The 71,215-nt window shown below is 51.4% G+C and overlaps 1 long non-coding RNA gene across 1 annotated transcript; it reads left to right on the forward strand.

The window, feature by feature from the left end:
* The first annotated feature begins 10,274 nt into the window (after nucleotides 1-10,274).
* On the forward strand, nucleotides 10,275-24,957 carry LOC105722589 (uncharacterized). The gene is made up of 3 exons (XR_010341705.1): nucleotides 10,275-10,403; nucleotides 23,555-23,882; nucleotides 24,882-24,957. It is a non-coding gene; the product is annotated as an uncharacterized LOC105722589 (long non-coding RNA).
* Nucleotides 24,958-71,215: the final 46,258 nt, after the last annotated feature.

Genomic DNA, 71,215 nt, shown 5'->3' on the forward strand with positions numbered 1-71,215 from the left:
CCATACACGGTGCGGGGGTGGGGGACAAGGGACAGGGTGAGGGGTCCAGGGAGCTGGGGACCTGAGACGAGAGCCAGCCCCTTCCCCCAGCTCTCAGCTGCGTCAGACAGCGTGCTCCAGCATGTGACTTTCCTTCCTTGTTTTGAATGTGTCTTGTCTTCTGCCGCTGCCAGATCTCTGCGCATCTGTTTCTACCCCCACATCACCTGGGGTCATCCATCCATCTCAGGGTGCCACACTGCCCAGACGAGGTCAGGGCCCTGTTCCTTGCCGTCTGCCAGAGCAGGTTTGTGCAGTAACTTTGTGGGGCCAGGCTCCCTTTGGGGTTGTGAGTCCCATGAGAGTTGGACTGTGGCTGTTGGTTCGTGGCTGGGCCCCTCTACCCGACACAGAGCAGACCCTCAATGAGTGCTTGCCAAAGGAAAAGATGAGCTGAGGGAGGGGTGGTGGCCACACTGGAGGGCCTTTGGAGACATGAGACATGGGGGTCCCTGGTGGCCTAGCATGGCCTGACCCAGGGAGAGAAGCATCGCCCAGCCCACTTCTGCCCAGAACACAGAGGGTCTCATGATGCAGAGGACTGAAGGGAATAGTCAGGTTGGCCTGGGAAGGGATCAGATCTGGGACCCCCGGCTCCTTTCTCATGAGGCCATACATGAGGACTGGGCATGAGCACATAGGAGAGGCCCCTCCCTTCCCCTTCCCGGCCCCCTACATCTTCCTGGGGTGGGGCGGGGGCTGCAGTGAAGCCAGTGGAGACAGTGCTGCCCGTGGTCTGGGGGTGAACACTCTATGACCTCCTTTACCCCATACTGGCCAGGTTAGAAGACATTTATATTTATATTGATTTATGTCACCCACGATGACTTCACTTTCTGAAACCAAACTCAGAAATACATGCAGAATTGTTCCAATCCAGGCCATGCTGATTTTCTATAGCATCTGCTCCCAATACCGTGTCGCACGGTGTGTGTGCGTGCATGAGAAGCCCTGGGATTTTATTAGACAGTGATTGAGTTTTGGGGGGCTGTGGGCTGACCTGCGGTTCATCCAGGAGTTGGGGGGGAAAACCGACCATGGAGAAGCAATTAGCTGGCGATTCCTGAGTGGCAAAGGCCTTTCCTTGTCATCCCAGCCCCTCTCACCCACGCCCAGCCTGGTTCTGTGCTCAGGGCTGTGTGTGAGCTGCTTCTGAGCCTCCCAATGACCTTGGCCGGTAGTTGCCACTATCCCATTTGACAGATGAAGGAACAGAGGCCCCAGGGTGCCTCATTCATTCATTTATGCATGCATGCATTCATTCATCAAAAGCTGTATTGTGGATCCACTGTGTGCTGCGCCCATGCGTGGAAGTGAGGGAGCTGGGCTAGAACTCAGCCCCGTTGGGACCTCAGCTGGTGCCTTGCTCTGTCACTGGCCTTTTCTCTCCCTGCAATGCTGCTGTCCAGAAATGGGCACCTCAGAGGTGCCTGATAAAAACCCAGGGCCTGACTGAGTTAGCAAGCCAAAGAGATGGCCGTGCAGGCAGATGGGTCCTGGGCGGCTGGGCTGGACCCGGGCTCAGAGGCACAGGCACTGGAGTCTGGCCCTTCGGACGCTTGGAATCCAGCCTCATGCTGGTCCCAGCTCTGTGCCACCCCCTTTGCAGGCTCCACTCCCACTAAATCCTGCTTGAAAATGTAAAACCTTAACAGTCCTTCATCTTCCCGCCTCCCCTGAGTCCTCAATTCCCCGCAATCCTCGTGGCAGCAGCCCAACCCCCTCGGTCCCTGCCCTGGATACAGCACGTTGAGGTTCTCAAGACTGTTTTTGTCTTGTGTTAGATCAACATAGCAGGAGCCGAGGCAGCAAGGATGGTAAGATAATAAGACTGCTTCTGTGTCTATCCACAATCTCATTCTACCCAAGGACCGTAGGAAGGAAGTGCTTTTATCATTACCCCCATTTTCAGCAGAGGAGACCGAGCGATGACTTTTCCCTTCCCAGCAAAACGTGGCCACAGCAGATGCCGCTTTGGCTTAATAGCAGGGGCAGGAGAGCTGAAGGCAACAGAGGCTTATAGCTGAGAGGAAAGTTGGACATTCGGAGTCCAGTCTCGGCGCTGAAACCTCAACTGCTCTGAGCCTTGGGTTCCTCGCCTCGCTCCCCCTTCATGTAGCTTTGCGAGGTTCATGAGATGGTGTGCGTAAAGCCCCGGGCTCAATGCTGGCTCACAGCAGGCGGGGACAAAAGGCACCAATGAGGAGGAGGGCAGAACAGAGAGGGAAAGACAATGATTCGCTTTCTCTGGAAGACAAGCTAAGAAGCAGTTCCCGGTCAAGCCTTTCCTGCCCTGGTGGGAAGGGAGTCCGGGAGGTTGGGCTGTGTGGCCTCAGGCCGGGTCATCTCCTTGAGCCTCAATTTTTCCCTTAATGAAACAGGACAGGCTGAGCTTCACTGTCCCCCTTTTTAGGGCATCCCAGTGGCTGGAACAATGTCAGATAAAAAAAGTTCTCTGAGAAGTTGCCGGCATTGCTCAAATGGGAGGGAGACTGGCTTTTCCAGCACTACTAATAATTTACTCTGTTCTACCTCTCAAATGGTGAAAAAGAAACTTCTGCAAGAGGATGCTTCCAGCCTGAAATGATTTATCCCCTCTGTGAGATTCCTGTGGCTTCCCGCCACACCGTTCCACCCGCCTCCTCAGCTGCTGGGTCTCACCGGTCTTGGGTCGTCCTTTGCTGTTTGAGACCCTGGGGTTCAGTGCGTTAGCTCCTGGAGGTCACAGTGCTGCCAGCTTGTTGGGTGGCTGCTCCAGCCTCAGAGCCTCCTTTCTCAAATGCTAGGATTGTCTGCAGGGTCCAGCATGATGGTGGACAGACACGGTGGCTGGCACGCAGCCCACAGAAGGTGCTTAAGACATGTCAGGCAGCTCTTTCTTAACTCCTCAGCCCAATGCCTTCCCCTCCTTCCATATCAGCTTCCTCATCTATAGAAGAAGGAGTTTGGAATTTGAACAACGGCAAAGTGTGAGGCCATGCTTGGGGCTGCCCCACATTCTGTAAGGCCAGTGGCAGCCATCACTCATCAGCCTGCAGCAGCCCCAGACTCCTTAATCCAGGACCCAGAGAGCCTCAACCCAACAGTTCATGGAGGGCTGGAGCTTCTAAGGCATGGATTTCTAGGGGCCAAAACAGTTTTGAGGTGGGATGTTCAAGGATTTCAAGGGAAGAAGAGTGGGAGGAGGAGGAAAATGAGAATGCCCCGTGTGTATAAGCCTTGTGGTTTCCAGAGCATCCGTACCTCGAGGGTGTCCTGTGATACAGGAGGGCCTGCCTGGCAGGGAGTGAAAGATGGGGCTGAGAGGCCCAGGCCTTGGGCTCTGCACCCTGTGACCTTTCTCCAACTCATGGCCCCAGATGGGTTCCAATACCTGCCATTGGCACAATCCTTTACTGAGGGCCTCCTCTGTGCTTGGCCGGAGGCAGGCATGCACATCTATGATCTCATGACCCCTCATGGCCACCTGCACCCCCATCTTACAGACGGGCAGGCAGAGGCTGGATTGCCATGACTTGGTCATCAAAGGTTGCACTGCTAGATGGGAGCTGAGTGGGTGAGCCCCCATCTGTTCCTGCTGGATTTGCCCAGACCATTAGCCAGGTCCCTGGCATCAAATGAATTCTATAATTTGTAAACGCAGCCGAGTGGCTTTTACAGAGGATTGTCAGGAAGTGATAAAAAAATACCTCTGATAGATTTATAGAGCAGCTGAACGCCAGCATCTTGCCTCTCTCCTGCTAGCTCCAGGAGCCACGTGAGGCCGGAGCGGAGACACAAGCAGGCTTTTGTGGCTGACAGCCAGGCCTTTCATCGGCTTTTACAAGACAGGTTTACAGCATGGAGGAGATGGGAGCACAGGGCGGGAGGAGGGAGCCGCCTCCATCTGGGGCTCAGGCAGAGTAGACGACAGATCAGCCCGGGAAGCTGAGAGGGTGAGCAGCCCTCGTCCTCCCCCGGGCTCCATACTCTCCCTGCCAATGCCTGGGGCCTCGAGGGCTGGGGGCATGTTGGGGCGGGGCCAGGAACCTCGGTCCTGACACATGGTGTGACCTGGGACCCTCGGTTTCCTTCTCTGGGCCTCAGTTTCTTCATCTCTAATGCAAGGAGGTTGGACTAGTGCAGTGGTCCTCAACTCCCACCGAGCATCAGAATATACCAGGGAGCCCTGGATGAAAGCTCGGCCCTGGCCCATCTAGCAGGGATCTGATTTGGGAGCTCTGTGGAGTGGGGCCTGGTGAGGGGTCTGCTGTGCCTCTGATGGACAGCTGGGGCTGAGAACCACTTCCACAGAGGGAAGCGCTCCAAGCCCCGTGGGCCAGTTGGCTGCTGAGTTTAGGAGGCTGCCATGCTGTCTAGGGCCCATTCCTTTCCTGAAACCCACCTGCTGGGAACAGTCACTTGGGCCCAGGTATGGTGGAGGACAGGGAGACATGTCCAGCCCCTAGGCCTGAAGGCTGCCGCTGCAATCAGGATGCTCTCTCCCCTCCCCACTGCCCTCCAGGCTCAGCATCAGCTGAAGTCAGCTGGGAGTGTATGGAGCAGCACTGGGGGCCAGGGACCCCGCTGTGTGCCTCCTTTTCCACATTACTGTGTTAATCCACTGCCAAATCCTTGAGTCCACCTTCTAGATACAGCCAGGATCCATACTGCGCTCCATCACTCCTGCCATACCCTTCTCCCAGCCACCGCCACGGCTTCTCCTGGATGCCAGCAGTAGCCTTGCCAGTCGTCCCTACCTCCCCATGTGGCCTGTTTCCCCTACAGTGGCCAGAATGAGCATCTGCAGACACAAAACCTGCCCCTGTGGCTCCCCAAAGGTTGCTGCTGCCCTCAGGATGCTCTCCCCTGCCCTGCCCTCCAAGACCCTGTTCTGTTCCCTCTTAGGAAGGAGTATCTGGGGCCTGATGGAATTCACAGAAGGAGCCCCGGAAGGCACAGAGCAGGGGAGGGGGTGAAGGCAGCAGGGTGAGAGTGGGGCTGTGATGTCCCTGGTGTCCCCTCTCTGCTCATCACCAGCACACCAAAGCTGGAAATCACTCACTGGAGAAGACATGCTCGCGGTGCCCCAGGGGTGTGATCACAGCCTCCCAGGCCTAAAGGGTAGTGGTTGAGAAGAGGGGGCAGGCACGTGTGTTCTGGGAACTCTCCTTGCAGGAGGAGGGAGGAAGGCAGGGGGAGAAGGGGAAGGGAAAAGTGACAAAAGAAAGGCCACTGTCACCCTGCTGTAAGAATTTTCTAGCCCTTAGAGATGGTCCCTAATGAAACAGGCTGTCTCGTGTGGTGGGGAGCTATGAGGAGCTGTGGGCATTCGAGCAGAGGCCAGTGACAGTGAGCTGAGGGGCATGGCGGTGAAGCTGATGGCCTCTAAGACTCTTCCCCTCCAGCTCTTTGGTTCCACCCTGGCCCCACCATATATGGAAGCCATTGGGAGGGCCACCAGGAGGTTAGAGTAGGGTGACCAACTGTCTCAGTTTGCCTGGCACTAAAGGATTTCCAGGGGCGTGGGACACTCTGTGCTAAAGCCAGGAAAATCTTGGGCAAATGGGAACAAGTTGGTCACCCTATGAAAACATGTCTTGTGGGAATGTACCCCTCCCAACCTAGCAAGGCTGGGTTGGCAGAAATGCCCTGGGCCCTCCCTGCCTCCACTCTGCCTCTCCGCTTTCTGCCCCTAAGCCAGGAATAATGGAGCCCACCTCACTGGGAGGGGCAGACACTGAGCCCCCTGGGCCAGAAATGGTTGCTAATGACAGGCTGGGCCACCTAGAGGCCCCCTCACTTGCCTTCCCTGGGCCTCTCTTTCTCTTTGTGAAGTGGGACCATGTGGGATAGGTGGCTGGAGAGGGCACCCCCATGGGTACCTAACAGCCTGACACAGGTGCTCCAGTCCCACCTCCCTTTACCTGGCCTGAGGCCACCTTCCCAGCCTCTTTCTTGCTGTACATGTGTGTGTGGGGAGAGGAAAAGTCGGAGCTTCCTCCCTCTTTCTCCAGCAGGCAGGCTGGGGAGTGAGGGGCCCACTCATGCCAGTTTCCTGTGTGTTGCCTTCCCCAGCTGTCTGTCTGGCCCTAGCCAGGCACCCTCTGTCACTCCCACCCAGCTTGCTGTGCCTGGGCAAGGAAGGGGAGAGGGCTAGCAGGAGGAGTGGGCTCAGGCGAGAACCTCTGCCTGCTCATGGCTCCATGGAGGGCACACACAGCTGCACCTTCAGGCCTCAGTCCTCAAAGGGTGACTGGACGAGGGTCCCAAAGTTCACCATAGCTGAGCTTCAGTTCTGGTGCTGCCTGTAACTAGCAGAGCCTGGGGTGTGGAGCAGATGGTACAGGGCAGGGGTAGCCTCAGTCCAGGAACCAGGAAGCTGGCACCCTGCACTGACACCCCACTGACCTGGGCAGACCAGCAATGAACTCAGTGTCATACCTGCCAATTGCTGTGGCTTGGGCGGCAGGCCCTGCAGTGCTGGCACCTCGAATGGATGCAGGCACTGAGTCTTACCATGAAACCTGCTCACAGGGCTAGGTGGTACCCAGCTCTCCAGGGGCTGCGCTCCCAGCCTCGCTCTTCCTCACATGCACCCTGAGCCATCTACAGATTCCCTCATGGCTGCCATGCCCAAGTATGCACACTTGCACACACACATGCACACACACCTCCCAATACCCTACCTCTTCAGACACCCCATCTTCACACAGCCCTTGCCTCCACCCCCTACATACACACCTTCATACGCCCCATGCACCTTCACACGCTCACACAGTCACATGTACCCCCAGCCCCAGAACTACCTGGGAGGGAAGGTGATTGAGTGACAGCGGAGATGACGTGTTAAGAAGAAAAATTGCCGGAGAGACTTGCTTGGGAGCACCTGCGGGATTGGCAGAGGGGCGGTCCAGCCGGGCACCCAAGCCCTCCCTGTACTCGAGGAGTCCGAGCTAATCACTCAGTCCAGGCCCCAGGCTCTGGTCTCCCTCTGCCCAGCCCTTCAGGGTGCCGGTCACCTGGCAGTGCCTGAAAGGTCATCTGGCCCTGTGGCCCTACCACAGCCTGGTTCCGGGCAGCGGCTCAGCTCTCACAACTCTACCTTCCCTGTGCCGAGCTTTAGGCCTCTCTAAAATGCAGGAGGAAATGAAGTGGGGAGAACGAAGGTGACTGGCCCAAGGTCGCGTCAAAACCGGGAAGGAAACTAGATCTCCCCAGAGAGGCTGTGAGATGCACAAGAAAGAGCAGAGCCTCCTTCAGGAGCCAGGGCCGTGCCTGCCGGCCCCGCCCGACCACCCTTGGCCTCAGCCACCCTCCTTGGACCTCAGTTTCCTTCTTTGTCAACCATGGACGCTGGCCAGGCCATGCTTCTCAGGCTTTTTCCTGCCCCAAAGTGCCAGAGAGATATGCAGCCTCACTCCCAGCCATGACTGGGCCTCACCTGCCCAGACTCCTGTGTGCACTTGGGTGTGAGGTGGGAGGGCCCCCCCAGAACAGGAGCCTGGATTCCGGACTGCAGCAGCTAACCCTGATGGGCACTGGGCCATGACCTCATGAAGGCCTGTACAGCATGGCCTTCCAGGTTGCTGGGGTCTCAGGCTGCCAGCCTCCCGAGCTCTCTCCTCCCACAGAGGGCCTAGGTAGTAGTGAGGGAAACCCTGAGAGTTGTGTGTTTGCGGAGGAGCTGGCAGGAGGAAGGGCGTTCATCTGCTTGGGGCGCTGGAACCCTTTACTCAGGGAGGCCAGAGGTTCATCCAGGTGGCCTTAAGGTAAGGAGGTTTATTGGGAGGAGAGGTGGAGCCAGGAGCCAGGCAGCTCTGGACTACTCCTCCCCGCAGCCTCTCTGCCTCCTTCCTGCCCAACCTCCAGGGTCTCTGGCTCCCCTTCTGCTTATCTGCTCCGTCCTCCACCCTTCTCTTCTGGCCTCTTGCTCCAGCTTTTCTTTTTGTAGAGATGGGGTCTCACTATGTTGCCTAGGCTGGTCTGGAACTCCTGTTCTTCAGCCGTCTTCCCACTTCAGCCTCCCAAAGTGCTGGGATTACAGGCGGGAGCCTCTGTGCCCGGCCCTCTTGCTCCAGTTTTGTCCACAGCCCTAGCTGACAGTCTACTGCCCATGGGGCAGAGCCCTTGATGCCAGTTCACATGACGGGCCTGGCTGCCCATGGAGGGTCATTTCCCCATCCAGTCAGGGCCATCTGGCAGGTGTGGGCAGGACCATCTAGGTAGAAGGGGACATGGCACCCTGAGTGACATGGCAGTACGTGGGGACGTTGTACGAGGCTTCCTGGAAGAGAAGAAGGGACTTGATCTTGAAGGAGAAGCAGGATTTTAAAGTGTGGTGAATGTTCTGTTCATAGCTCAGGGAAGGCTAGAAATGCGGACTGAAGAATGATCCACCTAGAGAGAAGTCTCAGAAGGCGTCGGGTGAATGGATCAGAGCGACTGAGGGGAGAGGAAGGATTTGCAGGTCGTGGGTGCAAAGCTGCAGAAGGTTTGCATTGCAGGAGAAGCACAAGGGCCAGAGTGGCCAGTTGGGCGAGAGCCACTTGGGACTGGGACAAGAGCTGGAGCAGGGCTGGAATGGGACTGTGTGTCCCAAAGTCAAGGTTGGCGGGGGTGGCTGGCAGCTGAGAAAGAGTCCAGGGTGACAGTTGGGAGGCTGATGGTGACCATGGTGAGAGCAGCTTCTATGGTGTGGTGGGGCATCGCCTGACTGCAGGGGTGAGGCTGTAGACACAGCAGGCATAGCTTTGGATGTTCATGAGTGAGAGAGGGCCCTGCCACCTGAATGCTTTGTGCGCCCAAGGTGAGCAGTGAGAACAGTGAGTAGTGATGTTCATGCCTGCCTCTCCTGGGGAATCCTTTGATCTTGGCATGGCTTGGACAGAACCAGAGGAAGGGGGATGGGAGTGAGGGTGCAATTCTCTAGACCAGGGTATTGGAGGCCACCCTCCTGGGAGTTAGACACCTCTGTCTGGGCTCTCCACTCTCTCTCTGGGTGACCACAGGTTGCTTCCCTCTCTGATCCTATTTCCTTATCTGTAAACTGGGGATAGTGATTCTGCTCTGCTCCTGCCTCCCACGGTCATGGAGAATGAAATGAAGGGCCATGTTTAGCCAAGTGCCTATTTGTTGATGGGTGGGGCTGGGGAAGGAAAGGAATGACCACGCCTTCATCAGGCACCAGCACAGAAGGCGAGGATGTGACCTGGGTGCCCGTCCAGGATGCAGGCCCAGGGATTCTCCCTCAAGGAAGCCCCAGAACAGAGACGACCCTGCATAGTTGCTGGGAGAAGGTGGGTCTTGAATGAGTCTGTCCCTGAGAGGCAGGGTCTTGGTGGAGTGACCTGCTGGCTTTGCTAGGCCTGGGCTCTGCAGGTTGACCTGCCCTTGCACAGCAGCTCCCCTTTAACTAGGAGCCTTGGCCCGAAGGAGCCCATGGCTGATGGGAGACATCTGGCATCTGCAGGTGGGCAGGAGAGTGAGGTGAAGTCCTGGGTGAGGCCCTGCTGAGAGATCCCAAATCGATCTGAGGATCCAGCAGCCCATTCTCAGGGGGCTCCTGTTGCCCTGCTTCCAGAAAATAAGGGACAGTATGGGGGGTCGAAGGATGTTGTTGCAGTTTGGGGTGTTGGGTGAGTCTCAGGGGAAATGGCTGCTGAAAACAGGGGCATGTTTTGAGTCCCAGGCCCTTGCTTTCTGTGGGGTGTCTGGGGGGTTCTGCCTGTCATCTATGAGGGTCATCCACTGCCTCCATTCTAAACAGGAGTGGGTGGGACCTGCACTCAGCAAGAACCAGAGCGAGGAGAGACAGCTTCTCTTGAGGTCTGGGCACTCATTTGGGGGTATATCTCCCTGGGAGCCAGGAAGAGTTGATCCTCCAGAACTTGGTCCTTCGTGGCCTCTCTGTACCCTCAAAGTTGCCCATGCCCCCAGCTTTTCCACCTGCTTCCTGGGGTCCTGGCACCTCCTGCTGGACCTGTGGGCAGGAGCAGGTTGGGATCAGACTCAGAGGCCTTGGCTCACTTTGGTGCTGTGCTGAGGGGCTGGGATCCCTGTTTGCCAATCCCCGAAACCCCACTCCACCAAACCAGTTTATGCAATTGCGGAACTGCAGTAAACTCCTTCCCCTGGCAAGCCAAGGTGGTAGGGTGGGGTTGGGGTGACAGTGTGTTTCCAGGGGCCGCAGGGTTCTTCCCCCACACTTACCCTGCTGGAGACAGCCTCTGATGATCCCGTCGGGGCATGTCACCAGGCTATGAGGGATGGCCCACCCAAGAGAAGCCTCAACAGGTTCCCCAAATAATTTCCGCAGACTGGGACACCTGAGTGAAATGAAGACATGGGATTCAGCAGAGAGAAATGTTAAGTCTGCCAACTGGGTATGAAGGGCCGATGGCTCAACTTGACGGAAGTTTGTGCAAAATCTACTTGGGAACATTTGTTGATTCACATGAGCTAACAGTGTAAGCAGCAGCTGCGGAGGCCGTGTGCAGGCTTGTGTGGCAGTCACTGCTGACATCACTGTTGACCTGGCTGTGCTCAGGCCTCAGCCCGAGTGGGGGACCCAACCCTCGGTTAAATGTTGGTGAATTTCCCTGTGTCTTCTGGAGAGGAGTGGGAGGTGCCTGGGCTGCAGAGCCAGGCCAGGCCAGGCCAGGGCAGGACTTGGAAGGAACATGATGGAGTTCTCAAGGATCGGAAGGTCTGTCTGGGGGAAGAAGAATTCCACTTGCTCCAGGTGATTCTTTGAAGGCAGAGCTAGCTCCAGAGGGTGGGGAGGGCCAAGAAGTGACTTTCAGCTGAAATGAGAAGTTTCTGGGTTACCATTCTTACCCAGTGGCTGCTGGAGACACAGGGACGGGAGGGAGTATCCCTGCACCAGTAGCAGGGTGAGCAAGGGATGGTGCTTTGTCACGTGTCTTGCACATGCAAGGTAACCAAAGGACCTTGAGTCCAAAGGAGTCCCAAGAAATGGATGACTGAGCCCTGTTCCTGGGGCCTGGGGGCTTGACAGTATTGTCTGGGAGAGTTGACTCAGACAAAACACACAGAGGAAATGGCAATCCGTGGCAGATCGGTTCCACCTTTGTGGAAGAAGTTGGTCTCAGTTAAAGCTGCCCTGCAGTGAGCAGCAGCCTGCCCTTGCCAGAATGCAACTGAGACCAGATAACCTTGGGCTGGAAAAGGGATTCCAGTTTCGGGCATGGGGAGGGGGTTGGATGTGAAGAGACGACCTCTGCGGTTCCTTTGAGTCCAGAGTTCCTTGGCAGAGAAAAACACCCGCAGAACTCTGAGCGGCACACAAGGTTACGGAGGACGGAGCAGAGATCCGAATATAGCTGGCGGGAGGAAGGCGGCAGCGGGCGAGGGGAAAGTAGGTCCTTGGAACAAATGAGGTGGGGCAAGAAATTAACGAGGCTGGAAAAGGGCTGAGCTCAGGGACTCATTTTCAAAGACCGTCTTTTAGCAAGAAAAATGAGGAAAAGAAATTTGGGCAATGGAGATTGTAAATGTAGCTATTGACAGCTGGGCAATTGGCCGGAGAGAGGGGCCTCTTGGAGAACATGGAAGAAATGTAGATCAGTGGGTCTAGGGTGACCACCGCATGCCATGCAGGGTGAACAGGAGTTGGCTGATGGCATGCCGGTGACATCAGCTGCCCACATCTTGAAGGCTACTGTGCTCTGGTCCTTTAGCTGGGACATTCTATCGCCCCACTGTCACGCACTGAGCTGTGACCTGCTTATCCTACCCCCTGACCTCGGCACATACTCATCCCTCACTGGGCATGCCACTTTTCTTCTTTTTGTCCTTCTGGGTTTCACCCCAAGCACTCAGTCAAGTCCCCACCTCTCCAGGAAGCCTTCTCTCAGGGGCTCATAGCCCATAGCCAGTTCCGTCTGAGCATCTGGGGCCATTCTGCCTGCTTGGCACTTGGATGGACACATTCTTAGGAGCTCAAACAGCCTGTCTGTGCAATGGGTGAGGGCCTGTCCACGAGGCCCAGTCCGCAGGGTAGATGGAGGACATAGGATGGACAGCTATTTGCCCCCACAGTGCTGGCCCTCTGGAAATTTAGAGTCCCTAGGAGCCCCCACCATATACTGCTTCTCACCTGTGATGTAGGGGTGGAGACAGAGGGACTCGAAAGGGCCCTTAGTGGCTTTCCCTTCCCTGGCGGATAACCCAGGCAGCCTGCTCCCTCCTCCCAGCCCTGCCAGCGAGCCAGGCTTATCCTGTGGCTCTGTCCAGGTGACAAGGCCCTGGAAGAGGGCCAGCCAGCTGGACTCCTCAGGAGCTGTCAGCAGAGCCCCAGCATGCGGTGAGTGGAAGGGAGCACAGAGGTAGCAGGGCCCCTTCTCTAGGGAGGACGAGTGGGGACACTGGGAGCCTGAAGCCGGAGCCACTTCATACCTTGCCTATTAATTGCCATTGATTTTGGATTCTAGTCTCCAGGAGGACCCAAAAATCAATCCCCTCCACTCCACGCTTCTCTGGGCTCAGGAGTTATTCTTAAAGCTGCATCTATCCTGGCTGCTGTGGCTGAACCCTCCCGTCCAACAGCAGGCTGTGGGTTCCAAAGTGTGCTCAGGGCTGGGTGGCAGCTGGTGGCTTTTTTCCAGATCCACTGATCTCTGTGTAGAAAGACACTTACCCTGAAGGTGAGCCATGCGGTGTGATTGCAGGGGCGTTAAGAAGGCTCTCATCCTCAAAGCTCCCTCCTACCAATATGCCCAATATCATAATTCCACCATTAGGAAGTCATTCCTTTGCATACATTTAGGTCAACAGTCCCAGCTTCCAAAATATGGAGCCCCAGGAGAAGGAACACAGATTAGGGCTGTACCATTTCTGTTCCTTGTGAGTGGAGGCACTGAAGACCTGGGGCATCAGGAGAGCTCCGTGTGAGGGGTGGGGAGCAGGAGGCAGATGTCACGGCATGGGGGAGGGAAAGCAGAAGTTGAAGACCGCCCCAAGAGGAGGCTGTGGCGGGGTGATGAGCAAAGGAGCAGTAGGTGTCCCCAAGGCACTTCCCACTTGGGGCGCTGCTTTGGGGCTGTGGGAGACTGGCCCTGTGGCAGGTGAGGGAAGATGAAGGAACTCCCATAGCTGGGTACCCTCTGTGTCACCGGCCCTGAGCCAAGCACAGTGGCAGTCTGAAGTCACCACCATCCCGTGGAAAGGGCTCCCACAGCCTCGTTTCTTAGATGAGACACTGAGGTACAGGAGGCTGGGTGACCTGCCCAAGGTCACACAGCCACTCCTGCAGCATGGGGTCTGGAGCTCAGCTCTGACACCTCCTCGCACCATGATTCCACTGCCTCCTGCCTCCTCTACAGAAGTGACCAGGAGTTGAGGAGGCTTCTAAGAAGCTGGGAGAGCCAGATGGATGGGGAAACAATGGAAGGGGTCCCTGAGGTTAAGCCTGCCATGATTTCAAGAAGCTGAGGCAGGAAGTTCTATGACCTGCTGATGTTAGAAGCTGGGGACAGCCCCCGGGCTTCCATCATCGGCCTCTCTGACATCCTGCCCTGAGTGCAGACCTCCCTTGTGTGGGAGGGCCTGGTGGACAGGTCTCCTGGGGCCTCGGCCCATCAGCTACTGCCTGCTACTCCATCACGCCCGTGGAGATGTGGGCTCTAGGCAGGGTCACTGCAAGTCAGCCTGTGTGCTTGGGGACATGGGGACATCATTGCTCATGCCCACGTGGACCCAATTACTGATGCAGCACTGCGTGTTCCCACGGCCACCAACAAGGGCCTCTTTCCTGGAAGCATCACAGATGGACAGAGAGGTCCTGGGCTTCCTTCCACCCACCCCCATGCCAATTACAGGCAATTTCAGGTGTGTGTAATTATGCTTTGCCAGCCTGGAAGGTGGAGTGCGCATGTGTGTGTGTGTGTGTGTGTGTGTGTGTGTGTGTTGGGGAGGGAATGAGGCAGCAACTGCAAGACGTTTGGTGCAGTTACAGGGAACAAGTCTCATCTTTGCTCAGCCTGTGAGCCCCTAAAAGAAGGGGCCATGTCTGTTTTGCCAAGAACTGACCCCTGAGGGCCTGGCATTGATGTGGCTACTCAGTGCATGTTTGTTGAGTGACTGAATGGCTGACTAAGTGAATTAGGAATCTCTTGGTGGCCATCTCAGTCCTTGCCCAGCCACAGCTGTGCTGTGTGACTTTTGGTGAGTTGACAGATGTCTCTGTGTGCAGATGCCTAGAAATAGTACCAATTGGGAAGAATGGCTAATGACAGGCACATGCTGAGGGGATAGTGTGGGCAGGAGGGCACTGCTGTTTGTGGAAGGTGTCTGCAGTGTAAATTGCTGGGAACACCGGGGCATCTCTCTTTTTCCCAGGGCAAGGCTGACGTGGGTTGGAGCATAGTATAGTCCTGATAGAGAGGAGGGGACTGTCCTAGGCTTGGTTGGAGTGGGGGCATGGGACTGGCATTGGAACTGAAGGGTGACAGGGAGGGCTGAGTTGGGGCTTGGCCAGGGGTTGAGGTCAGGGGCTGGCTCAGGCAATGGCTGGGGGCTCACGTGGATCCCAAATGAAGAAGTTGGTCAGGGCTGGGCAGAGTTGGGGGTGGCTTCAGGACTTCAACTCAGGGCTGGACCAGAGGTCTCTCCAGGTCAGGGCTAGGGTCAGTCTGGGGCCATGCAGATTCTGTCCAATAGGAGCACTGGGAACGGCTCTGCTGTCCTGGCCTCATTTACTCTAAGCACATTAGCTGAATGGATGGATATCCAAGGCTTTCTGAGGGTGATGGCCTTGAAGAAATCTTCCTGTCCCCAAGGTGTCCTTAGGGAAGCTCAGGGCTGCCCAGGGACCCAGGGACCATTTCACCCTGTCCGTGTGTTGTTGGGGGAAGAACAGAATTACCTGGCTAGCACTGACTGGCAGCCGGAGGATGGTGTCATCAGCATTTCTCACACTTTCACGGCATTCTATAGTTTATAACCCCTTTCCTATCCAGTGTCTTCTCATCTTCTCCACAGCCCTGAGAAGCAGGCATGACAAGAGAGGATACCTGTGTCACAGGTGAGGAAAACAAAGGCCCGGGAGGAAGCTTGCCTGACGCCACTCAGAAGGTAGAGGCAAAGCTGGGAAAGGCCCTGGGTCCCTAGACTGCCCCTCTGGAACTCCACCATGCAGCTGCCTGGTTGTCCTGCCTGGGATGCCTTCTCCAGGCTAGCCTGGCACTCACGCCCATGCCCTGCTGTGCACTGGCACCCCGCAGAGCTTAACACCCTGCTAAGCCTGCCCTGCAGCCCTTGCCAAGTCTGTCGGAGTGGCTTCAGTCATTGGCAAGTCACATTGCTGACATCACAACTGCATAAAATTAATTTATTTAGTTAAGGGAGGTGTTAATTAAGAGTTCTCATTTATTGTGTCTTTGCAGACAGCTCTCGGGGGTTTCTGAGTTGTCATTGCTGGTGACAGCAAAAGCTAATCACTATTCTAAAAGTTATTAATAGAATGGTGTGAGGGGGGAGGGGCAGGAGCTGGGGCTGTGGGGGATGGGAGAAGGGAGAGCTAGGGGAGGGGAGAGGATGGTCCCCTACTTCCTTCTCACCAAGTCAGCTCCCCTCTGCAAGTTGATCCAATTGCCAGCATTTCTGGGGGATCTGGGGTTTGCTGCCAGGCCCTGTGATGATCAGGGTTTTGTGAGCCCTGGAGATAGACTCCCCAGGCCAGCGCCTGCCCACTCCCGCTGCCGCCCATATTCCCACAGTTCCTGGTGTTTGCCTTGAGGAGTGTTGGCTCTCACGCAAGGAGCTCGTTCTTTGCCTGCTTGGTCTCCCCACTTACCATGACCCTGAACATCTTGGGGTACCAATAGTGACTGGTTAAGCTTTTTATCCCCAAAGCTTAGCACAGAGCTTGGACCTTCATGGGAGGACAGCAGACATTTGCAGAGGGAATGAGGGGTCCTCTGCCCCCCAGCTGGTCTCTAGGCCTGGTCTCCTTGCTGAGAGACCTTGGGGTCACAGGTGGGGATGGTAGGAGGGAGAGGGCAGGTGGATCGAGGACTCCCCAAGTCCCCCACCTCTTTCGGTTCCCTCAGCCTTGTAGCCCTGGAGATCCACAACCTGGGGAGTGGATAGGTCTTTGCTGATGAAGGTGGGGTGTGTGGAGGTGTGGGCAGCCAGGGTACGGTAGTGAATGAGGAGTCTTCAGTTAACTCTGCACAAGGACCCACCATGGGGAAAATGGAAGATGAGATTTTAAACCATATTAGCTAAACAACGATGGCTGCAAATCAGCCACTTGGTGCAGTGGAACAAACACAGCCAAGGCACTCAGACCTGCAGGTCTGTCCCTGACAGTCTCTGTGACTTTGGGAAGGTAACTGCTCTCTGGGCCTCGGCTTCCCGTCTGTGAAACGGAGCACTGGGCTGAACTTTACAGAAGTCCCTCTAATGCCCAATGTGCTCCACACCTCCAATGTCCTACACAACTCACCTTCCAGTAGATGTGCCAGGCCCTTCATGGTTATCATCTCCAATGCCTACGGCTTCCCTGCAGGGGAGAGAGTCAATCATCCCCCGTTACAGTTGGGTAAACTGAGGTTCAGATGGGAAAACATAGTCAGTGGAATTTAAAGCCAGGTTCGTGCTGTTTCCAGAATATCAGCTTATCTCCCTGACCACCTGGGATGGGGCCAATACAGGGGAGACCCTGCATTAGATGCGGGCTCACTGACCAGGGCAGGCAGAACTGAGAGAAAGGAGGAGAACAGAGCATCCACTGGACTCAATGGGTCCAACCGCTGAGCTCCTGGAGCATGGGGAGGCAGGGACAGGTTCTGAGACCATGATGGGACCCAACATACCCTGCACCGCAAGTTTCAGCAGCCGCCTGCACGAACCACCTCCTGCCTGCACTTCCTCCTCTCATCTCAGAGACACCGTTATTCATTAGGGATTGATTAGGGAGCTGGCCTGACAACTGGGAGATGAATGACTGTCCCCTGCCCTCAAGGGGCTCACCATTGAGTGGGAGAAATGGCTCCATGAACAGTGAGCCCCCCGATGGGTCACAGGGACTGAGATAGCACATGCGCCTGCCCAAGGAGCGAGGGAGCAGCGGCAAGTTCAGGTCAGCTGGGGCTCCCTGGCAGGAATGATTGCCTCTTCCCGAGGGAGAGTGGTCAGAAATGAATTCCTAGAGGAAGCAGCCATTGAGCTGAGTCTTGAAAAGCAGGGAAGGCAGTATTGAGAAGTTCTTGCATAGGTTCAGATTTTAATCTAGATTCAGGGACCCAGTTCACCAAGTGGAGGGGATAGGTTGTGGGTTGTGGGGTGGGCCTTCAGGTAGGGGGAGTGCCATGAGCAGAGTGTTGCAAGTGTGGGAAGAGGGATATCCAGAGGTGAGATGGGCAAGAGCTAGAGCATGCAGGGCATTGCGTACCAACCCAGAGTCTGAACTTCATCCGGGGAGCCATTCGGGGGATTTGAGCAGGAAAATGGTGTCCGGATCCTGCTAGCGTCACTTGCCACTCTCCTGCTCTGGGTCCTAAGGATGCTGCTGAGAGTGGATAAGAGGGAAATGTAGTTTGGGTTCCCCCAGAAGCCAATCCTGAGATGCGTGTTTAAGTGTGGGAAACACTGCGGGACAGGAAGGCAGCAGGGGCACTGCTGAGTCAGCTTCAGGATGTAGTGAGTAGGTGAGTGAAGCCCAGTCCTGCTGGGGAACCTGAGAGCTGGCATAGCACATGCGCCTGCTCAAGGAACAAGGGAGCGGGGGGGGTTATGTAGCAAGTCTCACCAGCCATTGCTTGAAGACTGCCCCAGGAGGCATCCCTGACATTTCTGGCCTTCTCTTCAGCAAAGAGGACCCAGCAAAGTCCTCAGGCAAAGCAAAGAAAGAGTGCCTGGGGAACCTTGGACCTTGGGAGGAATGCCTAAGGTTTTTGCTTAGGGACATCAGTGGGAGATGCTTTCAGCTGGCTCCTGGGGATGGAGGAAAGGCAGAGGAGGATGGGAATGGCAGTTATTAAAGCAGAAAGTGAGGTGGTTACCTGAGAAGCATTATGACCAGTTTTGGGCAGTTTGTCTCATTTGCTATACATGCATCCAGACTGAATGCAACCCCAACCCCATCTCAAGACTGACCCCAATGGGGTCATTCAGTCTGGCTGAGATGAAGGGCTAGAGGGCAGGTCAGTCTATGGTCAGGAAGAGAAGAAAAAAAAAAGAGGGGACCTCTGCTTATACAAGCAGCTCTGTACTCAGAATCCCCCAATCCAGGGAACCATTTTCACTATCGCCCAGAGAGTGAAAGTCATGGCCTTAGTGGAGAAGAGACAGGAAAAGATGCATACCCCAGCTTGGGATGTCTGGGTGAGATGCGTCCTCCACAAGAAGACAATATTCTCTCATAATGATACTGAGTGAAGACCACCAGAATGATGCATTGTCACCCTCTCCTTAGACCCATAAAAAGTACGAAAATGGACAAGTCTTCACATCCTTCCTGAACCCCACTTAGAGTACAATAGCTTTGTGGGGCTAGTTTTCATTTGGGGGGCATTTCTCTGTTACTTCTTGATTGGAGAGACCTAAGATATAGAATGAAGATTCTTGGTGCTATTTAGAATCCCTCTGCTGCCTGAAAGAGGCCTGCTCTGGGGACCTCAGGGCTCAGATATGATCGGTTCAGGGCCAGGGAAGGCAGTGTTGAGAAGTTCTTGCGTAGGTTCAGATTTTAATCTAGATTCACAGACCCAGTCAAACTGTTTCCCCAAAATCTTATTTTAGTTTCCAAACCTAAAATCTCTAAAAAAATTGGTTCTGCTTGTAGTTTAAGTAAAAACCTTCAGATTTATGGCTTTTCTAGTTTTCCTTTAGTGGTTCATATCCATTTAACCTTCTGAATCCAGAATACACTTTGTGAACTGAGATCATGAGAGGAAGCTAGTTTGGAAGATGAAGGTCATAGCATCCAGGGGTTTGGAGGAGAGGGACCTGGGAGGGGATACAGGGATGTAGTGGGGGAGGTAAAGAGGGCATACTGGTAAACCGAAGAGTGAGAGTGAACGGTAAGTAATCCATTGGGCTAGGAGAGAGGGAGGAGTGGGAGTTGAAAAGAGAAAGAGAAAAGATGGAGGAGAGAATAAAGGGGAAGAAGAGAGATGAGAAAGTGCAGTAAAATGTGATGACAAGACATGAGAGAAAAGAGAGAGGGAAGCAGAAAAGAGGAAGAGGAGGCAAGGGAGGCAGGGGAGGTGAGGTGGAAAGAAAGTGGGAGGTGGGTAGGGGTTGGGGCATGGAGGTCCCAAGATCCGGACTCTTTTCTTTCACCACACATCTGTATAGCAGATAAATATAGTGCAGTTGGGCTTTTCTCTCTTCTTAATTGACGTCTTTGAATCTATCCCCACTTGACAAATCAGGCCACTTATTATTAGTGATGACAAGGATAAATATGACAGGCATTCATTTTGCATCTGGGCTCCCTGATAATAGAAGTCAACACACCAGCCCCTCTCCCCACTTCTTCCTCACCCGCGGCTTGGGCTCCCTAGTGGGGAAACCTAGTGGCCAGGAGCTGTCCATGGCTTTGCCAGGTGCTCAAGTCATCTACAAACGCCCTCCTGGTGGGAAGCCAATGGTCAAGAACTGTCCACGATCCGAGTGGTGCTGAAAGCCTTCATACCCTGCCTCCTCTCTGATTCCAACAAGAAAGCTGAGTGGCTAAAAGCTGTCCACAGCCTATGTGGTGTTGAAAGTATCTACTGTCCCCAGGGCTGGGGGTGGCAGGGTGCATTTCTTTCCCACAGGACACAATTACTTCTGGCATGGAGTGGTCAGTGGCTTACATTTACCTGTCCTGCTGTGGTTCTAAAAAGCCTGGATGACTTTGTGTTCCTTCCTCTCTCTGGGTCTCAGGATTTCCACCTTTAACATGAAGGGCTGGATTAGGTTGTTCTCTCAGGGCCCTCAAGTACTAGCCCTTTCTATTATCAAAAACCTTCAAGAGGTTCCTTCTACTTATAGGATCGAGCTACAAATCCCTTAGCCAGGCCCTGAAGGCCCCTCTCTGGGCCCTCTCCACTTCCTGGCTTTGCCCTAGTTCCAGCCAGATGAGCCTTCTCTCAGGCCCCAGACACACTCTTGTGTTCTTCCCCTGAGGTTTTGCCATCCCCACTGCCCTCCTTCCACCTCTGACTCTCCATTCCTGATCTCTGGGAGCACTGACCATCTGGGCCCCTCCTTGAAAAGCAATGGCCTTATACTCAGTGTGCTTTCGGTTTCTTAAGTCTTCTATGGCTTGTGTCTTACATGGCTCCCCTTGAAGGACTCCCCAGGACCAGGGTCATGCTCTGAATCAGTGATCGGTGTCTCACAGTTTCCCATAACCATGTGTGTGGAGCATGGGTGAGTACTTGTGGTATTTTGACCCAATAAGCTCTTTTAATAAAACTATGATTGCTCTTTCAAGACTGTCAATGAAAGAAGTTTACTCCAAGAAGTGCATACCTGAGGCTTGTGACCCCCTCTTTGAGATGGAATCTTTCTGAGGCTCCCACTCCAAGCTGGCATAGGTGGGCAAGATCACACTTATGTGGACAGAGAATCCTGCCTCATGTCCCCATGGAGTGGCAAAGTCATGGTGGGTCACACACACAAGCCTCCATCTCTGTTTACTCTGAGCCTGTGAAAGTTGAACCAATGCCTTCATTGTATGGTTGTCACAGCCCTCCCACCTTCAATTTTAGGGACCTTTCAGGGGGGCTTCCAAACCTGTCCCACTAGAGCTCAGACTGCCCCATAAAGCTTTCTCTCTGGAGCTCAACTGTGGAGGATCTAACTTGATTAGTGGAGATGAAAGAGTTTCTCTGCACACTGTTCCCATACAGATGAGTTGCCTCTCCCTCTGCCCTCCAAAAACAAGAAGGTTCCATCTGTTGGGCTGGGCAAACAGGTAGAGAAATGGTGGCTCTCTTTTCTCCATTAACCCCATGGGGAACTCAAAATGGCCCAGAGGTGGGCATCATGCATGAGATGGGCATCATGCAAAGGTGGGCATCATGAGATGAGAAACTCCTCATCTCAGCTGGACAGGCAGAACCACATCCTGACAGTCTAGAAAAAAATCATTGGGAAGAAAATTCTCTCTCTTCCCTAGATCCATTATCATCCAATTCACCAGGACAGGTCTTGGCATCCATTCTGCCCACTGCCCACTGCTTGGCAGAGCCCCTAATGCCATGGCTAGTAACCAGAAGTTCCAAATCATTTAGAGGGGAGAGCTATGTTTACTAATGGATCTGGCTGTGTCTGACAAACTGAAGCCATGTGCTTGGTGGCCTCAGGGCCTCTGGAGAAGTGGGCTCAGAGCACTTACCTTCCCTCGAATATATTGGCACATTCTCAGAATCCTGGAGTTTGCCCTGTTGAACCTCATATCGTTAATCAAGAGGCTTGGAGATGGTCTAAGATTCTAGACCAACTCCTTTATTTGAAGATGGGAAAACTGAGACTTCTCAGGAAGGGAAAGTCAGTTGCCTGAGCTCACACAGCAGAGAAAGGAGCATCTTTGACTCTTGGCTCTCAGTCTCATGCTCTCCCTCCTCCTGCCAGAAGTGTTTTCACTTTGATAGACTTGTGGAGGCTGAGTGCCACACCGACCCCTCTAATGGTGAGGACTTCTGGCATGGTGACATGTGGTGAGGGAGCTGTTGGAGATCCATGCTGAGGCTGAGTCTCCTGCCTTGTGGAGAATACCTATGACCTCCAGCAGAAGAACTGTACAGGGAGCAGATATGTCGGCAGCCCTTTAGAAACTACCCTTAGGGCCCTGCACTCTTCCAGGCTGATGGGGGTTGGAGGGCCTCATTTGTCTCTGCACTGGGGGATGAATGGCTCAGGAGGAGCTAATGAAGCCGTCTTCCCACCGACAAGCCAAGACAGTGACAGATGGCTTGTGTGGAAAAGGCAGGTGTGGGCACATGGCCCATTGGGCAGGGTAGAGAATAGCACGTCCCTCAATGTCACTGTAGGTCACAGTGATGACTAGGGCCCCAAGGAGGGGACAGGTAGGCTCTGGAGTGCAGTGACAAAGATCCTAGGGAAAGCCAGTGCCTCCCATAGCCCCTTTTGTGTGACCAGCAGACAGAATGTCAGACTTAGAAGTGATGACAACCATACAATCCTGCTAGCTCATTGTCCAAGTGGAAGTATACAGGCCCAGAAGTGAATAGTGAGTTGACCAAGGTCATACAGCTAGCTAAGGTCAGAGATTGCTGAAAAGGTCCTTCATGGTCCAGGAGAGGGAGAAGAGTGACCTCAGGATGCATCACTGCAGCACTCCTCACCTACAGGGGATGGGGAGGGTAGGATCCCACTTTTTGCCTGATATTAGAGACTTGATGATCCGTCTGCACCTTCTCTTCCTCCTCACTCTGCAGCCCACACCATCTGCCTTCCACTCCCAATCTCTGAGCCTTAGCTCATGTCCCCTGAGGGCAGGTTGCCCTCCAGGGGCCTCCCATCTGTCTGTCTGCTTATCTACAGGAGGCATGGGCCCAATGCCATTTGTCATCACACATTCCACTTGGCATTCTGAACTCACTCCCAGTGCAAGGTTCCCACCTGAGTGGTGTCCCATCACCATGCCCCTTCCCCATTAGTATTGTGGAAAACCTCCCCAAGGAACTTTCTCTTCCATGGCAGCCATTCCTGAAGTTTTGGAAGAATTACAGCTAGAGAGGCCAGAAGCCTGCATTCTTGGTGTGTAGAAAATAAGTCAGGCCAAAGAGGGGAGAGGGATGGAGAGAAAAGGGTGAGTGAGTTCTTGGCCTCTCTGCCAGGCCTACAGCAGTTTCACCCCAACCCTGGTCACTGAGAGCTTCACTTCTTGCTGGTCCAGGTGGTCAGTCTGGCCTGGGTGGGCCTGTGGGATTTGATGGAGGAGACGGGAGAGAGAGTGTCCCCAGATGCAGTTGCTCCCTTCACATCTGCCAGGGGCTCCTCACTATTGCAAGTGTGAGCATGGGCTTGCCTGACACACACCATCACAGCCCTGGGAGGTGAGCTGCGCATTGTTGGCCCCATTTCCCAGATGAAGACACTGAGTTCCAGGGAGAGCAATGACCCAACCCAAAGGGATAAGTGGGTTCGTGGCATTTGTTCATTTTCTGATATCGATAAATATTTATTGAGGTACTGTGCTAGGTGCTGGGAATATAAAGGTGAACAGAGCAGACATGATTCCTGTTGAGCAGGGCCCTTCAGAGGCTCCAGGTGCCTGCATTGCTGGGTCTCTGGCTCCTGGAGGCACATGTGTTGGCAGGAGCACTGTCTTGAGAGTCCTCCCTTGAAACTCAGCATGCAGATTTGTGCCTCAGAGCTCTTCCTCTTGTCCATGAGACTTTCTTGTATGCCAGCATCCTTGCAGACACTTCCCTGCCTTCTCCCCTCACAGCATCCATCGGCCCCTCACAGTGCCTGGTCTTCAGTGTCCCACCTGCCAGTGGCCTCTTCCCTTACCTGCCACTCACAATTCATTGTTCACCTTTCACAGGGAATGGAATGAAAGAACAAAGAGGAAAATCTTAACCTGTACAACCTCTTGGATGATGGGGTGGGAAGTTAAGACCTGCCCCCCAGTTTCCTGATGCCTGGAAAAATCTGGAAGAGCTCCTAGGGCTTTGGAGAATGAAGGCACCCTTGTCTGGATGCCACCACAGCTTCTTCCCTCTCACCCCTTCCTCCTCCTCCTCATGTTCAGCCCACGAAGGCCAGATTTGTCTTGCAAAGTGGTATCATTATAAATGCATCAGCCTCCTCTGGACGCCTGCGCCTGCTACCACCAGCCCATCCAGGCTCGATTACATCTGAGGCTGTCTGGGGTAATTAAGTGACATTAGGACACATCCCCCGTTGTAATGCAATGTTCAAAGCCCTCGGCTCTCCCTTTCTGAGAGCTGCTGCCAACGCATTGAGGCTGTGTCTGCCTAATGCACACCACTGTGATTGCGGCTAATTACTCCACAGACAGGCCTCATTAGTGGTGGGTTCGGGCTGGAAGGTGAGAAGCAGGCTGCCTCCCCTGCCTCCCCTAGGCCACTGGTCTCCCCTGTCCCTCCATTGCCCAGCTTGCCTTACTTTGCTGTTGAGGCAGGATTAGAATAGGGCAAAGGAATTCTCAAAAGATGGCTCATCTGGACAAGGTCATCTACTGAGCTACAGGGCCTTCAGGAACTTTTCAACTGCTTTATTCAACCAATGGGAAGCCAAGGCCCAGAAGGGGTTACTGACTTGCCCAAGGTCACACAGCACCTCTCCTAACTGCCCAGCTTGGAGGGGTGGGTGGACCAAGTAGGATTATGCACAGCCAGGACCCATCTGTGTCCAAAGCTAGTGGGAGAAAGGGCTCATGGGCACCCAGGAGAAGAGCTGGATGGCTATGCTACCCCAGAGGCTCTTTCTGATCTCTAGGCCTTTGCAACTCTTGCCTGGAATCTTCTTCTGATGCCCTCTACCTGCCACCTTGCGCTGACTGACTCTTTTCCTCCTTCAGGTCTTACTTTCTCCCGGAAGCCTCCCCTAACTCCTCAGTTTCGTGCTCCTCATACGTGCTCCCATGATTCTCTGTACTTCCCCATCTTGGCAGTCGTCACTCTGAATTATCAATGCCTAATGCCCTACATGACTATAACCAGAGGAGGAGCAAGCACTGAGACCATCTTGTTCATGTGCTAGGCATTAGCCTAGCTCACAGATGGCCTCTCAGAAGAATCAGTAGAAGGAACGATGTAATGATTGATGGCTGCTTGACCAGTACAATGAGTACCATAGTAAGGCTGTTAGTGTTCACTCACATCTGGGAGCTTCTTTATACTTCCCAGTCTCCCTTGCTCTTAGGTTGGTCACATGACTCACTCCAGCAAATGGGATGTGAGCAGAAGGTATATATGTTACCTGAAATAAGGTGAATAATTATCTGGTGTGCTTTTCTACAATCCACGTTCCCCAAGTGATGCCAAGATAATTTTGAAGCTGTAAGATGGTGGAGCCACAAGATGAAAGGAATCTGTATCCCTGAGTCACCACATGGAAGCGAGACATCCAGGAAAGCTGCCTGACATGGGTCATATGAGTAAGAAATCAACCTTACCGTGCAAAGCTACTGAGATGTCAGGGCTGCTTAGTAGAGCGGCTAGTGGGAATTACTGTGACTAATATGAAGGGAAGAGGTTAAACTTGATGGGATGCAAATAGGCAATGGCTTAAATTTTCCAATCACTACTTTTAAACATACTCATATTAAGCCTCCTTTCCTTGTCTCTTCACAACATCTTGGACAGATTCTAAGTTCTTGGTTACTGTTGGTTGTAAAAAGAGCCTCATCTTAGTAATTAGGACTCACTTTCAGGGCCAGTCCGGCCTCAGAGCTTTATGGTGACATCCAATTGAAAACTTCTTCCTTTCCCTCAGCTCAGGTCTGACCCATGGCTTGGATAATAAGATTGATCTGTTCTTTTGCTTCGTTTCTACTTTCTTGCCCTCCTGCTGGCTCCTTGAGGGTCAGGGCAAGGAGAAAGAGGAATAGTAGAAAAAGGGGCTAAAAGTCTTAGGTCCCCGTCACTGCTGATGTCCTGGGCGTCAGATTCTCAGAGGCTGGCGTTTGGGACAGTGCTTTTGCTGGTCCTTTGGAGGCACCACATGGACCACCATCTGCCCCCTTCTCTGATGGTGGCCGTGCAGAATGCCGCTAGGGTGGCCTCCGTTTATACTTTCCTCTCCTGCCCTCACCCAGTCTCTGCCACCAGGGGTGTGTCCCAAGCCTATGGGGAACTCATGCATCCTTCCTATCATAGGACAGCAGGCTGCCCCACCGATTCTCACACTCCCATGCCAAGGCAGGCACCTGAAAGACCTGGGAAGTCACAATTCCAAAAATGAGTGGAAGCATCTGTCCCTTCTTAGGGGCCCTGTGGAGGGAGGAAAGACACCTGAAAAATAAATGGAGCTTGGGATTCTGTTGGCTGCAGATTCGTAACATCCAAGTTGAGGGGAATATTTTGTGTCACAAAAGGATTCTTCTAGGATTTACTGACTTGGAATTTGGCTAAGTGGAGAGGTAAGGGTGAGACAGATTAAAGCACTGCTCTGTACTCATTGTAGGTCATGGGTTCTTTGGGGAATACGATGAAAGTTCCCTAGAAAAGTGCATGTATTCATGTATGGACAGTGTTTATTATGAAATTTTAGGGCATCCTGAATCCCATTGTGTCTCCCAGAGGGGTCAATGGAATCCCAGTTAATTATCTCCAAACCAAAGTGTTGCTCCCCTGAAGTCTGACTCCTTCAGTGTGGACCCATTTGGGGACCTTGACACTCACTGCCTGCCCCCTCCTCAGACTATCTCTGCAGCATCGCAGTGAACTTACTCTTCTCCAACGCACATGACAACTCCTGCCTTCATGTCCTGCATGTTCTGTGCCTCCCACTGGGGGTTCCTTTCCTCTGTGCCACCCAGGTCTCACTGCTGTGCAGAACTCAGCCCACATTCCATCTTCCCTAGGAATCCATTGATGGTAGGCAGGATTCTAGAGACATTGCCACAATATTCCTGTCCCTGGCAGTTCAGTTGAATATGAAGCCAGGTATGCTGCGAAGAAGGGATTTTGCAGATGAAATTAATGCTACTAATCAGCTGACCTTCAAGTAGGGAGATTAACCTGGATTATCTGAGTGGCCCAAATATAATCACATGAGCCCTTAAAAGCAGCAGAGGAGGGCAGCAGAGTCAGAGAGATGTGGTGGAAAGGGAGAGCAGAGAAGTGAGGCAGAAGAGGAGGTCAGAGCGAGTCACGGTGCAAGGAGGACTGGAGCCTGCATTGCTGGCTTTGAAGATGTGGGAAGAGGCCAGGAACTGAGGATGCAGGCAGCCTTCGGAAGCTCAGAATCATGGCCAAAAAACGAGGACTTTGATCCTGCAATGGCATAGGACTGAATTCTTCCCACAACATGAATGAGCCTATAAGCAGATTCCTCCCCAGAACCCTGAGAAAGGAACACAGCCCTGATGGCACCGTGATTTAGGTTTTATGAATCCCAGACCAGAGAACCAGCTGAGCTGTGCCATGCCCAGATTTCCGACCTACAGAACTGTGAGGTGATAAATAGGTATGGTTTAAACTGCTGAATGTGTGATAATTTGTTATAGCAGCAATAGAACACTAGCACATCATTGGCAGCGCATTAAATAGAGCCACAAAGTCTTTGACATATTGAGAGGTGGAGGTGTTTCCCCAGCCCTTGAATCTCAGCTGATCTGTAACTGCTTTGACCAAGGTGGCCAGCAGAAGTGAAGACATGCTAGTTCCAGGTCCAATCTTTAAAAACACTTAGGCTGGGTGCAGTGGCTTATGTCTGTAATCCCAGCACTTTGGGAGGCCAAGGCAGGTGGGTTACCTGAGATCAGGAGTTCGAGACCAACCTTGCCAACATGGTGAAACCCTGTCTCTACTGAAAATACAAGAATTAGCCAGAAGTAGTGGCGGGTGCCTATAATCCCAGCTACTCAGGTGGCTGAGGCGGGAGAATTACTTGAACCCAGGAGGCAGAGGTTGCAGTGAGCTGAGATTGTGCCACTGCACTTCAGCCTGAGTGACAGAAGAGACTCCGTCTCCAAACAAACAAACAAAAAACAAGCAAACAAACAAAAATACTGGCAGCTCCCATGTTGGTTTCTTGGAGCTGGGAGTTGCCATTTAAGAACTTTGGCTATGCCTAGACATCCATGTGAGAAGAAGCCTAAGCTAGCCATGTGGACAGGCCATGCAGTGAGAGGTGCCTGGCCAGTTCCAACTCCCAGCCATTAGCTATCCCAGCTGAAGCCACTGACATCATGGAGCAAAGACAAGCCACTGACCCACAGTACAGACAAATACAATAATAATAAACTACTGTTCTTAAGTCATTAAGATTTGAGGTAGTTTGTTCTGCAGAAATAAATAATTAGATTACACCATATCAGTTTCAATTCCCAAGGATCTCTCCCTTCTTTCAATCCCTGGAGCTCACTGATACTGCTGCACGCACTTGATTCCAGAAGCTGATCTTACTATGTCTGCAGCAAGAAGAGTCAGTGGTGGGGTTGGCATATTTCCCCTGCCCCGAGGACAGACCCTAGCAGGTTACACTGCACACTTGAAATTTCTGGGTGAACTCAAGGTCCTGAGTCGGCACCTGCAAGTCAGTGCCTGGTAGACCAATGAAGCCTTCTCTGGCCCAGATCCTTTTGCATATAGTGTGCTCTGGACTACATGGAACTCTCCTTCCAGCCTGCTGGTACTACCAGGAAGAGAACTGTCCCTAGTGGTGACAGCTCCGTTAGAGGAAAGTCACTTATTATTCTGGACATACCCAAGGATTACCTTACTCACATCTCTGCACACTGATGCAGGTGTTCCTCCCTCTGTTCCCTGTTCTCATTTCCTATGGGGTCATCCTCATCCACCTTAGAGCATACAGAAAAGGATTTTCCCCCACCAGCCATGCCCCAGCTAAGGTTGACCAGTTCTCAGGTTACTCCCAGGAAGCAGTGGGACACTTTATACAAACTAAGTAATAGATTATACCAAACGCAAAGACAACCACCGGACTTTGTGATCACATGTGATTTTGTCTTCCTCAGGGGACTGAGGGCAGAGACCATGGCTTAGATTTCTCTGGGTCCCCAGTGGTACCCAGAATGAGGCTGGAGATGAGTGAAGGTTAATTCATGAAGGTCAGCAGCATCACTGAAATGAAATTTCGAGTCCAGACATCAGAGCTACTCTTACAACACATCCTTTCTGGGTTTTGATACCTTTCTCTGCAGGGACCCTTGGTTCAAATGAAGTCTTATGCGGAAGGTGCACAGCTGTGTCTTGGAATTGGGGGATGGGCAGGAGGCCCTGTTCCCTCCACCTTCTCGTCACTCCCACAGCATCTCTGGGGCAGCTCCAGGGAACCCTGAGATCCATAGGACATAGTTTGAAACCCATGGGTTCATCCATTCTTGTGGCTTTCTAACAGAGAAACTGAGGCTCCAAGAAGATCTGTGAATCTGTGGCTTGCCTATGGTCACATGGTGAATAGAAATGTTGGGACTAGAACCCCCATCCTAGTTCCTTACCTTCTTCCACACCCCACTGTCCTAGTCAGAATCATAGAGCCCTAATATGGAAAGGACCTCTAGGTCAGCACCTCTGGGAGCAGGAATCCTTTTTGTAGGCCTCTAACAAGCAGGATGGCATCAGCTTGCATTCCCTCCAGGGGTCGGCTGCTCAATACTTCCAAGGCAGCACATTTAATGGTGAGACCATTCTAATTCTTAGAATGTTCTTTTATGTGGAGCCCAAACATATCTTCCTATAAATGTTTGTCCCATGTTTCCAGGGTCAAGGTTATGACATATTATGTATATGAGGGCCAAGAATCCTATGCTCTGGCCCTGCTGGAGGGAGCTTTTGGTGTATGTGTGAAAGAGTGTGTGAGAGAATGTGACAGTGTGTGTGAGAATGTGTGTGTGAGAATGTGTGTGAGAATGTGTGTATGTGTGTATATATGTGTGATAGTGTGTGTGAATGTGTGAGTGTGCATGTGTATGTGTGTGTGAGAATATATGTGTGTGTGAATGTGTGTGTATGTGTGTGATAGTGTGTATGTGTGTGTATGTGTGCATGTGTGTGAATGTGTGCACGTGTGTGTGTGAGAATGTGTGTTTGAGTGTGCATGTGTGTGACAATGTATGTGTGAGAATGTGTGTGTATGTGTACGTGTGTTGAGTGTGTGAGAATGTTTATGTGTATATGTGTGTGTGAGCACATGAGTGTGTGACAGTGTATGTGTGTGTCAGTGTATGTGTGTGAGTGTGTATATGTGAGTGTGTGTGAGAGAGTGTGCGACGGAGCAGCTGAGAGGAGGGATGGGTTAGAGAAAGAGTGTTCAATGTGGTTTCCCTGGCGACGCTGACTGCCCACAGCCACTCTTACCCAACACAAATAAGAGTGAGAATCTGCCCCATCAGGGACACTCTCAGCGGCCCCTGTGCCCAGGGAAGGGGGAGCAGCAGGGTCTCACAGGCTTTGCAGCCAGGAGGGCTGTCCTGGTCCCAGCTCTGCCCCTGGCCCTGGTGGGACCTTGGACAAGTAAGCCTCCATTCTCTCATCAGTAAAATGGCGTTAAGTCCCCCACTCTTTCTCTAACCCATCCCTCCTCTCAGCTGCTCCACTGCTCCTGCATCCTCTGCACTGCAACCCTGTGCCTAACTGGGTGACTCAGAGCCAGCCCCTGCCCTCTCCGGCCCTCATTTCTTCCTCTGTGGGTGGAAGTGGTGCTGAAGACTAAGTGGAGTGACAGATGGAGAAGGCTGACACATAGTAGGTGCTCGAGGAATACTGGCTTCTAAGAGGAGCCCAGCTCTTTCTCCTGCAGCCTCAGCCACTGCAGCTTTCTTGTTCCTTCTCCCGAGGCCCACAGATCGCCTGGGAAATCATCTCTGATCTTCATTTCCCGGCCAGCTCACTTGCTGCTTCCACATGCTGAATGAATCCCACATCCTCAGGTCTTACTGGAGCCAGAGGCCCATCCTGCCTGCCCTCCAGGGTCTAGCAAGACCCACCCCTAAGGCACCAGGGCAGAGAGGCGCCTGTCCCAGTGGCTATGAATCTTGCAGAGGATAAGTTCTCGCCCAGCGTCTCACCCTAGAGAATCCTGTCTTCCTTTGCTAGGAAGTCTTGATTGGCCCTTCCCCACAATGGGAATCAGTTTCCCCATCTCTACAATGATGCAGTTACTCCATCGAAAGCTCAGACCCCACGGGTGTCTGTGGCTTTGGTGAAACACCGCCGGACTAACGGGTTGTTCTGCACACAGTTCGTGTGCTTTGGCCTCTGCATCTTGTGAGCCGGCCCCACTGTCTATCCCGTGAGGCCATTTGCCCTGCCCTGCCCTTCCCTGCCAGGACGAGGTTGTACTCCAGGAGGCCTGGGTAGGAGCCTCCTCTCTGTGCATGCTGGTTTGGGCTCTCTGAGCCTCACCTCCTCATCTGTCAAATGGGGAGAGTGATGTAGACTCTGTCCGCCTCCCAGTGCCAAGCCAGGTGAGGGAGTAAAGCCCTGCAGAGTCTCTGAAGGGTCACAGAGAAATAGCTGATTGCAAACCAGTCATGACACAGAGGTGAAGTGTGTCATGGGTGAGGGCATGGGCCTCACAGCCATGATGCTGGGATTTGAAAGTGGCTCTTCAACCCCAGCTGCACGCCCTGGGCACCCTCTCATTTGTGGAATGGGGCAAGAGTGGTAATAGGACTTGGGGGGCTGTGGTGAGGATGAACTGAGGCCTCTGTGCATGAGCGCCGAGAGCCATGCCTGGCTGAGTCAGCACGCAGTCTCTGCCCCTGTGTTCCTGTTCCAGCACCATTCTGGGTGCCTCACACCCATCACTCCCATCTGACCTTTGCTGACCTTCATCCCGAGGACCCTGCCACCCTCTGCCAGCCCTTCCCTATAAGCCAAACTCATCCGGCTCCCCGTTTTCATGTGGCACTGCCCACCTGGCCAGCCCTCCCCATCCTAGTGGTTTAAGGTCAAACCATTACTCATACAATAAGCACGTATTGAATGCTTACAGTGTACCAGGCCGTGTTTCCAGAGCTGAACAGGGTTTGGAAGAGGAAAGGAAGCAGAGGACACTTCCTTGAATGACAAAACCTCTGACACCCTCTCCCCAAGAGTGCCCAGTGGTGCTCTGCAGAGCCCTGGGGACCATAACCAGAAGGGGGAGGTCAGAGCCCAGGGGCTCCGGGACCCCACTGCTGCTCCTGCCCACGCATGTTGCACGCCGGAATCCTGAAAGCTGCTTATACAACAAACTCCGCAGTGAGAGGAGTCTGAGAAGCACCGCTCAAAACCAACTCAAATCCAGCCCTTCTTGGTATAGACAAGACAATTGATTCCCAGAAGGACTTGTCCAAAGTCACTCCTAGATTCTGAGTCATCCAACTCCCAGTCTAACGTTCTTCCCACAGCATCCTCGGAATCCTCTTTCGGGCCTGAACCCCCTGGCCCCTGGTTTCGAGTGGCCCAAGTTGAGCCTTTGGAAATATCCATCTAATATTATAGGTCAGCCCCGAGAGCCTCGGACCCCGGTTGACACCTTTCCCCTGCCAGCCCCACACTCTCAATTGATTAATAACGACATATTTGAGATGGTAGCACAAATTAATTTCTGAATTGCACCATTAGTGAGTAATTAATTTCTTTGCTCTGGGAAATGAAGATATCCCTGATGAGCATGTTATCTAAATCTATAAAAGAGGAGAAACGCTGAACGGGCAACTCCATTAATGCAAACATTGATTTTTTTTCTTTGCCCATTTCCCCCTCTCTTGTGTGAGCACTTTCCCCCCCTTTCTATACCCCCACTTTTATGGGAGGGCAGCATCTGTTTTTCCAAGGAAGGGTAGGGGCCCTTGGAGACGGGGAGGGCTGCCTCTTGATACCTTCGGCAGTAATCAAAAGATCGTGTATGCTTACTGCAGCCAAATAATGTCCTTATTGGATGCTATTAAGGATACGGTTGCCATAGAAACCCAGGATCTCGACCCACCAGGTTTGGATGCCAAACCTGGAACGTGCATTCTTCTGCAAGCTGCTGGAGGTCTGGGAGGGATGGCAGGAGAGAGGTGGCCGAGCTGGGAGGCTGTGCTGTGGTCTTCCATACCAGCCCCTCCTTTAGACAGTGGCCACCTCCTTTAGAAAGTCCTCCAGGATTAGCATATCTCCATGTCTCACCCCTGTCCCCCATCTGGTAGCTGGCATGTTTCCCAGCTGGCCTGACCTAAGACCTCTTGGACTGTCTGACACATCCCTATCTATATCACTCTGGGCAAATTGCTTAGCCTTTCTGTGCCCCATTTCTTCATCTCTAAAAACATGACAATAGTCGCTTTTTTTTAGACTGGTTATGAGAATTTAATGAGATAATGAAAGTAAAGCGCTTAGCACACTGTCTGGCCTGGGGTGAGTGCTTGATCAATGAGAGATATTATTACCACGGCAAGTGGAGGGTGGAGGGTCTGCCACGGGCGGGACAGGAGCAAAAACTGGCGTCTGGTCTGATTTGGATCTGAGACTTGGCTCTGCCCAGCTGTGTCCCTGGGGAAGTGGCAGTCTCTGTGATCCTTGGCTTGTCTTTTAGATGGAGATGAGGATGCTGACGGTAGATGGGATGACCACGCCTCTCAGTGTTCTGGACGGTCCCTGTTTACACCTGTTGTCCAGTGTACTCATTCACAGCACACAAGGGCACTTGTTGGATGCTTGTAACCCACAGGGGATCCAGGCTGTTAGGCTCAGAGGGGGTCCCAGGCTACCTGATCCTCGCTACCAATGTTGCTGCAGCCCCAGCTGTCTGACTGGGTTGGGAAGTCACCTCATTAGCTCAGATTCCAAGTCCCCCAGGGCAACCTCATGCAGGCCTCTGCTCTGAGGTCAAAAGAACAAAAAAGGAGACAAAGGCTGTTTACCCCCCTGCCTGGCTCCAGACACCAGCTCCGGTGGGATATCAGGGCCCCTTGACCCAGTCAGCCCCAATTAGTGCCCTGGGAGAGAGACCTAGCGGTGGCCTCCCAACCACGGCTTCCTGGGGCTCCCTGCACACCTCATTCCATTCAGGTCCTGGCGTCTGCCCTGACCCAGAGGGCCTGCCTGCACCCGAGGCCTGGCCCTTCCCCCAGTTCAGTAGCACCTTTTGGACCAAGGATGTTTAGATACATGCCCGCCTCGTGATGCTTCACCATCTGGCCGCCTGTCACTAACTGGAGCCTCAGGCTCCTTATCTGTGAAATGGGTGAAATAATCCCGGTCCCACTTGTTGGATGGAATTTCATGATAAATGAGAAAGGGCTTTGTAAACTCTAGAGTGCTGTGCACCGCATGAGTTGTGGGTCTCATTGAGGGAATCCTAAAGCAGATGTCTGTGAGGCCAGCCCTGAAACTGTACCAGTTTCATCTTAAACCCTTGGCTTCTGTGATGACTGTCAGGTTTTCATGGGAACAATGTAACTCCACCCATTCACATATGTGTGGGCAGAGGGGTCCCCCAGGGGCCAAGGAAGCGCATGCTGTTGTCTTGGCTCTGCTCTCAGCCTGCTGGGGGACTTAAGGGCAGGTGCCTCAGTTTCCCCATCTGTCACAGGGCATGCAGATGCCAACTCTGTCTCTCTCACAGGTCCCTGTGTGTAACTGGACAAGGGGTGAGGTTGCTCATTACATGGCAGAGACGGGGAATACAAGTAAGTACTCCTGAGCTAGAAGGACTTTCCCAGCTCTGGGGGCCTCGGCCAAGTTACCTCATCTCTCTATGCCTCGGTTTCCTCCATGGCCAAATGGTACTGTAATATCTATCCCATAGGCTGTGAGGATTAGTAGTAAAGTATGTGAAGGCCTGGCTCACAGTCAGGACTTGGCAAGTCGTAACTACTCCTGTTATTTTTATTTTCACACTGGCAAGGTTAAAACATTACCCAGATGAGGGGCATCGTTTTCGTTTTTCACACAAGAGCCGCGCACCTGGGGGCTGGGTGTGCTGGACAGGAAGCACAGAAACCCTGGCCCGAGCTCTTCACTAACCTCCTGAAGTCCTGCCTCCCTGCTCCCCACTGAGCAGGGAGGGCCCGAAGTTCCAGGTGATGAGGTCAGGGAGAGAAGGAGGTAGGAAGGCCAGCCCTTGGCTTCACGTTCCCTCTCCCCCAAACTGAGAATAAGTTTCCCTAGGAAATTGGACCCACATTCAGGAGTAGACAGGTGAGCTGAGTGCACCCACTACCCTGAGTCAGTGACTCTTTTCTTTGTTGATATTGGCTGGAATGTGGTGTTGGCTCCTCAGGGAGTCCCAGGGTCCTAGGAATTCCCCCCAGGGACACAGTCAATTTTCAGATAGAAGCACTGGCATTTCTCAGACCCTCACAAGTCCCCTCCTCTGGGCCCCAGGGCGGGATGAGAAGGGGCAGAGGCAGAATGGGGACTGTGACCTGTGGCCTGCTCGAGGTGTGAGTGCAGGGAGTGGAACTAACTGAGTTGGTCACAAGGGGATTACAGATGGGTGGGGGCTTCTTGGGGGCCTTGTGCTCAGGCTAGGCTGGTGGCAGCTAGTTGAGAGGGGTCACAAGGTCAGAGAACCTCAGTGACTGCCCCTCCTTCTCTCAAAGCCACCCACCCTGCCTGAGTGGCATCCTGGAGCTGGCGGCTGACTGCAGGCAGGCTGGGGGAGAATAGCTCTGGAGTAGGGCCTGCGGGTTCCCGATGAGCTGCTGCCTGCGGGGGAGAGCAGGGCTCCTGGCCTTGGAATCCCTGGGCATCTTAGCAGGTTCTCCTGCACATCTTAGCTGTAGGACCTTGGGCACTCGACCAAGTCAACCAACCTGTCTGCCCCTTAGTTTCCTCATCTGTAAAATGGGGGTGAGTAGCGACTATGTTATGCCATAGTAACTCTATCATAGAACGACGCTATTTGATGGAATCACGTGCATAAAATGCCTTGTACGATGCCCAGCACAGAGCAACATGGAGAAATACTGTGAGGACTGAAAAAAAATGATTCTTGTGAGAGCACCCAGGTCAGTGTTTGCCACAAAAGGGCCAAACCTATCGGTTTCAATACTCTAGGTTTGAAAGAATAAACAGGCTTGGGCTCTGATATAATTTTGGGTATTTTTCCCCTCCAAATCTCATGGTGAAATTTCATCCCTAATGTTGGAGGTGGGGCCTAATGGGAAGTGTTTGGGTTATGGGATGGGAGGTGGGTCCCTCCTGAATGCGTTGGTGCCATCCTTGTAGTAAGGAGTGGGTTTTCATGCAGTAATTCCCAGGAGAACTGACAGTGGAAAGGAGCCTGGCACCTCCCACTCTTCTCCTCTCATGTGATGCTGGCCCCCCTTTGCCTTCTGTCATGAGTGGAAGCTTCCTGAGGCCTCACCAGGAGCAGGTGCTGGTGCCATGCTTCTTATACAGCCTGCAGAACCATGAGCCAAATTTACCCCTTTCATTATAAATTATCCAGATGCAGGTGTTCCCTTATAGCAATAGAAACAGACTAAGACAGGCTTCAAGGAACCCTGAGCGGGGAGGAGGGAGTGGGCAGGGGTTGAAGAGGGAGGCTGTGTGAACAGGGTTTGCATGGCTTTTCCCGGTCATGCCCAGATTTCTTCCCCTCTATTATGCCCAGGTGTTAGGAGGAGAGGGCGTCTTCCGCTGGCAGAGGTGTGGCAGATGGAAAGGACTACAACAAGGAAAGAGACAACATCATTTCCAGCCATGTTAGAATTACTAAGTTGCCGAGACTGGACTTACCCTCCCCTCATAAATACCTACAGAATTAGACAAAATATGTGAAACAACTATTTTCAGACACTGACAGTAGGTAGCTGTTGACTGTGATTGTTGGGATGAAGGAAACAAATTAGGTGGACCTTATGATCACCCCTGCCTGGAGGCACTATTCAGACTGCACCATTAGGAGGAGGGGCCCAAGGAGAGCTCAGTGAACTCTCTCCGTTGAGGGGATGGATTGGCATTTGATCAGGCTGAGGCAGCTGGGATTTGTGGAGCAGAGAACTGGATACAAGGAAGCTATACAGAGAAAGGACTTTGAAAATCTCCATAGAAATTCCCCAGATTCTGTTGCAAAATCCTAAGACATGAATATTTAGGGTAAAATTCCACAAGCCTAGCAAAGAGTGACCAGGGAGCTGTAAACTGAGCAATTCCCCAAATTTACATAGACATGGAAGACCTTCAAGTTCTGACCAGTCAGAATGGAGTGAGTCAGAATGGAGTGTCCCTAGGAGCATGATGCTTTAGTAATAGGCCTCAACAAGTTCAAGTAACAGGGTACTCTAAACTCATCTTGAGTGAATTTAATAAGACTCTAGAGGATTGAAAGTCCTCTGTAAGTAGAGGATCTGTAAGTAACCTAACTGCATGTTAAAACAAAGTCCAACACTTTTTTCAGACTACAGTAAGATTAGCATTCTGCAACATGAAATTCACAATGTCCAGCATTCAATAAAAAATAATATGAATATGGGAACATTCTCAACTCATTTTATGAGGACAGTATTATCCTGATACCAGAACATAAAATAGATCAATGTGTTAATGTATAAGAAAAATTGGGCCAGGCACGGTGGCTCACGCCTGTAATCCCAGCACTTTGGGAGGCCAAGGCGGGTGGATCACGAGGTCAAGAGATCGAGACCATCCTAGTCGACATGGTGAAACCCCGTCTCTACTAAAAATACAAAAAATTAGCTGGGCATGGTGGTGCGTGCCTGTAATCCCAGCTACTTGGGAGGCTGAGGCAGGAGAATTGCCTGAACCCAGGAGGCGGAGGTTGCAGTGAGCCGAGATCGCACCATTGCACTCCAACCTGGGTAACAAGAGCGAAACTCCATCTCAAAAAAAAAAAAAAATTTAGACCAATATCCCTCATGAACATAAATTCAAAAATCCTTTAAAAAATTTTAGCCAGTTGAGTTTTAAGATCTATTGAACAGTTAATACACCATGAGCAAGTGAGGCTTATCCCAGAAATGTAAGATTGGTTCACCATTTGGAAAATCAATTTATGTAATTCACCATATAAAGAGATTAAACTAGAAAAACCATATGATAATTTCAGTAGATACAGAAAAAGCATTTGACAAAATTTAACATTCATCCTTGATAAATATTCTTAGGAACCTAGGCTGAAGAAGGTGGTAGGTAATATTATTAATAATGAGAAACTGATGCTTTCCCCGTAAGATCAGGGCAAGACAAGAATGTCCACTCACGCCACTCCTATTTAACATTGTATTGGAAGACTCACCAGTGCAATATGGCAAGAAAAAAAAAAAAAAACTAAAAGCACCCAAAATGGAAAGAAACATAAAAAAAACTGTCTTTATTTGCAGATGACATAATTGTCTACATCTACACATAAAATCCCAACAGAATGTACCAAAAAACGACTAGAACATATGAAGTTAGTAAGATTTCAGGATAAAAGGTTAATATACCAAAGTTATTGTATTTCTGTGTACTAGCAATGAACAATTAGAAATTGTAATTTTAAAAATTCCATTTACAATAGCATGAAAATATGAAACATTTGGAGATCAATCCAACAAAATATGTGTAAGATTTATGTGCTAAAAACTACAAAATTGATTAGAGAAATCTAAATAAATGGAGAGATATAAAATATTGTTTATAGATCAGAAGACTCAATATCATTAAGCAGTTACTTTTTCCCATATTATTTATAGATTTAATGCAATCCTAATAAAAATTCCAGTATACTTTCTTATAAATATTGACAGGCTGATTCCAAAATGTATGTAGAAATAAAAGAACTTGGAATAGCCAAAACTATTTAAAAAAAGAACAAAGTTGGACAACTCATACTACCATTTTCAAAACTTGCCAAATAGTCACCATAATCATGACAAATAGATAAATGAAATAAAATAGAGACCAGTATTAGACCCACCCATATGTGACCAATTAATTTTTGACAAAAGTACCAGGTGATTCAATGTAGAAGAGATTATCTTTTCAATAAATTATGCTGGAACAATTGCAGCATAATTTATTGAAAAGATGATCTCTTCTCCATTGATAATGATGATGTCATCATCCATAAGCAAAAATGAAACATTGACTCCTACCTCACACCATACAGAAAAATTAATTCCAGATGGATCATAGACCTAAATACAATATGTAAAACTACAAAGTTACTAAAAGATAATATAGGAGAAAATCTTTATGACCTTAGGTTAGGTCAAGATTTATTAGATTAGACAGAGAAAGCACAAACAATAAGAGAACATTTTGATAAATTGGAATTCACGAAATTTTAAAGTTCTCATCTTGGAAGGACTAGCAAGAAAGCGAAACAATGGCTGTAGATTTGGATAAAACATCTGTAAATGATAAGGAACTTGCATAGAAAATATATAAAGAAACTTCACAACTCAATAGTAATAAAACAATAGTTTTTAAAATGGGCAAAATATTTGGACGTTCACTCAAGAAGGGACACAGATGGCAAATACATAAGTAAAAGATGTTTAACATCATTCGTTACCAGGGAAATGAAAATTAAACTGCAGTGAAATCCCACTCTACACTTATTAAAACATCTAATTTTAAAACAACAACAAAAGCTGGAGAGGATGCAGAGTGACTGGAACTCTCATATTGCTAGTAGGGATGCAAAATAGTACAAATACTTTAGAAAGCAGATACAGCTTTAAAAAATAATGTCAAATAAATAACTTGTCATATGATCCAGCAATCCCACTCCTAAATATTTATCTAAGAAAAATGAAAACATGTTCACAAAAAGACCTGCACATGACATTTCTAGTCACTGAAACTAGAGACAATAGCATGGATAAGATCCATTCTACGTATTTGTATAATGGAATACTACTCAGCAATGAAAAGGAGTCGATTGATGCATATGACAACACAGATAAATCTAAAACATCATCATGCCCAACGAAAGAAGCCAAACTCCAAAGGGAACACATGTAGGATTCCATGTATATGAAATTGTAGAATAGGCAAGAACAAATCTAAAGCAGATCGGTGGTCAACCGTGACCAAAGTCAGCAGGATTTCAAAGAGACAGGAGGAAATCTGGGGGCTGAGGGAAACATTTTACCTCTTGGCTGTGATTTTCACCTTTGTTAGACTCATGAGCTGCCCACTTAAAATGGATGACCTTGCTTAGATGTAGATTATACTTCAATAAAGTTGATTAACATGAAAGGAAACGGCCATGGGTGAGCATCTACCAAGAGCCGGGCACTGTGCAAGGTGGGTTCAAATATATTCAAATACATCATCTTAGACATTGTAAGCATCTTTTTACAGCTGAAAAAGCTCAGGGGCAGAATTTGAGTGACTTTCCCAGGAACACACAGCTGGAATGGTGGAGCTGGGCTCAAACGTGTGTTTCAGGACTGGAGACTGCCTCTCCCCATTGCTCAAAAGCCTCTTCACCTGGGGAGAAAGGGTGGCAGGGACAAACTGCAGTTTAGATTCCTTGTGCTGACTTTCATCTCTGATGCATAAGCAGGAGTGACATATTATTATCCCACAAGCACCGTGCAACATCCAGACAATGACACCAACAAGGCAGTGGGAGAGGATGGGGTCTTTGACTGGTGCCAGGAAAGGGGAGCACCAATGTTCCTGTAGAATTGTGGGGCATGTGCTGTCACTCTGGGACTCAGTTTCCCCATCTTTAAAATGACATTCTCCATCCTGGGTCTCCTGTCCTTACTTGGGGGCTGTTCTCCTCTCCACTTTTTCTCTCCTCCCGTATCCCCTCTACCACCTTACCTGCTGCTGGATTGGAAGTAAAGGAGGAGGCATGTGGGGAAGGGAAGAATCCCTTCTACCCTGTGTTTCCCAGTGCCTGGGGTGTAAGCCTGAGGCTGACAGTAAGAGGCTGTGACAGAACCTGGCCCAGGGCAATGACTGCTGACAATGATGGGTCATCAAAGCACAGACGCAGAGGCAGTGGGGCCGAATGCTTTTTAGCAAGGCAGACACAAGAGGAAGGGCTGTTCAGTGGCTCGGGACCATAAAGGTCTCTAACTGAGGCCCCAACTAACACTGAAATCTCTCTGACAAATGTCAGACAAGCCTCTGCTTGATCACCTCTAGAAACAGGGAGCTCACACCTCTTAAAGCAGTCTGCTCCATGTGGGATAGATCCAGTGGGTAAAGAGATCTCCCTCTTTGAATCTGTCAGGATTCCAGCAGAAAACAGACAGCCTTGAGGAGTCCTTTAATACAGGGACTGTTTGCACAGGGTTGTAGGAGAGTGTGTGGACGCTCCAGGGGTAGAGAATGCTTAGTTAGGACCATCAAGAATGCCAGGTGACAAGCTTTTGGCTCCTGTGCAGACAGTGGGAAGCCATGAGGTGTTTCCAGGGGAGGGCATGCCACAGTTAAGTCTATTTTATAAAGATTACTATGACTGTGTAGAGGAGAACCTGCCTGGGAGCAGAAGTTGGGGGCGGAACAGAGGCTGCATGGGCAGGTCAGATGGAAGATGGCTTGGGAAGGACTGGGACTGTGAAGGTCATTGGATGAGGAGGAGAGGAGGGATCTGAGAGCTTCGGAGGAGCTGAAGCACTTCGGTGAGAGATTACTTATGTGGACTGGAGAGGGATTGGAGTGAGGCTACAGTAAGAGGGAAGAAGGCTGGGCCCAGATTGGAATATGATTTGGCAGAGACAAGTGGCCGTTCTGAAGGGAGAGTTGGGGGAATGCCAAGGAGGACCCTCTCATAGACCAAGCCTCCTGCATAGCTCATCTCCTCAGACCCCTGGCTCCTGCCTCCAACACTGGACCCAGGAAGCTGTGCTTTGGGAGGATTAACCCAGCGGTATGTTGGAGCTAGCTTACACCAGTTCACAAGGACCAATTATGCACACGTCTTCCCCACAACATGCTCAGTAACGTCACATCGGTAGCTTGAAATTATCCATGGTGGGAATATTTACACCAAGGGAATCGGCAAACACGATAAACCAGGGCATTTTCATTCCCCAACCCCACCACCATGCCAGTTGTTAAACAATTATCAGTATGCCACTGAACTCAGATAGCAAGAGCAGCTGTACTTAGTACCCCAGGCCACTAGGTCATTTTCCAGGCAAATGTCTGCCCATCTGAGGCCAGACAGAGCTGCACTAGCTGCCTGCCCAGAACAATGTCAAGGTAAACTGGTTTGTATGTTGGGAGCTGTTGCAGCTCTGGAGAAAGGTGGGGTTTTCCCGCAAGATTTTCAGGCTTTGGGACACTCTATCCCTCAAGCCCCCAAGTGCATTCTCACAAAGGCTTTGGATAGCTGGAAGAAGTTGGGGGTGGGCATTGTGGCCCTTTTACACTGGGGAAAATGAAAACTTCAGAGGTCAGGTGATTTGTGTGATATCACACAGGGCATTCTATTCTGCTTTAAAACCACCACCTTACTGAAGAAATTGCACATTTACAGCCACCCCAGGTTTCCCTCCTGCCTCTCCCTGACACTTCCTTTCCCAAGACACTATTCTGACTTCTATCATCTTACGTTATTAGTCTGATTTAGAACTTTCTATAATTGGAATCTTAAACTGTAGTATGCTGTCTCCTATGTCTCTTTCTTTCCCTCAACACTGTGTCTGTGCGATTTGTGTGTGATGTGGGCAGCAGCAGCTCATTTTCACTGCTGCATAGTATTCCACAACCTATCTACTCTCATGTCTATTGACATGACTTATTTCCAGTTTTTGGCTATTATGTATAGTGTTGCTCTGAACATTCCAGTACATATATTTTGAAGACCATATGCACGCATTTCCATTGGGTGTATATCCAGGAGTGGCATTGCTGGGTTTGGGATGGTTTAATGCAATTTTGATGCAACAGGGAGTTGTTGAATCCCTTTGGTATGTGAGTTCCTGAGTGACACTCCCTGGGCTGGATAAGATTTCTTCTCTCAAGGGCCTAGGGTGTGTGTGTGTGTGTGTGTGTGTGTGTGTGTGTGTGTGTGTGTGTGTGTGTGTGTGTGTGTAGGGGCAGTAGCACACACATTTGGCAGAACTCAGGTCAAATATGGAGGTGTTGCCAGAGAGGAGGCACAAGAGCCTTGGGAGTTCATGGTGCAGGGATGGTCTATCTGTGTGGGGAATGGGCAAGTCTGGAGGATACTGCCTTTGAAGGACTTGGAAAAGACTTGAGTCCACAGAGGTGGAGAGAGGGGCTTCTGGGCAGAGGACTGCAGGGCAGGGGGTGGAGGCAGGGAAACAGGCACTTGGAGAAGAGCAGGTGTTTTGTCTTGGGCAGAGGGCTGGATTCCGCAGGGCAGCAGCAATCAGTGGCTGGGAAATGATCACTGATGACAAAGGTCTTGAACCTAGATTCAAGGGGAGTTTAGGCTCTGTCCTTAGGGCCCTGGGAAACCACTGGAGGCCTCCAAAAGGGGCAGTGTGCGGGAAACTTGTGTGTATTTGTGTGTATGTGAGGGTGCTGGATTCAGAGAGGGGTGCCCATAAATTCTAAACTCAGAAATGAGGAGAGTGGGGAGGAGAGGGGGAAATACGACTGAGTGGAGGAAGGTGGCTCATATGAGGGAGAAGCCCTGGGTGGGGATGAGAGCTCCTCTGTCCAAACCTCCTTTTCCAGTGCCCCTCCTTCTGCAGGGAGACACACAAGCCTGAAGCATCAAGTGGCCCCCGGAGGCCACTTACCAGAGGAGCCGGACAAGGCCATCCCTCCCAGCCAGGACTGCAGGCTCTTTGAGGCAGGAGGAGGGACCAGGCAGCCTTTGCTTCCCTCCAGTGTCCCGTTCAATGCTTAGTCTGGCAGCACCTCCATATTTGACCTGAGTTCTGCCAAATGTGTATGCTACTCCGCCTACACACACACACACACACAAACACACACACACACACACACACACACACACCCTAGGCCCTTGAGAGAAGAAATCTTATCCAGCCCAGGGAGTGTCACTCAGGAACTCACATACCAAAGGGATTCAACAACTCCCTGTTGCATCAAAATTGCATTAAACCATCCCAAACCCAGCAATGCCACTCCTGGATATACACCCAATGGAAATGCGTGCATATGGTCTTCAAAATATATGTACTGGAATGTTCAGAGCAACACTATACATAATAGCCAAAAACTGGAAATAAGTCATGTCAATAGACATGAGAGTAGATAGATTGTAGATAGATTGATGGTTGTTCCTTCCTTGAGGGAGCAAGGTCCCTGGACTCATTGTCAAGGTGGGGAAATTAAGGCAGAGCCCTAAGAAGACTCTGAGGAATGTGTCAGGAGTTGGGAGGCCAGCTCTCATTTCTCTCCACCTTCCCACCATGCTCAGGGCCTCTTCCTGGTGGGGAAGGAGGAGCAGGTGGGAAAGAGAGAGCCGAGAGATGAAGCCCCTCCTCGAAGACTATGTGAAGGGCCTTGCCTGCCTCTGCACCTGCTGCTCTGCTCTGAGGCCTGAGGCCTTGCTGTTGGCGGTCTGCCACTTTGCTGAAGGTGCCAATCCTTCCAGGGTGTAGTGGGACGGGGTTGGTAGAGGGGGAGCTGGAGGGGTTGCATCAGAATCTGAAGGCTGGGCCCACGTCCCAGCCCCTCTTCCCCTGGCTAGGGGATCCTGATAAGTCCCCTGCTCCCTGGCCTCAGGTCCCCATCTGTTCACAGGGGGCAGCACTGGCTGATCTCGGGAGACCTCGCATCCTGCAGTCCCTGCCCGGCCTCCCTGCAGGGTGGGCCTCAGGATGACTGCAGGGGCGATGGATGGGAAGAGGCCATAAGGAGCCCAGAGCGCCCGACAAGTGCGAGGGAAATGAGTCGTCACCCCTCTACTTAGTGCATGTTTCAGCAGCCTGGCGATTTATTGCTGGCATTATTATTAATGACATTAATAATGAGGCCAATGACACCATTCATGGCTTGTACCACACTTTTGTTTTCCTCTGAAACACACTTCTCCACAGTCCTCACCCCCTTTGTGCATGTGACATTTGACATCCAAATGGGTAAACTGAGACAGAGAGCTGCTGTGTCAGATTAATCGAGGTCAGTGAGTGAGTCACTGGGGAGGGGAGGGCAGCTCTGTCAGTTCCAAGCCCAGGAGTTTTAGCCCCAGACCAGGCTTCCTGCTTTCACCCTTCTTGTGTGATTCTAAGCTTTTCTTGTGTATCCCACCAGCATCTGGGCTTACCCTAAGGGCGCTGGGTGGGGTGGCTGACAAGTTTGAGTTGAAGCCACCTTCTCCACCTGCTGGCTACATGACCGTGGGTAAGCTGCACCCCATCTGCCACATTGGGGTGCCTAATCCTCCCAGCATGGTGAGAGTTGAGGATGTTGGTGGAAGTGCCAGCTTGGGGTCCAGCACGTTGTCCGGGTGCCTGCACTGCACCTAAGTGTCCCCCTCAGGTCAGACCTTGGCAGGTGGGATAGAAGATACCTTTTTTTGCTTGGACTGGCTGTAAAGCCCTCTGTGGCCTCCAGCGCCAATTTTCCCAAAGCTGCCCTTTGCACGTGTGAGTGTGTGTGTGTTTCTGTGTGTGCACTATCTGGCTGAGGCCAGAGGTGAAGTTTTATTCTACAAGAAAGGCCTCTAGGCAGCAGGTGGTGGTACGACAGGCCATGTCACCACTGCCACCACCTCCTTCCCCTGCCACAAACTGAATGATAAGAAAATCAAAGACTGACCTTCTCCTCCACAGCCTCCCTGGTCCCTAGCTCCTGTGGCTCTCAGGAAAGAGAAGCCTCCATGCTTGGCACCTGTGGGAACCCAACCCTGGTTCCAGCAGGTGAGTGCCACACAGTTCAGTCCCTGGCTTCCACTCCTCTGTGCCCATTTCTTCCCGCCCCTTCCCTGCCCTGAGCACCACTGGCTGGGGCGCCCATCCCTGCTGGCAGCTCTCCAGGGCTACCTTCCCAGACTTGGGTGGAGGCCTTGCCTGGAGGGGCCTCTGCCAGCCTCTCTGTTTCTCTGGGCTCACCCTCCCAGTGGCCTGTGCAGCAGCTACTCTGCCATTGGAGGCTCCCAATGACCCCATCCTTCCTCCTGCCACTGGGCCCTTCCCATGCTATTCCCATCTCTCCACCTTTCATCCCTCCCCTCCTCACCCTTTATCTTTCACCACAAATGTCATTTTTTCTTGGACACTTTTCCCGATCCCTCTCTCCAGGGTGGATCATTTGCCACTCCCCACCTCATGTTCTGATAGTTCCTGTGCTTCCTCAGAGTCTTGTGGAAATCTGTTTTCAAGCATGTATTTATTTAGTAATGGTTTCTTTAATGCCTGCCTCCCTCAGAGGGTAAGCTCCGTGCCAGCTCACTGATTCTGCACAGGTGGAAGGAGCGCCCAGCATTTAGCACGGTGCCCAGCCACAGGAGGAACTCATCTGGTCCACCAATGAGTGAGTCCATGAATGAATGTGGTTGGTATCACATGCCTCTGCTCTTCAGCTTGGAAACTAAGGAAAAATAACGTGATATCACCTGGCCAAAGTCCCACTTATCAGAACCAGATCACACCTGGTAATACCTGGTTCTGCCCCCTACGTGGGGGCAGAATCCTTATTCATGGGAGCCAATTACCTGCTCCCAATGAGATGTTTTACTCCCGTAAAGGGCAGCAAGGGAAGCCAGTAGAGGTCCTTATGTTGTTCCAGACAATAGTCTGTGATGTACAGATGTCCCTAACACTTCTCCTGTCCCCATTTAGTTCCATTTACTTCCTGGAACTAAATGACTGGTTCCAGGAAGACACTGCAGCAGACTCTGGCAGCCCCTGGCTAACGGAGGAGCTCATCTCTAAGCTCGGCAGAGCAGAGGCTGCTGGGACTCCACCCAGACTCAGTTCTCCCTCTATGCCCATTCCTAATCCTTAGGCATCTTCCACGGGTAGTATAGGCCCCACTTCCCCCAGGAAGCCCTCAGTGCTTCCCCTCTCTTCAGGGTACTGTAACCTGAGCAGTGTGGGGCTCTCTTGGAGCTCTACCAGCAGAAGGAGATGTAGGGACCCACTTGCCCAGCCCTCATTTGATACATGAATGTATAGAAGATCAGAGAGGCCAGGTGACCTGCCGAAGTCACAAACTGATTACCTGACTGATAGGCGACAATGATGCGATTTTTGACATTTTGAGTATTTTAAAATTAAAACAAAATTTACCACTTTGAGGACAAGGGAAAATGAACAACCTCAGGAAATGTGGTAATAGACATCAAAATAATGTATACTTTTAAAAAAGAACGCATCCTTTTAACCCTCAGGATGCAATTTGAAATGCATGCAAAGATTTATGCGCAAGGGTGCTCATCACAGCCTTGTTTATGAGGGCAAAAAACTGGAAATAGCTTAAAGCTTCAACACGGAGATTGGTTAAATAAATTATGGGGCATCCATGTGATGGAATACCATGCAGCCATTAAAAATGATGGCCCAGTAAAAGAATATTTAACGATGTGGGGAAATGTTCACAAGATATTGTTAAGGAAAAAAAAAAAAACCAGGCTGCAGAACAGCATGTTCTATATGCCTCTGACTTTGCTAAAACAATTATTAAAAAAGAAAGCCCAGAGCCCCTGAAGTTATTTATGATATTGTTCCACTGCCTCCAAGACATCAGCCTCATTAATTCCTATTTCGGTATGGCTCAGCAGAAAGCATGGGAATTTAATGTCTAAAGGCCTGATTCTGAGTCTGGGCTGTGCTCGTTATTAATGGGGTGACCTTGGAGCTCCAGACCTCACTTTCCCTCATCTGTAAAATGGGGATAAGAGTCCTCCATTAGAATGGTGTTGAAAGATACCAAATGTTGCACGAATGATATTCAAGGGTAGTGTGTGCATGCATGAAAGATTCTGGTAAACCCTACAGAGCTGTATAGATATTGAGAATAATGGGTATATTTATTCCCTAATTAAACATAGGACTCTGTGAGGGCCCCATGAGATGTATCAATTCTTCCCTGTCACTCTGCAGCCAGTGCAGTGGCTTACACACTGCTGTGCACAGAAACATGGGTGGGCCTGCCCCCTACCCCCCAGCCTCAGGCCTGCCCTTCCACCCCTTTGGGACATCTTTGCCTGCCCGGGGCTGGGCTTAGCATTGCCTACACACAGAGGAAGAATGCAGCTGTGGGCGATGCAGTGGCTGGGGCTATCCAGCATGTTCCCAGCATCCCTGCTTCCCAGCCCCTGCAGGACTAGGGGAGTAGCTGGATGCAGAGGGTGCACCAGGTGTGGCTCCAGGGCTAAGGCCCAGCCAGAAGGCAACAGGCCCTCAGCACCTACTACAGACTTTATCTGACTCCTAAGGGTGTCTCAGGGCTGAAGGGGGGTTGCCTGCCTGCCACCTGTGGAGGACTTGGGTCAGGCTGAGACTGGGCCTGCTCTGTCCTCTCCCACCACTCCCTGACAGTGGAGGACAGGCCAGCAACATCTCTTCTTTGTGTTTTTGCTTTCTCCATTGCCCCACAGGCCCCTCCTGGAGGGACTGGGGAAATTTTTACCCACTCTCTGAGGAAGGAAAGTGAGCCCCACTCAGGGGAGTTGGCTTGCTCTGAATCCTGTGGTCAACGAGTTAAGCCCCCAGGCCTAGCTCTGCCCCCTGGCCTTCTGGCCCTCCGCACCAGCCCCTCAGCAGAGGGAGGGACTTCAGGCAACAGAGTCAGGACTTGGGGAGCACTCAGGGAGCAGTCCTAGGCACTCATATTTTCGATTCATCATTCTCTCTCCACATCCTTTGCATGCTTTTGCTGTATGTGGCTCCAGGCTAGACAGAGGCTGGAATTGTTTTGGGGGAAAGTGGCAGAGGAAGAGACTGATACATCTTTCAAGTATATGGAAAGAAAATAATAAAAGAGGCCCAGTGTGATGAGAAGATGCTGCAGAAGGTGCTGCTGGGCCTCACCCAGGCCTCCCTTTGCCTGAAGATGGGCCCCTTCCCCAGCTGCTGCCGGGTGACCAGTGCTTACAACTCCAGAGACTTCCCTAGGGGCCAGAGAGCTGCTGCCCACAGAGAGCCAGCAGGTAACAGTTTCTCCTGCTGTCAGCACCTCCTACTAGGCCCTGTCCATAAACAGAACAACTTCACTGTGCCATGATTTACTCTCCAAAGGCTCCCAGTGAGTCAGGTCAAGGCCAGGCCTTCCCCAAGACCTTCCCTTGCCTTCCTATCCTGCTCCTCTGCCTCCCATGAGGGCTTTACTGAAGACGCGCTGCTGCGGAAAATCTTGTGTCCTGAATCCCTGCCTCAGGCTCTGCCTTGAGGGAACATGTCATGACGACTCAAACCCTGACATGCCTTAGCTAAATATAACAGGCATAAACACTACACTTGGAGGCTCTGCCCTAAATAGAACAGCTTCCAAGCACATTATTTTTAGAGAGAGAAAATGACTTGAACCTACCAGAAAACATACTAAAGGCTGGACTGAAAGTGAAACCTAGAAATTCTCTGGTTGTACAAGCCCGGCTGGAGCTAACATACATTCACGGCAGATGCACATGCAACAAAGATTAGGTCTGGAAGTGTGTGTGCTGCACACGGAGAAAACATGGACCAAACTTTGGCATGGCATGTTCCAGGCAGTGTCTACTGGACTCTGACCTGTGGCACAGGCAGTGCTGGTCAAGCCTGCACCCAGCCTCTGACAGACCCTTGCTGGGCCAGCACCCCAGAGTCCTTCTGAGATCTTGCTCCTAAACCCATAGAGAATTCTCCTGGTCACAGGACATGGCTGGAGGCTTAGGAAGCACCAAGTGCAATGTTTTTGCCCCAATCCCTTCTCATCGCCTTTCAAACCTCAGCCTCCTCCAGGAAGCCCTTAGAAGTTCCATCCTCATAACTTCTCCCTCCCTGACTGTCAGCAGGCTTCAGCTGGCTCCGTTATGAGCAGCTGGGAATGGAGCGACCTGGAGGTTGGCACACTTTTTGGCCCCACCCGTGTGCACAGGATGGGAACACAGTAGAAAGGAAATGCTGGAGAAATACACACCTTCAGGGCTGGATGACTTTGGCCACCAGACATGCCCTGAATTCCTGGTCATCCTTCAGGTCACAGGGCAGATGTCCTCCCAAGTCAGGCACCCTCCTCTGACCACAGGTCCAGTGTCTGTTGCTCTGCAGGCTGGAGCTTTATTGACCCTGCTCTCTGCCCTATCCTAGTGCCCAGGACAGAGCCTGACACACAGAAGTCACTCAATCAATGCTTGTGAAATGGAAGAACATTCTGAGAAGTGACCCACACCCAGACAAAGGGTGGATACTGCACAGAGACAGGCCTCGTGTCTTCCTCACATGTACCGGGCCAATGGCATGTGGCGAGAAGAGGCTGTAAAGCAAGCCTGCCAGGGCCTCAGAGGCTTGCTTAGGCTGCCACAAGGGAGAAAGTTTATCTGAGGATGTCAAGATAAACCTTGTTCAGGATTCCACCTGAATGAGCCTAATAACAGCAGCTATCACTTCCTGTGATCACGACTGTGTACCAGGCACTGGCTAAGCATTTTCTACACATGAGTTTACCATTGCAAAGAATATGAAGTAGCAAGTTTTCATACTCAACATCTAACCTCCTTCCCTGTGGCCCCTCTGGGACACCAACCCATCCTTATTATGTCAAGTAATTAGGTGAAGGGCAATTCCAGGCGGTCACCTGGAATCATACACTAAGTGGGGGCGGGGTGGCAAATCTTTCCTTTTCCCACTCTAGGGACAGTCAGGAGGAGAGCTGATACCAGACACTCTCCTAGGACTTCAGATACCCAGGAGGTGAAGCTGGGATGGACGGAGTGAGGAGCGGTGATATCACAGCATTGGTAGGAGCCTTTGTGAGTTGGGGTTCCAGCAGGAAACATGTGGCATACTCTTAGGGACTAACAGAGGACAATTCCATGAGGACAGTGAATTAGTGTATGAGCAGGGCTAAGGAAAATCACCAAGGGTGATATAGCACCCTGAGGCTAACAGTGGGAGCTCTCACCACCCCAACCTGAGTGGCAAAGGGAAGGCTTCTCTGTAGAGAAGCTGTAGGAGCAGCCGCATAGTGGAAGCTATGGCCTTGGTAGAGGGGCCCATCCAAGGAGCTCTTGCCCTTCCTTCTGTGTCCCGCCACCCTCTGTCCTCCTAGGCACCTCCTAGGTAGCAGATGGTGGCGGTGAGTGTGCACTGTCTGGCACAAGGTCATTGCTAGTTTGCTGGTTTCTGTTTCTTGCATTTTCTTGGAAATCCGTTGATTATCTAAGTTTCCCTGTAGCCTTTTAAGAGATCCTGTTTTGCTTAAGTTAGCTAGTGGTGCTTTCTGTTGCTTGCAACCACAAACTCTACAAGGCATTATATTAGTCTGTTCTTGCATTGCTGTAAGAAAATACCTGAGACTGAGTAATTTATAAAGAAAAGAGGTGTAATTGGCTCATGGTTCTGCAGGCTGTCTGAGAAGCATAGCAGCTTCTGCTTCTGGGGATGCTTCAGAAAGCTTTCCAATCACGGCGGGAGGCAAAAGGGGGTGAGGCATCTCATGTGGTGAGAGCAGGACCAAGACAAAGTGAGGGAGGAGGTGCTACACACTTTCAAACAACCAGATCTTATGGGAACTCACAGCAACACCAAGAAGGATGGTGCTAAACCATTCAAGAGAAACCGCCCCCATGATCCCCTCACCTCCCACCAGACCCTACCTCCAGCATTAGGGATTACATTTCAACATGAGATTTGGGTGGGAACGTGGATCCAGATCATATCAGGCAGCATGCTAGTACTATTCCCTTTAACAAATAAGGAAACTGAGGCTCCCGGAAGTTTTGGTGTGGTCAGATCATACAGGCTGGCAGTGGCCTGCACAAGTCAGGTTGTGAAGTCTGCTCTGGCTTGTACAGCTCTGGTTAAAGCTCTTAGCATAGAGCAGCTGGCCCCATGGGGATCTAGAAGGCTGTTGGTCCCAGGCAGTGGAGGGCCTGGCTCATCCCTTTGTCAGAGGCATTTAAACCAGAGCAACTCCATCTTGAATAGGGCCTGGGTAAAATAAGGCTAAGACCTGCTGGCCTTCATTCCCAGTAAGTTAGCATTCTAAGTCACAGGATGAGAAAGGAGGTTGGCACAAGATACAGGTCTTAAAGATCTTGCCTATAAAACAGCTTGCAGTAAAGAAGCTGGCTAAATCCCATCAAAACCAAGATGGTGATGAGAGTGACCTCTGGTCATCCTCACTGCTACACTCCCTCCCATGACAGTTTACGAATGCCATGGCAACATCAGGAAGTTACCCTATACATCTAAAAAGGGGAGGAACCCTCAGTTCCAGGAACGGCCCACCCCTTTCCCTGGAAAACTCATGAATAATCCACCCCTTGTTTAGCATATAATCAAGAAATAACCACAAAAATGGGTAACCAGTAGCCATTGTTTAGCATAGTAAACAATCGTAGCATTGTTTAGTAAACTTGTTTAGCATACGATCAAGAAATAACCATAAAATGGGTAACCAGTAGGGCTCTGGAGTAGCCATTCTTTTATTCCTTTACTTTCCTAATAAATTTGCTTTCGGTTTACTGTATGAAGCTGCCCAGAATTCTTTCTTGTGCGAGATCCAAGAACCCTCTCTTGGGGTCTGGATCAGGCCCCTTCCTGGTAACACTTTCAGCACGAGTAAGGATTACGGCTCGGCCACACCCACCTCGGATTTGCTTCTCTCTGCGTCTGGCTGACCACTTTTCTTCCTGTCGTTGACTGTCCAACCACTTGTGGCACTGGAGCAGCTGGCAGGCAGAGTCATGCCATGCCACAGAGGGCCTCACTCAAGGAACAGGCCAGAGCAGGGCTGGGTGGGGCAGGTGATTTGGACAGTTGAGTTTGAATAAACAGGTCACAATGGTGTCGTGGAGGTGGAGGTAGAGCTTATGGGAGCTGGGAGGAAGGAGGCTGTGGGTGGGCCCAAACTGGTCCTGCCTGGAGGGAAGGCCTGAGGCTAGGGGTGAGGAGCCCCCACACACCTGCCTTTCTCCCCTCCAGCTCAGACAGGCACCTCAGCCTGAAAGCTGTGATTTCCTCCCGGGGAGCCTCCCCAACCTCATATGCAGTCCCTAACCTCCCCATCTGGCCCTGACACCCCCATCAATCACTCAGTAAAAATCCCTGACTTTCTTGCATAAGTATTAGGTGGTTTGTCAGAAATTACCTAAGTTATAATCCAATTACACAATAATTACATTGGGATGGCTTCGTAACTACAGCATTAATTAACTTTGATGGCTCTCATAAATTACTCAGGGGATTGATACAGTGGGAAGAGGGTGGGTGGAGCCCAGTGGGTGGGAAGGTGGGGCTGAAGTCAGGATGCCCCTGGAGAGTGATGGGGGAAGGGAGAAGCCAACCCCCAAGCACAGTGTCAGGGCTGGCTGGATGTGACCTTCAAGGTCAATTACCCCAAACTGGCCTCCTCTGTCCTGTGATTGAGCCCTTACACTGGCCGTGTAGAAACTCTAGTATGAAAAGCCACTGCCCCTTAAGGGGCATGCAGTGTAGAAAGAAGCTTGGACTTTGGGGCTTTGCTTTCCCTGCACTTCAGCCTTGCCGCTTGGAAATGGGCAGGATCAGTCCCCTCACGTGATGTTGCATGGCCTAAGTGTTAAGTGGACCTACACCCTCTAGCCCAGTTCCAGCCAATAGAAACAGGACGTGGGCCTCAGATGTAAGGCATGTGCATAGTGTTATATCTTCCAGGGACTTTGTTAAAGAAGTCGGAAGAAAGAAACAGGTAGAATTGATTTCTAATAATACTTACATTTCATCTTATATATCCAAAACACTATTTCAAAATGTATTTAATGTAAAAAAGCATTAATGAGATAGTTCTCATTCTCTTCTTACACTCAGCTTTTGAGACCCGGTGTGTCAAGCAGCCAGGGACCATACAGGCTGGTGGCTACTTCATGGGACAGGCAGATGAGTGCATGCTTGGCATACAGTTGACACCCACCACCTGCCTGTGTGCTGCCCTCATTGCTGAAGCCTTCAGCCTGTCTGCCTATGGTCATGCCTCTTCTCCAGGACAATCTTTCACACTGTGGGTGGGGGTAAGTGAGACCCAAATTTCCACTTGCCCAAGCAAAACAGTCCTGGACCCTCAAAGTCTTGTTGGCTGAGCACATCCAAACCATCACCAAGTAAGGTCTTCAAAATACAGCCTGGATGCAGCCTCCATTCCACCTCCACTGCTGTGATCCAGGCCACCCCATTTCTCCCTGGATGACCCGGGGAGCTCCTGACCCGCCTCTGGGCTTCCCGCCTTCCCCCTCCTACCCACTGCCCGCCCGGCATCAATAAGAGCATCAGTAGGATGGTGCCATTGCCTCCTGTCAAGAAGAGACTGTGGCAGGGGTTTGGGTGCAGACGGCGGATCTGGGTGGTAATTCCGGGAGGTGTGACGGAAGTATCTGGAGTGTGAGGAGGGGAAGGAAGAGGAGCTAATGGAAGAGTATGTCATTGAGGCTGCCGCTGTGAGCTTGGGGGACTTTCTTCTGCCAGGTCTCTCCAGAAACATGCAGAAGGCCTCCAGGGTCGTCCCTGAAGTGGCGCGGCCGCCGGAGGATGTATCCATGGCGTGGTCCTGTGTTTGAGGGTGGCTGTGCAGGAGCTTATTATTCCCCTGCATCTGGGGACTAAGCTCCAGTGTAGGTGCAGGGGCTCTCCCGGTGTCAGAGAAAGCCCTGAGGCTGAACAGGAAGGGTGTGCAGGTGTCCTGAGGATGGACCCTGTCAGCATAAGGCCCATCAGGCTGCCGCTGAGATAGCAAGGCCGGGTGTGGGGTGTCCACCATGCCTTTTCTAAATGTTTCCTTCAGAGGCTTTCTATTGACCTCAGAATGAAATTTAACCTCTTAAAGGCAGCCCCCGAAGCTCTGCCTGATCAGGCCTCCTACTCTTTAGCCTTCTGTCGGGTTCCAGAAAATTCCAAGTTCTTTCCTGCTCCAGGCCTCTGCATTTGCAATTCCTTCTGCCTGGAATGCTTTCCCCGGTCTCTTTTCTCTTTTTTTTTTGGAGACAGAGTTTTGCTCTTGTTGCCCAGGCTAGAGTGCAATGGTGTGATCTTGGCTCACTGCAACCTCTGCCTCCCAGATTCTCCTACCTTAGCCTCCCAAGTAGCTGGGCTTACAGGCATGCACCACCACACCTGGCTAACATTTTGTATTTTTAGTAGAGACCAGGTTTCTCCATGTTGGTTAGGCTGGTCTCGAACTCCCGACCTCAGGTGATCTGCCACCTTGGCCTTGCAAAGTGCTGGGATTACAGAAGTGAGCCACCGCACCCGGCTTCCCCAGTCTCTTCTATCTGGCTCATCTCTAGATTTCCCTCCTAATGTCACCTCCTGAGAGATGACATTTCCCCTGACCTACCTACTTACAGCTGCTGTGCCACCCCCCACACCCCAGTCATGCTCTTTTCCATCACTCTTCTTCAATTACTTCACGGTTCTCATTAATTCTGAAAATGACCTTATTCTGGGGTTTTACAGCTCTGCATCACCAGGCTCTATCTCCCACGAGGACATGGTACTGGTCCCTGTTGTTCAGAGGTGTCCCCAGCACCTGGAGCTGGGCCTGGCACCCAGAAGGAGCTCAGGAAGTACTGCCTGCTCCAGTGAGCTGTCGGCCTCCTCTTGGCTGCTCCACTGTGGGTGCCTTCTGGGTGGTCTGTGTGCCTCCCGGGCAGAGAGGAGCTTGGTCCTGGGCCTGAGAGGAGGAGAGTGGGTCTGTCTTCTCCTTGTTCTGGGCACCGTGCCTCTATGCAGCCTGAGGTCCTGCTGGAGTTCCAGCTGCACATCATCACGATGACTGGCAGGCACTGGGCTTGGCCATTACTGCCTTCTACTCTGGGCTGGAGCTGGGGTGGCAGAGATTGAGGGTATCAAGGAGAGGCAGGAGATAGAGAGATGAGTGTACCCCACAGACTGGGTGAGGCAATCAGAGACACGGGGCAGTTTCCTGAGAGCCAGCTGTGTGTGTGAGGCAGTGATTTCAGGAGTCCTTAGAACTTAGGAGTTGGAGGGTGGGGTACACAGAGCCACTCCCCTCTGGAATCCAGAGGAAAGGTCAGACCCCTTCTCAGCCTCTGCTCCCACCTCCATGAGAGCAGCTTATGCCTTCCCTCCATGGCCCAGTTGAGGGTTGAGCTTGGCACCCCTTTGACTTCCCCCAAAGAATCCCTTGTCCAAGGGCATCTGTGAGCTCCATGGACTTCCCTGGAGATGTAACGGAGGTGACAGCAGTCACCTTAGACCCACCAGGAAGACTATCCTGAGAGAGACAGACAGTGCCCAGTATAGGTTGGCGTGTACAGCAGCTGGGTCTTTCCCTCGCAGCTGGAGGGGTGTGAACTTGCACAGCAACTTTAGAAAAACTGTCCTGTAAGCGTCACGTACACAGACCATGATCCAGCCCTTCCACTCCTGGGCACACACCGGCAGCAGCGTGTACATGTGGTCAACAAGAGCACATTCAGAGCAGCAGCACCACGCATAATTGTCAAAAAATGGGGATGACCCACGCGCTCTTCCAGGTAGAACAGGTAAGTAAATCGGGAGCTACTCGGCCAACAGAATTCTCTGTGGGATGAGGATAAAAAGTCTATAGCTGGAGTGCAGCGACATGGCTGAATCTCACAGACAAAATGCTGAGTGAAGGGAGACAGACACGAAATAACACACCTGTATGATTCTGTTTCTGCGACGTTAAAGGCAGGCAAAGACCATCTCTGCGGTGGTGGCTTTGTGGGGAGACAGTTTCCTGGGAGAGGCATGCAAATCCCGCAGCGGCCTGTGTCTCACCCGGAAGTCTGCTCTGCAGGTCTTGACCTTGCGACGATCCGTTGAATGGTGGCAGTGTGGTTGTGCGCTTTGTCTTTGTGTGTTATCCTTGAATAGAGGACATTTAAAAGAAAACCCCCATGAGCTTCGTCTTCTCTAGCAGAAGCTCCTCCTCTGTCTTGGCACCACTGGCTTCGATGGTCTGTTTTTAATCTCCTCTGCCCCCACCAAGAGTCAGCCTCTCAAGCTTCCTCTTCACAGGCTTGGCCCTGGCCCTCCACATCCCCCCAGGATCTGCCATTTTCTGCCCCCTAATTATGTAGAGCATTTTAAATTTGCAGAGGCTCCTGCCCTCATATACCAAACTCAGACCTAGCATGAGGCACAGCGCACCCCCAAGGGGCACTGTGATTAGGACCCAGGCTCTGTGAAAAGCAGCTCAGGGGCCATATTTTGTGATATTAACCTGTTCCTCGGAGTTTCATTCCTTACCCCAAGAGGCAGACCAACATATTATTTTTCCAAATAAATACAGAGCTGTCCCCAAGAGGAATTCCTGGGGCGACTGTTGAGAAAGTAAAAGTGCCTCCTTCTCCTTTGTCTTCTTTAACAGAAAGGCAGACAGAGACTTGGGGAGGGAGGGCAGTGGACACAGCACTGGCCGAGATGGGACCGGAGCCAGGATTGCTGCTCCACTTCAGTGGAGCCTCCTCTTCAGTGCCTGGGAGCAGGGTGGGCGGTGGCCAGGTTGTGGCCGGCTGCTGTTTCCTTCCCCAGGCTTTGCATGCCAGGCAGGCAGTCCGTTTGTCAGGAAATGCCCAGGCACCCACACCCGGGCTCATTTGTTTGAGGAGCCGAGCCTGTAGGCACACACTGTGCATCTCAAACAATGTGGACACTGGGGCAGACAGAAGAGCTGGGGGAAGGGCGCCCTGCCAGACACTGGGCCCCCCAGATACCATTAATTTAGGCCTCTGCACTCTGGAGAGTTCCTACAGTTGAAGATGTTTTACATCTCTGCAGTGTCCTCCCTCGTGATCCCACAGCAAAGTGGGAGCTCCTGGGCCTCACTGGGCCAGGGCTGTAAAGGAATAGGGAGGAGAGGAAATGAAATTAGGCAGCACACACGTTAGCCCTGGGATTAAAATGGAACCTCCCTCTTGGTCTCTTGTCACTGATTGCTAAATATTGTGGCCTTCCCTAGCAGCCTGTTGCTAAATATTTAACAGCCTCATCTCCAAGAAGTAGAGGTGAAGCCCTGCTTTGTCACGTGTGCCAATTTCCGTGGTGTAAATGCTCCCACCATGGCCAGTTTCCAGCTACCAACCAATTGTCAACTGGTTCTCAAAATTGCTGAAGTTTTAGCAAGCAGCTGTCTTGCACAGGTATCAGCTGGCTCCAGCAGGAAGCCCTGGGGAGGAGACTTGGACTTTTAACCCTCCACAAGCTAGCAGGTTTTGGAATTTGTCTGTGAGGCCACAGTAAAACATACAACAGAGGTTCCAAGATATTCTCTTAGACCAGACCAAGGTGCATAGGGCGCCCCTGTGCTTCTCCCAGGGCACTTGGCTAACTTTGCCCACAGCATGAAGGAGAGTTGCAAGGGGGGTTGAACTAAACATACGGAATATTCCTTTTTCCCTTCCTTCCTTCCTTCCTTCTCCTTTCCCTCCCCTCCCCTCCCCTCCCCTCCCCTTCCCTCTCCTTCTCTTCCCTTCCTCTTTTTTCTGTTGTTTTTTGAGACAGAGTTTCACTCTGTTGCCCAGGCTGGAGTGCAGTGGCGTGATCTCAGCTCATTGCAGCCTCTGCCTCCCAGGTTCAAGTGAATCCCGAGTAGCTGGGATCACAGGCAGGTGCCACCACGCCTGGCTAATTTTTGTATTTTTTAGTAGAGACAAGGTTTTGCCATGTTTGTCAGGCTGGTCTTGAACTCCTGGGCTTGTGATCCACCTGCCTCAGCGTCCCAAAGTGTTGGGATTACAGGCATGAGCTACCATGCCCGGCTATGTGGAATATTCTTGTTCAGAAAAAGTACCAACAGAATTAGAGAGCTCATAGTCATCATTATATCAGAAGGGCCTCTTTCAGATATTAAATTCAGACTTTTAAAAAGCATGCAATACTATTTTAACCTCTTGCAAAACAGAATGCATCACAGTGGGCCAGCTCAGAGTACTTCCATGATTATCTCATTGGATTTCCCGACAGTGCCTTCAAGTGTGACCAGTCCCACTTCACTGGTAATCTAGGGAGACTGTACACTTTATCAGCTAAACCAGAGCAGTTTTGAGACGGACAGGCAGTACTCGTTATGCTAGAGCAACAGGAGTACGCAGGCTCCTTCCCAGCCCCAACAGGTGAGGCGCACGGGCCCCGGAGAGGTTCGCTCGAGGTCACGCAGCTGTAAGCAGGACAGGGTGCTCCTCTGGGCTTCACAGGGAAGCAGCATCCTCGGGGTGACTAAGGGTAGTGTTTCCCTGGATCTACAGACTCCTCTGGAGTCACAGGGGTTGTAGGTACTTTCCCCTCAGTGGCATCCAGCTCTTAGAGCCTTTCCTGAGAGCCAGTTCTGAAGGGTGAAAGCCCAGAGTGCCCATGGTGAGGAGGAGAACAACAAGGTGCGGTGGTATAGGGAGGGAAAGGCAGGCTCCACCCACTCACCATTCTCTCTCTCTGTTGAGAGGTTTCATCCACAGACTCTGGCGCCCGTATACCGTAGCCTGGCTTTGGAAAGCTGGCTTTGCATGGCCAGGTTGTGGTGGGAGAGGGCAGGGAGAGATTGCTGGTGCCTTTCCTTTCCTCTCTCTCCAACTCCATAAACGCTACCTCACTACACCTGGCCTTGCCCACCTGATTTACAAGGGAAGTGGCTCCAGGAGGCAAAATCTCCCAAGCCATTATTTGCCTCCCACTTTGTGCTGGGTGGAGAAGGGGAAAACATCCTTGCCGTGGCCAGGAATGGACCACATCTCTATCCTTCCATTACTGGAACTCATCCTGGAGAATCACATCAGCCAGGTGCCTCAGCACCTCCTCCAGGAAGCCTTTCCAGAATCCTTCCTTTAAGGGAAAATAAAGCCTTCTTCCTCGCAGTCTCAGTGCCTTTCTTGTACCTAGTTACTGGTCTGGGGTGTGTAAACGTCTCTCTGTCCTGCTAGAGGGTGAATTTCTTCTTCTTCTTCTTCTTCTTCTTTTTTTTTTTTTTTTGAGACAGAGGTCGTGCAATGGTGCAATCATCTTGGCTCACTGCAACCCCCACCTCCCAGGTTCAAGCAATTCTCCTGCCCACCTCAGCCTCCTAAGTAGCTGGGACTACAGGCATGCGCCACCATGCCCAGCTAATTTTTTATTTTTAGTAAAGACGGAGTTTCACCGTGTTAGCCAGGATGGTCTCGAACTCCTGACCTTGTGATCTGCCCACCTCAGCCTCCCAAAGTGCTAGGATTATAGGCATGAGACACCGTGCCCAGCCGAGGCTGAACTTCTTATAGGCACGGCCTCTACCTTGTCTAGTTCTCTCTCCTCCCAGAGCCCTGTGCAAAGGAGGCACTCAGCAGATAAGTACGTGGAAGACTGACAGGGTGAGCAAGCCTAGGACTTGGTGTAGCACACACCTGGGAGATTCCACCTTTAATAATCGTTTATGTTTTGAATACGTATTACGCACTAGATGCAGTCTTAAGACACAGCACATATTCCTAGCCTTCATCACCATGCAGTATGTTCATGCAACGAAACTGCTCTTGTATTCCCTAAATCTATTTAAAGAAAAAAAAAAAGACAGCACGCATATTAGCTCAGTTAACTCTAACAACAACCCTAGGGCAGAAGGTACTGTTATTTTTCCCACTTGTCAGATGGAAAAACTGAGGTTCTGGAGGGTTAGGCACTTTGCGCACCTCACACAGCTTGGGGAGCATACAGTGCAAGGGTGTAGGATGCAGAGACAGAGTGCTTGTGTACAGCCGGGCTCTACCACTGAGGGCAATTAACCTCTCTGTGCCTCAGTTTCCTTGTGAGTCAAATGGGACTACTAATAATTTATTCCCCATTCTCAGGAGGAAGGCTTCCTTCTCCCAGGGTTTGTGGGAGGATAAAAGGGGATAATGGATGTGGACGCTCTCTGTAAATCGCAGGATGTTGTACAAATGTCAGGCGTTAATACGTGTTGACTCGAATACTCTCTCTCACAGCCCCTCTGGTCTTCAGAAGACATGGTTCTTCCAAAAACCAATCCCCTGGGATCAAAACTGGCATTTCCTAATCCCTTCCAAGCACAGAGGCAATTTGGTGTCCACAAAAGACTTCTTAGGAGAATTCGATGACCTGATTAAAAGGAAGTTGTGGGGCAGGTGTCTATCTTGCAAAAAACATCGACCAGGGCCCTGTCTTCAGTAAGGTTGTCCCAGAGGGGATTTTTCCCCTCTTTTTCCTTGGAAAAAAATTTAAGAATTACTAAATAATGAAAGGATTAGAAAAAGCAGATTGACATAAACATGAAAATTAAAATATCCTGTATTATCCCATTACCCAGAGAGAATTTTTCTGAATTCTAGGTAAAGTTTCTGGGCTGTTATGATACTAGATAGAGCCAAGCACCCAGAAATTCCCAGATCACAACTCCCCTTCCCCAACCCTGTGCAGAGTTCTGATCGGGGAACTCGTATACCAGAAACAGTGGCTGGATGAGATTCCAATTGCTCCTCAATGAATAAATTTATGAATAAACGTGGAACCCTGGTAAGGGTTAGGATGGAGAACATGGCCCAGGCCGGAATCCTCTGAGGGGCTTTCTACTCCTTTCCCACAAAGTCAAAGCCGGCAGCCTCTTCAGGGCAGGACCAGCCTGCCTTCTGCAGCCCAGGACAGGCCTGGAGGAAGTGCCCTGCTAGTGGCTTTTCAGGATAGTGACCTTGCCCCCAAATATCCTGGGCTTGGACCATTCCCAATTAAACTCCTCCTTGCTTATGTGGTGGAGGAGAGGAGAGGGTGCGAAGAGGGGCCAAAGTGTAGAGATGGGTGGGAGTCCCCTCCACCAATAACCCCGGCTCACACTTTGTGGATATCCATCCAAACTTTAGTTTAATTATCTTTTGACAAAAATAAATTTCTATATCATTTGTAATTAATTTTATTTTCAATGGTTAATACATGCATGTGATTAATAAGTCTATCGGTAAAAAAGAGAACAGAATGGAAAATAAATTTCCCTCCCATCCCTGTCTCTCCACTCCTCATTCACCTCTGAAGGGACCCCCACTATTAGCAGTTTTTTGAGTCTTTCTAAAGATGGTCTAAAGATGTGATGGTGTGTATGCATCCTTCTTCATGGCTCAAGGTGTTCCATTGTGTGGAGGCACCCAGAATCATTTGACTAAGGCTTTATCATTGGCAACCAGGCATGTCTTAAGAAGACTTGATTAACATTTAGATACACATCCTTGAGGCATTTCTTCAGATGAATACTTAGGAGTAGGATCACTGGGTTGAAGATTATGCCTGTGTTAAAGATTCTCAGATTTGACCGTCCAATCGCCCTCACCTGGAGAAGGATGTGCTACTTCTCACTCACTCCCACAATATGCCATCGTGACACGCTTTTCCTAACACAAACCAACACTGGATTGAGCGAATCTTCGCTAATTTGCCAGGTGATAAATTGCATCTTACTATTATTTGAGTTTGCATGTCATGAATTATTAGTGAAGTTGACAATTTTTCTACATTTCCTTCTGGTTTATTGGCTCTTTGAATTTGTGGGTTTCTGGTTGATCTTTTCTCAATGGCGTGAAGTGCTCTTTGTGTTAAGGCTATTAACCCTTTGTCTCTCATATATGGCAGAAATGTTTTTTCCAGTTTGTCATTTGCCTTTTGGCTTTGTTGCAGTGTTCTTGGGAAGAATGTAATAAGATTTTGGAGTATATAAATAGCTGATATAAAATGGTACTTTCCCCCTTTTCTAAGAATCAAACAGAAAAAAATGAAATTGAAGGGAGACAAGCAAGATTTGACACTGACTTAGGAAGGACTTCGGTTACAGGGCTTTCCAGATTCCACAGAGAGTGAGTCACCTGGACCACTCACAGTCTCTCTCTGGGCTCCCAGCTCGACCCACTCAGCCCTGCCACTCCCCACCATGATGCACGCCCACCTGAACAACTTGTCCTCTGGCCAAGCCTGCAGAGCGTTTAGGCCAGTGTTGGATGCACAGTATACGCCCTTAATAAACAACAGCTGTGGCTGATTCTTCCATTCACTTGACAGATATTTCTTGAGTGGCAATTCTGTCCCAGGCACTGTTCTGGGTCTTAGGACCCTGGAGTGAGCAAGACAGACACAAGTCCCTGTCGTCTGGCGGAGCTGACGTTGTAGAGAGGGAAGAGAAGTGTTACTGCTGCTAGTTGTTAGGGGTACTGGGTGGGGAAGGCTCAATTCTAGAAAGAACTTTAGAAGTGACTTAGATCAATCTCATGATGGGCCAGATGAGGAAACTGAGACTCAGTGACAAAGTGACTTGCCAAGGTCACCAAGCCAGACTGTAGTAAAGATAGAATTAGAGTTGAGGTCAATAAAGGCCAAGTACCTCCCAGGCACTGTTTTTATACAGGTAGGTGGGTTCATGGTTATGAATTAACCATCTGACACTGACCTAACTTGGTAGGGAGTGATGGTAAGATGTCAGCTGGCCAGAGAGGAGGGGAGGTAGTGTTCTGCAGGGGCTGCAAGGTGGGATGGGGAGCAGGACACAGACAGATCCTGGCTCTCCTGCATTTAGAGGATGTTTGCTCACCCACCACCCTACTTCTAGGGAGAGAGAGAGAAAGAGAGAGAGAGACAGGACTCAAGTATGGGGCAGAATGAGCTGTCATGAGCCAGCTCCACCTGAGATGGTTGCACCATGAACCATGGGGACCTGGGGACCAGCCCAGCTCAGCTGACCCAGCTGCAGGACTGTGGGCATGTTGCCTTCTGCTGCCAAGCTGGCTGTGGGCTGTGGCCCTTTGCTGCCCTCTTCACGCATCAGACGGGCTTCATGTCTTTAGCACTGCAGGAGGCTACTCTTGTTAGGTCCTTGGCCCCCCACTCTTTAGGATGTGACCTGCTTGACTTGTGCCCCTCAGGCACTGAGTGGGAGCCTCCTCCCCAGGTGAACAGGGAGCGGAGAGGCACCCAGCTAAGTTCCCTGACTATGCATCCTCAGGGCATCTGGTGAAGGGAGGTAGTTGTACCAGCAGGTACTCAGCAAATAATACTGATTGCTTAGTGAATGAAATTGATGATAACAATGTCCAGTGAGGCATCTCGGCTCATGCAGATATGATCATGAAGCGGCTAGTTTTCCCCCCAGTAACTGCCAATACCCTGTTAACACCCCCACCCTGGAGGATCGAGCTCCATTAACCATAGCCTCCTGACTTGTTTATTAAGTAGTCTTGCTCCCGTTCTCTAAAAGCCAGTTCTGTTTATTTAAATCCTGCAGGCTCCCATTTAATTCAAGGCTCATGCTTGCCTCCTCCCCATCCTTGGCATCAGGAGGGAAAACACCCCCCTCTTTTCTAGATTCCAGTCTCCTCTGATATTGGGGGGGGTGGGGTTGGGCAGGATGGGGCAGGCAGTGGAGGGTTGGCTGCCTGGTCTTGTCTGGGAGGCCCTGTGGGGAGCTGGGCCCCACACTGGTGGTCCTCTGGACGTCCACATGAGCCCTTGCTCTCCTCTCTTCTCACCTGCAGCCTTGAACATCATCCTCTGGATAGCAGGATGCCCCTGTCCACTATCTCCATCCTGGCATCATCATGATAAAAGCCATCATTTACTGAGTGTGTACTATGTGCCAAGTGCTGTGTATACCTCAGTGCTCGTGCTGGTGACAACCCTGTGAGATAGTCCTAGTTTTTCCCCATTTCACAGCTAAGAAAATGGACACTTAGGAGGTGCAGCAACTTGCTTAAGAGCTCTCAGAAGCAGGATTTATACCCAGCCTGTTCACCTCCAAGGCTCAAGTGCCACAAAGTCTCTGTGGATGCGTGTGGGGTGGCTCTCCATGTAGTTGGAGAGCTGGCTTTTATCAGGGGTCCCCCAGGAGCGTGCTCTGCCCCCAAAGCCCCTCTTTCCCCAGGAGGGTTGGGAAAGAGAGATGTTGAGATGAGACTCCATATACCCTGAAACCCCTAGAACAAGAAGCAGAGTCTCTAGGTTCTGGGCTAGAAATACCACCAACAAATTTAGGCCAGAACAAGAAAGAATTTCCTGATCAGTGGTTCTTGTTGGATTTGAGGAAGGGGGTCTGGGAGCTTGTGGGCCACGTCCTGGGATGCCCTTGGATCCTCGCTGCTGTTCCTTCTGGCCCCAGAACTCCAATGGGGCTGGGCCTGGGAGGCGTCCATCAATCAGGGGGCAGAGGGAAGGAGAAGCATGTGGAGGGGCTGGGGAGCAGTGCTGAGACCTGCCTCATGCCTCACGGTAGCACACACTGCTTCCTAGAAGGCCTCGCCCCATTAGCTCAGGGTTAATTACACCAGCGGGGCCGGGATGTGGTGGCCGGCAGGAAAGCCTTTCTGGGCGTGTCCCGGCCTCACAGTTGACATGTGCAAGCTGTACTCATGTCTCCTGACCAGGCTACATTTGTTATGGTGAGACAGGGAGAATGAGACCATTTTTCAAAGCAGACGCAGGTCCCTCCCCAGGGATTTCACCAACACCCCCAGGCCTACGGCAGGGCCTGGCTCAGACCCTCTGCTCAGACTCTGGCTACTCCCCATCCCCGAAAACTCATGGGACCTCTTTGCACAGAGGTATCATGGTCACAGGGATGGGTGGACCCAGCCTTTGCCTGTACTGACAATGTCCCTTTAGAGTTCTGCCTCCACTCCTTGAAGCAGGTGATGCTCTCAGACACCTCAGGTCACTCAGCCACACCAACCCCTTCTGGGCTGATCAGCTCCACACAGGCCTGGTAGCTTCCTGATATAGTGTGGAGGCTTTTCCCCTCCAAATCTCATGTTGAAATGTGATCCCTAAATGTCGGAGGTGGGTTTAGTGGGAGGTGTTTGGATCATGGGGGCAGATCCTACATGAATGGCCTGGTGCCCTCCCCTCAGTAATGAATGAGTTCTCGCTCTGTTAGTTCACTGGAGAGGAGAGCTGGTTGTTAAAAAGCAGTGTGGCACCTCCTCTCTCTCTCTTGCTCCTTCTCTAGCTATGTGTTGCCGTCTCCTCTTCACCTTCTGCTGTGAGTAAAATCTCCCTGAGGCCTCACCAGATGCAGATGCTGGTGCCATGCTTCTTGTACAGCCTGCAGAACCATAAGCCAAATAAACCCCTTTTAACAATAAATTACCCAGCCTCAGATATTCCTTTATAGCAACACAAAACAGACTGATACACCTCCCTGAGGTGCAACCTGACGGTGACTCACCTTACTCCAGGTGCAAATGAGGCCCCCTTGCCATGGCGTGAGACACCTGCGGGGCACAAAAACATTTCAAGCACAGCACTCCTCCCCTCTTCCCCCAAAATCCATGTCCCTCTCACAGGCAAAATACATTTATTCCATCCCAGTAGCCCCAAAAGCCTTAACTCATTTCAGCAACGGCTCAGAAGTCTAAAGTCCAGAGTCTTATCTAAATATCATCTAATTCAGATATGGCTGAGACTTAAGGTATCTCCATCCTGAGGCAAATTGCTTCCAGCTGTGAACCTGTGAAATTAAACAAATTATGTGCTTTCAAAATGCAGCAGTGGGACAGGCATAGAATAGACATTCCCATTCCAAAAAAGAGAAATAAGAAGGAAGAAAGGGGTAACTGTTCCCAAGTAAGTCCAAAACCCAACAGAGAAAACAATATTAAATCTTAAAGCCTGCAAATAATGTCTTAGACTTGATGTCCTACTTCTGGACAAACTGAGGTAGGCGTTGGCCCCTGTGGCTTTGGGTGGCCGTACTCCCATGACTGTGCTCAGCACAGCCCACACTGTGGCTCTCATGGGTTGGAATTACATGTCTGTGGTTCTCCCAGGGTAGAGTTACCTGCTGGTGGCTCTACTGGCCTGTAGTCTAAGGGGCAGCTCTGCCCCCACAGCTCTACTGGGCATCACCTCGTGGAGGCCCTCTGTGGTGGCCCCACCCCTGTGCCAGTTCTTGGTCTGGGATCTGAGGTTCTCCAGGGTATCCTTTGAAATCTAGGTGTAAGTAGCTGTGTCCCCACAGCTTGCTCACTCTGCACACTCCTAGAGACAGCACTGTGCTGATGCCACATTGTTCCTCAGCTATGCTTACCAGAGAGTTGGCCCAAGCCCCACCTGAGCTCTCTTGAGCCACAGCTGGGTGGCCAAGGAGCACTGAACAACAGTATGGGGACAAGAGCCTTGAAACCATTCTGCCCCCAAGGCCTGGGCATTCTGGTAATGGGAGTGGCAGTCTTGAAGACCTCCAAAACATTTTGGAGATTATTCATCCATTGTCTTGATGAATAGCATCTGGCTCTCCTTCTTGATCGTGTGTCATTCATTCATTCATTCATTCATTCATACAACAGATACTTATCAAGCTTCCATGCTCCACATCCTACATAAACGCTTTGAATATGCAGGAGTGAAAGAAAATGGCCATGACTCTGCCCTTATGGAGATTATTATAGTCTTTATGGAGAGTTAGACATTAATCAAATATCACATGAATAAATATAAAATTACCTTTGGGGTTAGTGCTAGAAAGAATTCCATGATTCCCTGAGGGCAGATACTATGTGGGACTCCCCTAGCCTGGAATGGCAGAGAAGGCTTCTTTGAGGAGGTGATTACTCAGCCACCTGATGAAAGATGGGTAGGGGTGTATTAGTCAGGGTTCTCTAAAGGGACAGCACTAACAGGATAGATGTAAATATAACGGGGGTTTTATTACGGGGTATTGACTCACATGATAACAAGGTGTGGTCCCACAATAGGCCGTCTGCAAGCTGAGGAGCAAGGAAGCCAGTCCGAGTCCCAAACCTCAAAAGTGGGGAAGCGGACAGCGCAGCCTGCAGTCTGTGCTCAAAGGCCCCAAAGCTGAAGAATGTGGAGTCTGATGTTAGAGGGCAAGAAGCATCCAGCACAGAAGAAAGATGTATGCCAAAAGTCTAAACCAGTCTAGAATTTCCACCTTCTTCTGCCTGCTTTTATTCTGGCTGCACCGGCAGCTGATTAGATGGTGCCCACCCGGATTGAGGGGCGTCTGCCTTTCCCAGTTCACTGACTCAAATGTTAATCTCCTTTGGCAACACCCTCACAGACACACCCAGGAAGCATACTTTGCATCCTTCAATCCAGGCAAGTTGACACTCAGTATTAACCATCACAGTGGGTATGCAGGTGAAGTGGGGGGCAAAGAAAGAGATCTTGGTCCCAGATCTCTGCACCTGGATGCGCTTCCTCCCAAAACTGCTTCTCACTGCTTCTAGGCCTGTGTCCTGTACCCTACATGCCCCATCAGGAAACTGGGCCCAGAGAGGTTAGCACATGGAGGTCATAATGAGATAGTCACTGATGGAAAGTAAAATTTCCCTAATGGCAAAGATCATGGAAACAGAGACCCAGCGGCAGAAAGCCGAGGGTAATGCAGGCTTCTTTCAAAAAGAGGGAGCCTGAGTTATCCACATAAGGGTGGTTTCCACATGGGGAGGCTTCTCCAGGCGTGAGTGGCTCCTTCTGCTATTCTCACATCAGTGGTTCCATGTCTCTCTCTCACTGGTCTCTACAGATGGTTCCAAAGTCTTTCCCCACAGGCCTGACTACTTCATTGGTGCCAATGATCTCCCACACTTTCCTGAGGGCTGTTTTCCAGAAGTGCCCTTCAGAGAGCTTGGGATGCATCCTCCTGCTGGGGAAGCAGGGGCTGTGATTTTCCCCCAAGCCCAGCTGGCTGCGCAGCCCGGGGTTCTCCCTTCCAGGTCCCTGCCGCACGCTGTGCAGACAGGCAGCATCTGGGGCCTGGCCATCCCTGGTCCTGCCTCTGCCACTGACTTGCTTTGTGACCTGGAGCCAGACCTTCCCCTTTCACAGCTCCATGGGGGGAAAGCCAGTCCTGTTTCTCCCTGTTGCCCGATCTGAAAGACAGAGACAAGACGAGCAGGATCGTGTGTCAGGAGTAGGGCAGTTCTTGGCAGGGCAGGCTCCAGGTCTGCAGGCAGCGAGGTGGCCGTCCTGTGTCCCCAGCCAGGGGACCCACCCTGGGCAGCCTTGCCTCTTCCCCAGCAGCCCCAGATGGAGCACCTGTCACAGCCAGACCAATGTTCATCCACCTCTCAAAATGCCAGGCTGTCCCCATCCGACCTGGAAAGGATCGGGAGGAGCGACCCGAGAAGAAAGAAGTTTCTCTTTGTATTTGCTCTCCCTAAGAAGAAAAGCTTAAAGTTGGGAGGTGGATGGTGCCTCCTCTCTCCTCTGTGAGCTGAGAGCCCAGATCCTCTGCCCACTGGCTCTGCCTCTGCTCACCCACTGGTCTTGGCTGCCCTCTCCCAAGCCCATCCCTGTATGATCCCCATGGGTGGCCGGCCTAGGAGATCCTGGGGTCCCAGGTGGAGGCTGGCTGGCATCCCTGCAGCCCTACCTTTGCGTTCACCCTCATGCCCATCCTTGGCCCATGGCTGGGGCTGGGGCCTTGCCCTCTTGACAGCCCTGTGCTCTCCTGGGCTGTGTCATCAAGGAGCTGGTGACAGGCAGGATGAGGGAAGCTGATGCTCCTTTAGGGAATCCTCTTGTGTAAATGGGGAAACTGAGGCCCCAAGAGGGGCAGGCAATATGGCAGCAGAGATCAGATGAAGAAATGGCACTGGCCTGGAAGTCCACAGACCTGGGTGTGTACCAGCCCCTTCTCACACTGACTTCTGCCTTCTAGGCCTCAGCTTTCCCTGTCTCTAGAATGGAGATCACAGTCCCAGACCTGCCTAAGATGCGCTATGGGTCTGGGGCTGGTGAGACCCTGTTTGCATGATCTCTGCCAGCCGTCAAGTGCTGTGCTGACTGAAGCCAGGCAGAGGGCCTGAAATCTGGAACTCTGGGCTCCCAGAACAGTGCTCCTTTCTCAGCTCTTTGGGGCCTGGCTGAGTTTCAGAGCCTCAGAGACAAGGAATGAGGTGAGGAAGAAGGAAAAAGTTCATGGGGGATGAGCCCTGGATGTTTGGCCTCTGTGGAGAAGTTCTCCAAACGGTTCCCAGAATGACAGAGGCCCCAGGAGGCCTAGCCCAGGGCAGGGCTGGGGTGGGTGAGGCTGGAGAAGTCCCCTCCTATGTCCTTGGTGGCACTAGAGCCTATCACTGGCCAGAACTCAAGCCACGCACCAGAGTGGGACAGATGCGCAGGTCTGTCTTCAGCCTCCCAGGCTCCCGCTCGCTAAGTAAACACCTGCGCGTGCTCATCGCTCACCTCCCTAATGAGCTCATTGCTCACCCGGCTCTCCATCGCTCTCCATCCGTCTTCACCTTGCTGCCACGGCTCTGTCGTGCAGCTATTTTTGCACTTCTCAGTAAGCACTCCACTGGGCGGGGGAGCTGAGTTAGGGCTGAGCTTGATTGCTGCCACCTGGAAGTCCACAGCCTGTGTGTGGGCACTTCTGGACACCGCTTCCCATCCCCCATGTTGCAAAATGACATTCAATTTAGTTCAGTGAGCTCCAGTGCCCTCCCTCTACCACTCAGTAGCTGTGGGACCTTGGGCCAGCCATTTTTCCCCTCTGGTTCTTAATCTGTGAAACAAAGGCATAAGTGTGATGCGGGCTGCAGGCAAGTGCTGACTCCCTGGCCTGAGTTCCTGCACCTCAGTCATCTGTGCTGGACCTGAGGGCTGGTCTTAGGGTCTGAGTAAGCAGATGGGGTGGGGCTGTGGGTGGAGAAGAGGAGACTTGGGGCATGCATGTGCAGGTGATGAGCACCCCTTCCCCGGCCCTCCCCTCTGCTCTCTAAAGAAAGACCCTCCAGGTACCAGGAGGCCTGGTGACCCCGAGCATGAAGGTCCCAGCCCTTTGCATGGTCTCCATCACTTCCTCCAGACACAGCAGAGCACCTCACCTGAGCTCAGGTGGGAAGCGCCTGTGAGGGATGCTTCATTGTCACCCCATGTCCCACAGGCAGAAACAGAGGCTCTGAGTGGCTCACACATGTGCTGAGGCCACAAAGCTTGGGCAGAGCCACAGCTGGGACACAACCCTAATGCACCTGACTTCAGAGTCTGCCCACCCTGCCCTCCCAGCCCGGCATGGGGCAGGAGGCTGGGCAGGCTGGAGAACAGCAGCCCCTCCTAAAGGAGACATTGACCCTCCCTCTCCCGTGGCCATTGTTCTCTTGAAAATTAAGTCATCCCACTGGGCCCCCTAAGCCTTTTTGGAGCTGTCTGTTCCCAAGGCCTCAGCCAGACGGCAGCTGGAAGTCTGTTAATATTCATTGAATCTCTCCAGGGCGGCTGGGAGCCCGCCTTTTAATTGTCTCATCTCTGTCTATCCCTTTATCGAGAAAGAGACTAAGAGGCAAGAACAATCAGTTATCTCATTATAGATCAAGGCCTAGAAAGGGGAACTCCTCAACTAAGGTCCTCCACCCCATGGAGGGAGGGGCTTGGTAGGGGGAGGAAGGGGCTCAGTCCTTCAGCCCCATGCCAAACTCATTCCCACCAGCATGAAGAAGAGGTCTGTCCACAGCATTTGTGGCCAAATGGTACAGAGCTGGGAGTGATGTAGTTGGGGATAACTGGGGGGACCAAAGGGAGGTCAGATGACACTAATAGGTGGGCCCCAAATCTCACTCTCTGCCTTTCACTGCTCCAGAAAGT

Source organism: Aotus nancymaae, unplaced genomic scaffold (assembly GCF_030222135.1).
Source record: "Aotus nancymaae isolate 86718 unplaced genomic scaffold, 86718_ANA_hifiasm-v0.15.2.pri h1tg000010l, whole genome shotgun sequence".
Classification (NCBI taxonomy): domain Eukaryota; kingdom Metazoa; phylum Chordata; class Mammalia; order Primates; family Aotidae; genus Aotus; species Aotus nancymaae.